General features: G+C 44.4%; 1 pseudogene; it reads right to left on the bottom strand.

The window, feature by feature from the left end:
• Positions 1-26,679: 26,679 nt before the first annotated feature.
• Positions 26,680-70,788, bottom strand: LOC143784348 (FAST kinase domain-containing protein 1, mitochondrial-like; annotated as a pseudogene).
• Between the last annotated feature and the right edge of the window lie 1,301 nt (positions 70,789-72,089).

Below are 72,089 nucleotides of genomic sequence, written 5' to 3'. Positions count from 1 at the left end.
TGACGAAGGACGAATATGTCCCTTTTCCAAGGACTCCTTTATATATTCTCGCATAGCAGCATGTTCAGGCACAGACAGATTAAATAAACGACCCTTAGGGTATTTACTACCCGGAATCAAATCTATGGCACAATCGCACTCCCGGTGCGGAGGTAATGAACCAAGCTTAGGTTCTTCAAAAACGTCACGATAGTCAGACAAGAATTCAGGAATCTCAGAGGGAATAGATGACGAAATGGAAACCAAAGGTACGTCCCCATGCATCCCCTTACATCCCCAGCTTAACACAGATATAGCGTTCCAGTCGAGGACTGGGTTATGAGATTGCAGCCATGGCAATCCAAGCACCAACACATCATGTAGATTATACAGCACAAGAAAGCGAACAATCTCCTGATGATCCGGATTAATTCGCATAGTTACTTGTGTCCAGTATTGTGGTTTATTACTAGCCAATGGGGTGGAGTCAATCCCCTTCAGAGGTATAGGAGTTTCAAGAGGCTCTAAATCATACCCACAGCGTTTGGCAAAGGACCAATCCATAAGACTCAAAGCGGCGCCAGAGTCGACATAGGCATCCGCGGTAATAGATGATAAAGAACAAATCAGGGTCACAGATAGAATAAACTTAGACTGAAAAGTGCCAATTGAAACTGACTTATCAAGCTTCTTAGTACGCTTAGAGCATGCTGATATAACATGAGTTGAATCACCACAATAAAAGCACAACCCATTTTTTCGTCTAAAATTCTGCCGTTCGCTTCTGGACAGAATTCTATCACATTGCATATTCTCTGGCGTCTTCTCAGTAGACACCGCCAAATGGTGCACAGGTTTGCGCTCCCGCAGACGTCTATCGATCTGGATAGCCATTGTCATGGACTCATTCAGACCCGCAGGCACAGGGAACCCCACCATAACATCCTTAACGGCATCAGAGAGACCCTCTTTGAAATTCGCCGCCAGGGCGCACTCATTCCACTGAGTAAGCACAGACCATTTACGGAATTTTTGGCAGTATATTTCAACTTCATCTTGCCCCTGAGATAGGGACATCAAGGCTTTTTCCGCCTGAAGCTCTAAATGAGGTTCCTCATAAAGCAACCCCAAGGCCAGAAAAAACGCATCCACATTGAGCAACGCAGGATCCCCTGGAGCCAATGCAAAAGCCCAATCTTGAGGGTCGCCCCGGAGCAAGGAAATCACAATCCTGACCTGCTGAGCAGGATCTCCAGCAGAGCGAGATTTCAGGGACAAAAACAACTTGCAATTATTTTTGAAATTTTGAAAGCAAGATCTATTCCCCGAGAAAAATTCAGGCAAAGGAATTCTAGGTTCAGATATAGGAACATGAACAACAAAATCTTGTAAATTTTGAACTTTCGTGGTGAGATTATTCAAACCTGCAGCTAAACTCTGAATATCCATTTTAAACAGGTGAACACAGAGCCATTCCAGGATTAGAAGGAGAGAGAGAGAGGAAGGCTGCAATATAGGCAGACTTGCAAGTGATTCAATTGAAAGCACACTCAGAACTGAAGGAAAAAAAAAAAAAAAAAAAAAAAATTTCAGCAGACTTCTTTTTTCTCTCCTTTCTCTGCCAATTAATTTAACCCTTTGCTGGCCGGTCAAACTGTTATGGTTCTCAATGGCAAGAGAATATAGCCCAGCATACATAGGAACTAGCTCTTGGAAGGATGGAAACTTAAACTGACCATGAACTAAACCTGCCGCACAACTAACAGTAGCCGGGTAGCGTAGCCTGCGTTTTATCCCTAGACGCCCAGCGCCGGCCGGAGGACTAACTAATCCTGGCAGAGGAAAATATAGTCCTGGCTCACCTCTAGAGAAATTTCCCCGAAAGGCAGACAGAGGCCCCCACATATATTGGCGGTGATTTAAGATGAAAATGACAAACGTATTATGAAAATAGGTTTAGCAAAATCGAGGTCCGCTTACTAGATAGCAGGAAGACAGAAAGGGTACTTTCATGGTCAGCTGAAAACCCTATCAATACACCATCCTGAAATTACTTTAAGACTCTAGTATTAACTCATAACATCAGAGTGGCAATTTCAGATCACAAGAGCTTTCCAGACACAGAAACGAAACTGCAGCTGTGAACTGGAACAAAATGCAAAAAACAAACAAGGACAAAAGTCCGACTTAGCTGGAAGTTGTCTGGTAGCAGGAACATGCACAGAAAGGCTTCTGATTACAATGTTGACCGGCATGGAAGTGACAGAGGAGCAAGGTTAAATAGCGACTCCCACATCCTGATGGGAACAGGTGAACAGAGGGGATGATGCACACAAGTTCAATTCCACCAGTGGCCACCGGGGGAGCCCAAAATCCAATTTCACAACATCGCATGTTGTCACATGTTGCATGTTGACGCATGTCACATGTCGTTGCATGTCACATGCCGTCACATGTTGTTGCATGTTGCATGTGGCATGTTGCATGTCATATGTCGCATTCCCTCTCATGTCGCCACATGTTGCATGTCACATGGTGTATGTTGTATGTCTGTATGTACTGTGTCTGCATGTTGTATGTACTGTATGTCTGTATGTATGTACGTGTGTGTGTGTGTGTGTTGTTTTTTTTTACATTCAACACATTAGCTGGATGATGGGACTACTACTGTCCCATCATTGGCTAATGTGTCACTCACTGTCACTGTAGCAGGCATCGTCCGATAGGACTTGTAGTCCCATCGGACGACGCCTGCACACAGAGACACACACAGCAATGACGCCTGCAGCAGACCCCAGCACGGCCAGCGGACCCACCGCACCGCCCGGCGTAGCCCCACAGCACATCCCGGCGCCGACACATGCCGGCGCAGGCACCGGCAGATGCCGGCACCACGGCACATCTCGGCGCCGACACATCCCGGCGCAGGCACCGGCACATGCCAGCACCACAGCACATCCAAGCATCACGGCACATCCAAGTATCACGGCACATCCCGACGCGGCACAATGGCAAATCCAGGCACAGCACCACGGCACATCCCGCAGACTCCTCTGCGCCCACCCATCCCAGAACACAGCGTTCACATCCCTACCTACTACCTAGCCCTCTGCTGGATGTCCTCATATGAACTCGAGCGTGGGAACTTTTCACAGGCTCCAGTTCATGAGGACATCCAGCAGAGGGCGCATCACCGCAACTCAAGGTAACTACAGGTCACCCTGCTTTCCATTCATTCCCCTGGTTTTTACAGGCAGGTGCGGCTGCATTAACAGGCTTCTGCTTGTAAAATTAGTTAACCCTTTCAGATGGATTTGCAACGTGGGACAGAACGACAGAAGGTATGGAATATTGTTGTTTGTTTTTTTTTTACTTTGTTTCAGGTGACAAGGGTCTTCAGGTGGATTAAGAGTCTAATAAAATATTACAACAACATCTGTCTTTATTTCATTAAAATACTTTGTAATAATGTGTGTTTTCTTAACCATTTCATACTATTGGATTAATAATGGATAGGTGTCATAATTGACGCCTCTCCGTTATTAATCTGGCTTAATGTCACCTTACAATAGCAAGGTGACATTAACCCTTCATTACCCCATATCCCACCGCTACACGGGAGTGGGAAGAGAGTGGCCAAGTGCCAGAATAGGCGCATCTTCCAGATGTGCCTTTTCTGGGGTGGCTGGGGGCAGATGTTTTTAGCCAGGGGGGGGCCAATAACCATGGACCCTCTCCAGGCTATTAATATCTGCCCTCAGTCACTGGCTTTACCACTCTGGTGGAGAAAATTGTGCGGGAGCCCACGCCAATTTTTTCCGTGATTTAACCCTTTAATTTAATAGCTAGAGGGCCCAAATTTTGCACATACACACTACTAACATTATTAGTGTGGAATATGCAAAAAAAAAGGGATATGAGATGGTTTACTGTATGTAAACCATGTCTCATATCCTGTCGGGTTTGGGAAGGAGATAGCAAAAGCCGGCAATTGAATTGCCGGCTTTTCTCTATAACACCGCTGCGTATTTCTTGCAAGTCACACTGCTGGTTCGTGAGTAATCCATATTTTTCTCGCCCCCATAGACTTTCATTGGCGATTTTTTTGCGCAATACGGTGACAAACGCAGCATGCTGCGATTTTCTACGGCCGTATAATACAGATCCGTAAAATACGGCTGATAGGAGCTGGGCCATAGAGAATCATTGGGCCGTGTGTAATGCGTATTTTACGGACGTATTTTCTTGCGCTCATACGTCCGTAAAACTCGCTAGTGTGACGCCGGCCTAACTGTCCTAAAACCTCTGCCAAACCCGTCACATTTTTGCCCTATGTAATACATTTGTGGTCTTCCCTAGAAATATTAGACACTTTCCCATTCATCTATAAATTAGCTTAATAAACTTGGAACTAAATTAATTAATACAATTGATAATTATCAACGGCTCATTCACACGTTATATTTTCTTATACTAGTGATGATGATATTTTTATTTCTATAGCGCCAACATTTTCTGACCACTTTACAATTAAGCAGGGACATGAACAGACAATAAATATATCACAAAGTGACACAGATCAGCAGGTACAGGAGGAGTGAGGGTCCTGCTCGCAAGCTACAATCTATAAGGAAATAGGGTGGGATGTGCTATCCGTGCTTTTCACAGATAACACTTGTGCCTAAAATAGTGAATGGGGCAGTTCACATGTCCGGGATTGTTTGTAGTCCATACAAAATCATGGAGATATGTTCCATACTGATCCAAACGTCAGAACAAAATTGTCAATGCAAGTCTATGGGTCTGTGTAAAAATCGAACAGAACTGTCATCTTAGTGATGTCCGAGTCCGATCTAAACGTCAGATCAAAATACACATATAGCTCAGCCGTGAGACCACCATCGATCCTGGTCAAGTATCCAACATCTTTGGCTGTGAGGCTATGTGCACACGTCAGGATTTCTTGCAGAAATTTCCTGACCAAAACCGGACATTTTCTGCAAGAAATCCTGTGCGTTTTTTCATGTTTTTCTCGCATTTTTTGTGTGGATTTTTTTGCAGATTTTTCCGGGGGTTCCAAATGCAATAATATGGTGGGAAATCCGCAAAAAATCAGCAAAATTAATGAACATGCTGCGTTTTTTACCGCGATGCATTTTTTTCGCGGGAAAAAAAAGTGACATATGCACAAAAATTGCGGAATGCATTCTAAATGATGGGATGCATATGTATGCGTTTTTATAGCGAAAAAACGCAAAAAATCCGGAAAGTGTGTACATACCCTGAAACAACCCCATATGATCAGGTTTCCTCTACCAAAACTTGACAGTTCCTTCAATGATTGCAGCCATTGGCCCCGTTTTCCCTTGTTTCTTCCAGACCCATTTGCACCCATCAGAGACTAGTCTGTTGCCTTTCATCTCATCGCTCCAAATCACCCATCTTCAATCTTATACTGTCCATTTGTCATACGTTTTTGCAAACTCAAGCCAACGCTTCTCATCACAATAGTGAAGTTGAAGTCTCTCACCTTATTTGCAGCTTCCAGACTTGTGTAACGTCTGCAGGACAATTGATTGATTTTTGTATGGTTATCCTGAGGAAGGAGTCGGTGGAATCTGAAACGCATCAACAATAAACAATACATTTGTGTATAAGACAGCCAAGATGATTGTCTATAAAATGATGGGAGTCTCACGTTGGAAGCAGTAGTGGATGGTGAGATATGGAGCCTGAAAGTCAAAAGGTCAAAACATTGTTACTCTTTTGCTCGTCAGTGTGTTTGTCTTAGGGTATGTGTCCACGGGCCGTTTTACATCCGGAATAGCAGCGGATTGAACGCTGAGCAGAGCCGCAGCATTCAATCTGCCGCGTCCAGATGTTACAGCATAGTGGAGGGGATTTTATGAAATCCCGTCTCCACTATGCGTGCTAATACGCACCCGGCGGCCCTGCGATTCCGGACATGCGCCGCGTCTTTTTAGATCGCAGCATGTCCGTTTACCTTGCTGCGCCGCTGCAAGGTAAATCACAGGGCCCTATGTGTGGGGTGCGATGATGCCGGATGTGTGCAATGAACACATCCGGCATCATCGTGTCTCCAGAAGGGGGCGGGGCTTAGGGCAGAGCGAGTTTTCCGCTCCGTCCAAAGCGCCGGCCATCCTGAACGTGGACACGCACCCTTAGGATCTTCTTGTGTTTTTAGGGGGTTGATTTGTGGTCTGTTTATTTTATACTTATTATTGGTAATTTTTAAAATATATTTATTTGTGTTAATAATTTTTGATATATTATATTACTACTATATTTTTAATACAGATTGTTATATGGAAAAAAATACATTGAAGAAAAAAACCTGATATAAACAATAGGTCATTTTCTCATGAGGCCTTCAGCGTAACCTCATTATAATGTGATATTTGCAGGTGATTCATGTTTCGTCCTGAAGGTTTAGAGCTGGAGTGGCCTCTGCTGGTAACACCTAGTACTGCACAACAGATGGAAGCATTTTATTGGTTTCGCCAGTAGGTGTCAGTAGCGCTCAGTGTAACGGCATCACAGAGAGATAAGGAGACGTAATATCACAATCTGGGGAGATAGTGAGAAAGTACAGGAGGAATATATATATATATATATTTACATTTTCATATTTTGCATAGTTCATTATTTTTACCTTCAAAGCAGCAACCGAATAATAATTATTGCAGATGTGACTGAGGGTTAATAATGATCTGGTGAAAAAAGAAAAAACAGCTCCGACTCTAGGGGCATTGTAGCACGGAAGCCAAGGGATCAAATGTAGAAACAATTCAGCGTCTTAAAATGTCGATGTTTATTAGAGAACTAAGTACAAAGTTCAATGCATAGTATTTACATAGACAGTCTTGAATGTTTGCATTGAATTTTCTAATAAACATCACAATTTTAAGAAATTGGATCTTTTTCTACATTAATAATGATTTCCCGATCTAAAATGAATATTTTCTGTGTGTATAAAAAGTGGTTGTCACGCTGTGTTGTCCAGCCTGCTCTCCATTGTAGACTCTACAACGAGGGCTATGGACGGGGCGATCCGCACCGCTGATCGGCATGGGGTCTCTTAGGCCGCGTCCGACCTCCTCCCACTTCAGGACCACTGGTTAGTTCTGAGGTCCCCCAGAGTCACAAATACCGACCTGATGTTGACACCCCAATCGGCATAGCACAGGGCAGCCCAGAACACCTGGACTCAAGCGCTCCAGCACTCAGCCTCCCTGGTAACTAGGATTACAGGCGCACGCCACCGCGCCCGGCGATTGTCTAGTGCTGCTATTACTGACTAGAGGCTGCAAGGAGCCGTGACGTCATCGGGAGCCACAGCGCCATCTAGTGTCTGCAGGATGAACCTGCCATAAAGTCAGTAACATAAGTCAGTATACCGCTGCAACATGGTCACAAATCACAGTAACATCAGAAATAACCTCAGAAATACTCTGACACCGGAGTCTGATACTTGATTCTGATACCTGACTTTCACATATCAAAGTCACAAATGAAAGTCAAACCTCAGAAATACTCTGTCTGATACCGGAGTCTGATACTTGACTCTGATACAGGAAATTAGTAAAATTAGTAAAATTAGCAAAAATTAGTACCTGGGATCACTTGACCTTGTGGTGCAATGGTAAGGCCGACGGCTGTAGTCTCTAGACGCAGGATCCATTTTTTGTCGGCCGGATCCTTTTTTTTTCCCGCCGGATTGGTTTTATCTTTCTGCCGGATCCGTTTTTTCCGCCGGGTCCGTTTTTTTCCGCCGATCCGTTTTTTTTTGCCGAATCCGTCGTTTTTTCGCCAGTTGGTTTGTTTTTGCGCCGGATCCGTTTTTTTACGCCAGATCCGGTTTTTTTCGCCGGATCCGTATTTTTCCGCCGATCCGTTTTTCCGCCGGATCCGTTTTTTTTCCGCCGGATTCGATTTTTTTCCGCAGATCCGGTTTTTTTTTGCCGAATCCGTTTTTTTTCCCGCCAATCTGTTTGTTTTTCCGCTGGATCCGTTTTTTTTCCGCCGATCCGTGTTTTTTTGCCGAATCTGTTTTTTTCCGCCAATCGGTTTGTTTTTGCGCCGGATCCGTTTTTTTACACCAGATCCGTTTTTTTTCGCCGGATCCGTATTTTTCCGCCGATCCGTTTTTCCGCCGGATCCGTTTTTTTTCCGCCGGATTCGTTTTTTTTCCGCAGATCCGGGTTTTTTTGCCGAATCCGTTTTTTTTTCCGCCAATCTGTTTGTTTTTCCGCCGGATCCGTTCTTTTCCGCCGATCTGTGTTTTTTTGCCGAATCCGGTTTTTTTCCGCCAATCGGTTTGTTTTTGCGCCGGATCCGTTTTTTTTACCCCAGATCCGTTTTTTTCCGCCGGATCCGTATTTTTCCGCCGATCCGTTTTTCCGCCGGATCCGTTTTTTTTCCGCCGGATTCGTTTTTTTTCCGCAGATCCGGGTTTTTTTGCCGAATCCGTTTTTTTTTCCGCCAATCTGTTTGTTTTTCCGCCGGATCCGTTCTTTTCCGCCGATCTGTGTTTTTTTGCCGAATCCGGTTTTTTTCCGCCAATCGGTTTGTTTTTGCGCCGGATCCGTTTTTTTTACCCCAGATCCGTTTTTTTTTCGCCGGATCCGTGTTTTTCCGCCGATCGGGTTTTTTTTGCCCCGGATCCATTTTATTACAAGCCAGATCCGTTTTTTTTTCCGCCGGATCCGTTTTATTTTTCTGATCCGTTTTTTTTGCCGACTTTGTTTTTATCCCGCCAATCCGTTTTTTTTGTGCCTGATCCGGTTTTTTTTTACGCCGATCCGTTTTTTTTTTGCCGAATCCGTTTTTTTTCCCGCCAATCTGTTTGTTTTTCCGCTGGATCCGTTTTTTTTCCGCCGATCCGTGTTTTTTTGCCGAATCTGTTTTTTTCCGCTAATCGGTTTGTTTTTGCGCCGGATCCGTTTTTTTACACCAGATCCGTTTTTTTTCGCCGGATCCGTATTTTTCCGCCGATCCGTTTTTCCGCCGGATCCGTTTTTTTTCCGCCGGATTCGTTTTTTTTCCGCAGATCCGGGTTTTTTTGCCGAATCCGTTTTTTTTTCCGCCAATCTGTTTGTTTTTCCGCCGGATCCGTTCTTTTCCGCCGATCTGTGTTTTTTTGCCGAATCCGTTTTTTTTCCGCCAATCGGTTTGTTTTTGCGCCGGATCCGTTTTTTTTTTACCCCAGATCCGTTTTTTTTTAGCCGGATCCGTGTTTTTCCGCCAATCGGATTTTTTTTGCCCCGGATCCATTTTATTACAAGCCAGATCCGTTTTTTTTTCCGCCGGATCCGTTTTATTTTTCTGATCCGTTTTTTTTGCCGACTTTGTTTTTATCCCGCCAATCCGTTTTTTTTTGTGCCTGATCCGGTTCTTTTTTACGCCGATCCGTTTTTTTTTTTTGCCGAATCCGTTTTGTTCCCGCCGATCGGGTTTTTTTTGCACCGGATCCGTTTTTTTACAAGCCAGATCCGTTTTTTTTTCGCCGATCCGTTTTTTTTACCTAATCCGTTTTTTTTTCGCCGATCCGTTTTTTTCCACCTAATCCGTTTTTTTTTACGCCAGATCCGTTTTTTTCCGCCAGATCCGTTTTTTTCCGCCGATCCGTATTTTCTTTTTGCCGAATCCGTTTTGTTCCCGCCAATCGGGGTTTTTTTTGCGCCGGATCTGTTTTTTTGACAAGCCAGATCCGTGTTTTTTCCGACGGATCCGTTTTTTCCTGCTGATCTGTTTTTTTTTGTGCCGGATCCGTTTTTTTCCCGCCGGATCCGTTTTTTTCCGCCGGATCCGTTTTTTTTCGCCGGGGATGTGCATGTCTTCAGTGCCATCTCACAGATCTGCGGAGCATCATTTCTCTCTGTAAGTTATACCTTGATTCAACTTGGCCAAGTGTTTTTGCAGTACCATTATATCTCCATCCATGATTTCTCAAGCACTTTTCCAAAATTGTGTAGTCAAGCTAAGTGAATTCACTATCTACCTTTCTGTTATTTCATAAGCAGTTGCGATGATCGGCATCTTCTCTGAAGTACTGATGAAAACAGAATCATTTTACTTCTTTTCAAGAACAGGTTAGTGCTTCTCTTGATTTCTGTTCTAACTTGGCTTGTCCCATGACTTCTATCTCACTAATGCTACAAGGGGTTTTCCATTCTCTCCCAATGATGTAGCAGCATGTCTCCCCAGTGTCAGACCGGGGTGTTTAGAGCCCAATAGACGAATGCGAAGGGTCACCTCACAGCTGCAAGAAAAGATTTTCTTTTTGCTCTTATGCTCAAGGACCAAGTGTTCTACCATCTGAAGTTGCCTGCACTATTACAATATATTTTTGGATTCCATACGGCAAACAGCATAATAGAAAAGAAATCTAAATGGCTGATTCTCCTTTTGGTTAGTGACGTCACATCTGTGAAAATATTGAATCAAAATTATTCAAAAAGTGATACACACTATATAATCATATAATTAAAAAGTAAAGGCTGTGACACCAAAAAATGAGCTCTCACACAGATCCGGAAATATAAAAAAAATATATTAGAATATGGCAATGAAACAAGCAGAATAAAAATGTTCCCACGTTTAGTTTTTTTCTAGTAAACACAAGTAAAGCTCTACTTATTGTTGTGCTGCTGTAGTCATACTGACCTGGAGAAGGACGTCAAAGGGAACCTGTCGGCAGGATTGTGCACAGTAACCGACACACAGTGTCAGGTCGGCGGCGTCATACTGATTACAATGATACCTGGTGATGAAATCTATCTTGTTGTTTCTTAATCTTTATTCTCAGTTTTGTGGTGCTCATATGCTCGAGTCCTAACACGGGGTTCATGTATGTGGTGCTCTGATTAGGTATTCATAATGCAGACTGCTGACAGGTCACTGATCCCTTGGCGATCCCCGACAGCTGCTACTGCGCAAGCGGCGCCATATTTGATGAGGATTTTTAAAATCTTCTCTAGTAAGATGGTGACGCTGGCGCATGCGCAGTTGCAGCTATCGGATCTCTATACAAACCGATAGCTGCTATTGCACAGGTGCCCCAAGTGCCACTGACAAAATTGATATTTTATTTTTGCTCAAGGAAATCTGCAAAAGGGATTAAGTGCACAGTAACCATGCGATTATGCTGCAGTGCAGGGGCCAAGGCTGGCATCTGCCTGCAAAAGCGTTTCTTTTTTTTATTCACTATGTGATTGTATTCATTATGGAAACTAGGGGGCGGGTCAGTGAGGGATCAGTGACCTGTCAGCATTTTGCATTATGAATAGCTAATCAGAGCATCACATGAAGACCCCCACAGGCCGCCCCGAAGCACAAGCATATCATTAACTCAATCCTGAAAATAAAGATTAAACAACAACCACAAGACGGATTTCAGCACCAGGTCTCATTGTAATCAGTATAACGGCGCCGACCTGACACTGTGTGTAGTTTGCTGAACACAATCCTGCTGACAGGTTCTTCAGAGCACGTGGGGAACGGCATTAAAATAAAAGCCATAAAATTGTGACAAAATTGAATTTTCAAATTGCACCCCATTTTGCTTTTTTTTCTGCTTTCCACTTGAACCTAATATTAAGTGCAGCCATTAGAACTTACAAATTGTCCTGCAAAAAGATAAGCTGGTCATAAAACTATATGAATATATAAAGCTATGGCTGCGAGAATGGCGGGAGTGGAAAGCGATAAAACCAAAAATATAAACTTTTGTTATTTTCCCCTTTTTTTCTCAAACTTCCTTTGTCCCTTTTTTGCTTCTTAAACGGGCTGCTTCACATTAATAAATGATATTGACTGTGTACAGAAAGTAAATCTATGGCACTTACTAGTATTTTGTAATTGTCCACATTGCCTCCTTTGTTGGGTTGACTCATCTTTCTATTGCAGTATACACTTCTCATTTCCATGGTTACAGACTACCCTGCAATACAGCAACACTTGCATTAGGCTGCTTTCACACTAGCGTCGGTACAGGGTCGTCGCACTGCGTCGGCCCAACGTACCGACGCATACTGTGAAAAAAATGCCCGACGTGGCAGCGGAAGCAGTCTTACGACGCTTCCGCTGCCCCATTGCAAGGTCCGGGGAGGAGGGCACGGCGTTTCGGCCGCGCATGCGCGGTTGGAAATGGCGGACTAGATGCACAAAAAAATGTTACATGTAACATTTTTTTGTTGCGGCGGTCCCCAAAACACGACGCAACCGTCGCACGACGGTTGCGACGTGTGGCAATACGTCGCAATTAGTGTTGAGCGATACCTTCCGATATCGGAAAGTATCAGTATCGGATTGGATCGGCCGATAATCAAAAAATATCGGATATCGCCGATACCGATACCCGATACCAATGCAAGTCAATGGGACCAAAATATCGGAATTAAAATAAACCCTTTCTTTCCTTGTAGGTTCATTCTACATGAAGGAAAACAGCTAAGAATAATGTAGGATGTATTGGGGGAGGTGGCGGAGACATTAAAGGCACAGAGGTTTAGCCCAATCAAATAGAATAGCAGGAATTTTAAAAAAAATTTAAGACGTTCGGAGTTACAAAGATATTGACCATGTTAAGATTTTTTTTAATTTGTCAGATATTGATCTTTCACTACTTCCATGCCCTTCACCTTCTTTTTTACTTCTCCCACACTTTCTTCCTTCATCATCCTCAGCAGCATCTTTGACATCAACTTCTTCTTCACCTTATTCATCTTCTTCTTCATCTTCTACCTATTATTTTTTTTGTTACATTCTTCATATTCTTTTTATTAAACTATTATTCTTCTTCATATTCTACTTCTTCATCATATTCTTATTTGTGACAGGCATTCCTGTAGTTGTTGTCTATAAAAGTTTGAAGATTACACCTTCCGTTCTGCCTGTCACAAAAGAGTTACATTTGTCTGCGTTCAGTTAGGCCTGCAGCATCAGGCTTTATCCAGGGGCACCACGAGGAGGAACGGACTCACCCCCATACACTGCTTAGTCTTCTTCTGCTTATAATTTAGATAATATCTTTTGCTCTGATGTTTAGTCTTATGCTTAATGTTCTTCTGCTCTTTGTTCTGCAGCGTCTTGTTCTTCTGCTTCTCGGTCTTCCGTGTCGTCGTCTCCAGGGTCGTCGTCTCCGGGGTCGTCGTTGTCATCAGGGTGGTCTTCAGGTTCGTCGTCTCCAGGGTCGTCATCTCAGGGGTTGTTGTCTCTGGTGTCGTTGTCATCTTAGGGGTGGTCTTCAGGGTCGTCGTCTTTAGGGTCTTGAACTTGGAAATGTAGCAGAAGGTACATGAAGGCTGAGAAAATGCCGAGAACCAGCTGATGGAACTGGAACCCGGATGGCTACCCAAAGGTCCAAGAGCCAATGGAACTACCGAGGACCAGCTGACGTTACTGGAACCCGGTTAGTAAGCAGGATGTACCCGTGCCAGAAAGCACTACCAAGGACCACCTGACGTTGGTGGAACTCGGATACCCAGAAGGAGGCACCTAAGCCAAAGGCTCTGCCTGGAACCAGCTGACAGTACTGGAACCAGGATGGGGGCCTATTCAAGATTGTCATCCTACAGCCCCTAGCGGTGTTGGAGCCCAGGGTCAGCAGGAGGAGCAGAGTGCAGGCCGAAGCCTGCACTGGAGGCACTTTAATATCTGATGGAGTGTCAGCGTGGCGGTCGCAGGACACATTGTCGGTTACACAGCAGGGGAGCAGCTGACGTTACTGAACTCCACTAACACAGGAGCAATTGTTTTTCTCAGCACTTCCAGGCAGCAACTAGCGGTGTTGGAGCCCAGGGTCAGCAGGAGGAGCAGAGTATAGGCTGAGGCCTAATTGGAGCAAATTGAAAGTGAACCTTTAAACCCCCAGGCGTTAGTAACTAGAAGAGCCAGCTTGTGCAACAGTAATGCTGCACAAGGAAAAGGTTGCTCTTTTAATTATGCTCCTTGCACACGCTGAACGAAACACTTTTAAAATTGTGCCACTCATACCGTGAAACCGTCATGGAGGCGGGACTTTCCTTCTTAATGACACGCAGCACAGCTGTTAAAAATACCCCCTTGGCGCTGGGCGCAGCCTCCTGAGCGCTGCTTTTTTGTGTACCGGAGTCTGCGCTGTTATCCCTTGGCCATGCGCTGTTAGCGCTGCCTGTCTTCTGACATCATTTGATGTCAGCCTGTGCGGTCGCGCTGCCCATGAATCCCAGCCCCGCAGTGTCTTGTGATTTATTCACACTGTGGGGCTGGGATTCATGGCCTTGCGCAGTAAATATGTTCGCCTCTCACTCACGTCCTTTCGCCTGCTTTAGACTGTGCGGCGGTAGCTGATCCCTAATCACATGCCACGGCCGTGAAGCCGCACAGTCTGAAGAAGGCGGAAGGAGATGAGTGAGAGGCGAATATATGCACCGCGCGTCACGGCAGTGGCCCAGTCTGAAGAAGGCGGAGGGAGATGAGTGAGAGCCTGAGGTGAAGATATGCACTGCGCATGCCCATGGATCCCAGGCCCGCAGTATGATTAAATCAGAAGAGACTGCGAGGAGGGATCTCGGGCAGCGCGGCCTCACAGGCCCAGTCTGCCTGACACCAAATGATGTCAGAAGACGGGCAGCGCAGACTGCGCATGGCCAAGGTTGAACAAAACAGCACAGGCTACTAGACAGATTCAAACACCGCTAAGGAGGTGGCGCACGGCACCAAGGGGGTAGGGATGACGGCTGGGAAAGTCCCGTTACGAAGGAAAGTCCCACCTCCGGGACAGTTTTACGGCATCAGGGGACACATTGTATAAGTGTTAAGTTCAGCATGAGCAAGGAGCAAAACTAAAAGAGCTACCTGTACCTTGTGCAGCATTACTGCTGCACAAGGTGGCTCTTTCAGTAACAAACGCTTGGGGGGGGACAGGTTCCCTTAAATTTCAGTTGTTGTGTCAGCGTGGCGGTTGCAGGACACATTGCCGCATACACAGCTGGGGATCAGCTGACGTTACTAAAACCCAATAACACTGGGTCATGTGTTTTGACTGTGCAGAGGACTGTGCTCTCGCATCCGATGCAATATGCCAGTGTGACGTCGGCCTTAGGTCATTAGCAGAACAGAGGGAACAGGTAGGGTGATAGACAGACATACATTTTTTTATTTTATAAGATATTACTTTACAATATGTTATTAAAAGTAATTAATATTTGTGGCTTGAGGTGGAATGCTTTTGTGTAACACAGCAAAAAAATATATTGGATAGATCTGAAACTGCATGCAAACAATATTTTCAACTCAATTTTATTTTCCACGCGTATTTTTACTCTTTATAACACTCATTGTGTTGTAAGACACACATAGTGCAGTACCTCATGCCACTGGGCGCATTCAGGATGTATACATCGAGAAGTCAGGAAGAAAATAAGGAGGGAGGAAGCTTGCGCACTACACTGCCAAAACATGAACCAAAAATATCAGTCATGTGACCCTATGGGACATCCTGCACCTGCAAGGGAGATATCAAGACCGTCATATGACATGACGGTCCTGATAAATGTTCCCCCAACAGTGTATTATGAAATGTACGGAGACAAGAGGCTGGCCTACATTACAATTAACAGGAGAAAAATGTGATGAGTTATGAAAAAGGTGGAAAGGGTATGCAAAGATTTTAAAAGAAATAGCAAATCTAGGTTTATACATATTTGTACAACAGTAACAATAAACTTTACCTTGATTTTTTCCAGCACACAGCAGCACTCCCTGCCATTATCGGCCTAACCGACCGCTGCGCTCTGCAAAATGACTTTCGACTAACCTCTGCACTAATCCGTACCTCCCACTTCCGACTCCAAGACTTCTCCCATGCTGCGCCAATCCTCTGGAATGCTCTACCCCAAGATATTAGGACCAGCCACAACTTGCATAGTTTTAAGCGCTCGCTCAAAACAAATTTGTTCAGAGCGGCCTGTCACGTTCCCTAATCAAACTCATTTTATGTTTGTGTGTGTGTGTAGCCCATTCACTATCTCCATCTACCCCCCACCCCCTGAAGATGGCTGGACCATCATTGTAAATTAGCTTCTGTACGTTGTATCTCCCCACCTCATTGTAGATTGTAAGCTCTCACGAGCAGGGTCGTCTTATTGTGCTTTATTACTGTATTGTTAACGTTGTTACCTATGACTGCTGTGTTTGAAACTGTTAAACTGTAAAGCTCTGCGGAATATGTTGGCGCTATATAAATAAAGATTATTATTATTATTATTATTATTATTATTGGCAGTGGAAGTTGTTAAAAAAGGGTTTTAATTGCTTGATGGACACCTAATTTTTAACTTGGAGCATGTACATTAGGGTCCTGTTTTGCACATGTACTGAATGGTAGAACACTTGGTCCTTGAACATAAGATCAAAAAGAAAATCTTTTCTTGCAGCTGTGGGGTGACCCTTCGCATTCGTCTATTGGGCTCTAAACACCCCAGTCTGACACTGGGGAGACATGCTGCTACATCATTGGTAGAGAATGGAAAACTCCTTGTATCATTAGGCCGGTTTCACACGTCAGTGGCTCCGGTACGTGTGGTGACAGCTTTCTCACGTACCGGAGACACTGACTCACGTAGACACATTAAAATCAATGTGTCTCTGCACATGTCAGTGTGTTTTCACGGACCGTGTGTCCGTTTGAAAAACACGGAGACATGTCAGTGTTCGTGGGAGCGCACGTATCACACATCATTAAAGTCAATGGGTCCGTGTAAAACACGTACCGCACACGGATGCTGTCCGTATGCCATCTGTGTGTCCCTATGGGAGGTGGAGCCGCATATTCATCACTGTAATGAGCAGCACTATGTGACCGCTCATACAGGACAAGCTGCGGCGCTGAGAGGACGCATCGAGGGAGCTGGGTGAGTATTTTATTTCCAGCGGGCGGGCGCACAGTAGGTGGGAGGGGGTTGGTTACAGGGTACTTTATTTTAACCGGAAAAAAAAAATAAAAAAACAATGATTTTTCATTCTTTCTCTCCAGCGAACGCTGCTGGAGAGAAGAAATGAATAGCGGCTTCAGCACCCAAAGCAGGGGACAGCGCTTACTGTAGCGCTGTCTCCTGCACGGTTCGTGTGCCACACTGATGTGCCACGTGAGCTCACGGACACACGGACACGGATAACTCCGGTACCGATTTTTCCAGTGCCGGAATTATCTGGACGTGTGAGACTGGCCTTAGTGAGATAGAAGTCATGGGACAAGCCAAGTTAGAACAGAAACCAATAGAAGCACTAAACTGTTCTTGAAAAGAAGTAAAATGATTCTGTTTTCATCAGTACTTCAGAGAAGATGCCGATCATCGCAACTGCTTATGAAATAACAGAAAGGTATATAGTGAATTCACTTAGCTTGACTACACAATTTTGGAAAAGTGCTTGAGAAATCATGGATGGAGATATAATGGTACTGCAAAAACACTTGGACAAGTTGAATCAAGGTATATCGTACAGAGAGAAATGATGCTCCGCAGATCTGTGAGATGGCACTGAAGACATGCACTTCCCCTGCAGAATCAGATCGTGTAGGACACTCCCATAGTTCCTGTTTTTGCTGCCCAGAAGGACCACGCCTCGCAGACTGTGGACACTGGATTAGTGAGACCCCTAGTGGTCATGAATTTGCAACCAGTTCTTGGGTGGATGCAAAGAAAACAATTGTATAAAGTCATTTGAGCATTAGACCCTTTCCTATGACTTTAAGTAAATGTACAGTCACTTGGAATTAGATATATAGTAAATCAGTGGCTCCCACCCAATTTCTTTGGCCATGTGATGTAAATACACAGCATGTCTGAAACTATTTGCTAACAAGGCAGGGGGATAAGAATGTCAGATATTAACCCCTTCGCGACATCCGCCGTACTAGTACTGCGCTGCCGGCACTGCATTTGTGCCAGCCGCAGTACTAGTACGGCGGACCGATCACCGCGGTCTCACGCTGAGCGCCGCGGTGATCGGGTGCGGGTGTCAGCTGTATATGACAGCTGACACCCCGCAGCAATGCCCACGATCGGCGCTATCGCCGATCACGGGCATTTAACCCCTCTGATGCCGCTGTCAATAGTGACAGCGGCATAGAGGGGGATCGCGCAGGGACGGGGGCTCCCTGCGCTCTCCCACCGGAGCAACGCGATGAGATCGCGCTGCTCCGGTGACCTGGAAGGAGTCCCCGGATCCAAGATGGCTGCGGGACTCCTTCCGGGTCATTTACTGACCTGGCTTGCCGGCGCCTGCAAGAGCTGCTGAGAGCAGGCGCCGGCAAGCCTCTGCCCTTGTCTGTGAGATCGGTGATCTGACAGAGTGCTGTGCACACTGTCAGATCACCGATCTGTGATGTCCCCCCCTGGGGCAAAGTAAAAAAGTTAAAAAAAAAAAAGTCCACATGTGTAAAAAAAAAAATAAAAAAAAAAATCCTAAATAAAGAAAAAAAAAAAAAATATTCCCATAAATACATTTCTTTATCTAAATAAAAAAAAAATCACATAATAAAAGTACACATATTTAGTATCGCCGCGTCCGTAACGACCCCACCTATAAAACTATATCACTAGTTAACCCCTTCAGTGAACACCGTAAAAAAAAAAAAAGGCAAAAAACGCTTTATTCTCATACCGCCAAACAAAAAGTGAAATAACACGCGATCAAAAAGACGGATATAAATAACCATGGTACCGCTGAAAACGTCATCTTGTCTTGCAAAAAAAAAGCTGCCATACAGCATCATCAGCAGAAAAATAAAAAAGTTATAGCTCTCAGAATAAAGCGATGCAAAAACAATTATTTTTTTATATAAAATAGTTTTTATTGTGTAAAAGCGCCAAAACATAAAAAAATTACATAAATGAGGTATCGCTGTAATCGTACTGACATGAAGAATAAAGCTGCTTTATCAATTTTACCACACGTGGAATGGTATAAACGCCCCCCCTAAAAGAATTTCAGGAATTGCTGGTTTTTGTTCATTCCGCCTCCCAAAAATCGTAATAAAAAGCGATCAAAAAATGTCATGTGCCCGAAAATGGTACCAATAAAAACGTCAACTCGTCCCACAAAAAACAAGACCTCACATGACTCTGTGGACCAAAATATGGAAAAATTATAGCTCTCAAAATGTGGTGATGCAAAAATTATTTTTTGCAATAAAAAGTGTCTTTTAGTGTGTGATGGCTGCCAACCATAAAAATCCGCCAAAAAAACGCTATAAAAGTAAATCAAACCCCCCTTCATCACCCCCTTAGTTAGGGAAAAATAATAAAATTTTAAAAAATGTATGTATTTCCATTTTCCCATTAGGATTAGGGTTAGGGCTAGGGTTAGGGCTAGAGTTAGGGCCAGGGTTAGGGTTGGGGTTAGGGCTAGGGTTAGGGCTGGGGTTAAGGTCGGGGTTAGGGCTAGGGTTAGGGCTGTGGTTAGGGTTTCAGTTATGATTGGGGGTTTCCACTGTTTAGGCACATCAGGGGGCTTTCCATACGCGACATGGTGTCCGATCTCAATTCCAGCCAATTCTGCTTTGAAAAACTAAAACAGTGCTCCTTCCCTTCCGAGTTCTCCTGTGCGCCCAAACAGTGGTCCCCCCGAACATATGGGGTATCAACGTTCTCAGGACAAGTTGGACAACAACTTTTGTGGTCCAATTTCTCCTGATGCCCTTGGGAAAATAAAAACGTGAAAAATCATTTTCGTGAAAAAAAAAATATTTTTTATTTTCACGGCTCTGCATTATAAACTGTAGTGAAACACTTGTTGGTTCAAAGTTCTCACAAAACATCTAGATAAGTTCCTTGGGGGGTCTAGTTTCCAATATGGGGTCACTTGTGGGGGGTTTCTACTGTTTAGGTACATCAGGGACTCTGCAAATGCAACATGACGCCTGCAGACCAATCCATCTAAGTCTACATTTCAAACAGCGCTCCTTCCCTTTCGAGCTGTGCCGTGCGCCCAAACAGTATTCCCTGTTGTGAATTCCGCTCTTGGGCTCCCTCCGGTGGTTATAAGTAGCATTTTTGTGAGTTCTGCTCTTGGGCTCCCTCCTGTGGTTTTGAGTGGTATGGCTGCTTCTTGGATTTAGCATCAGCAGCTGTTTTCACTGATCGTCTTTCTGGCTCTGCTATATTAGTCTGGCCTTTTCCCTAATTCAATGCCAGTTGTCAATTGTTGAGCTTGGAGTCATGGCTCTCTGAGGATTTCCCTGTCACTCTGACCATTTCAGCAAAGCTAAGTCCTTGCTTGTCTTTTTGCAGTTCACTTGTTGTGGACTTTGTTGTTTTGCACTTTCTATGTTTTGCTCATTTGTCCAGCTTATCAGTATGTATCTAGTCAGCTAAGCTGGAAGCTCTGGGCAGCAGAGTTTGCCCTCCACACCTTTAGTCAGGTGTGGAGATTTTTGCATTTCTCTGCGGTGGACTTTTTCTAGTTTTTATTACTGACCGCACAGTGTTCTGTCCTGTACTAATTCTTTCTAGCTAGTAGTGGCCTCCTTTGCTAAATCTTGTTTCATACTACGTATGTCATTTCCTTCTCCTCTCACAGTCATTATTTGTGGGGGGCTGTCCTATCCTTTGGGGATTTTCTCTGAGGCAAGATAGCTTTCCTGCTTCTACCTTTAGGGGTAGCTAGTTCTCCGGCTGTGATGAGGTGTCCAGGGAGTGACAGGAACATCCCACGGCTACTGCTAGTGTCTGTGTTAAGATCAGGAACTGCGGTCGGTATAGTTACCACCTGCTCAGAGCTAGTCGCATGTCGCTCCTTAATCACCAGACCATAACAGGTCCCCCCCATATATGGGGTATCAGCGTACTCAGCTCAAATTGGACAACAACTTTTGTGGTCCAATTTCTCCTGTTTCCCTTGGGAAAAAAAAAATGTGGGGGCTAAAATATCATTTTCGTGGAAAAAAAATATTTTTTATTTTCACGGCTCCGCGTTATAAACTGTAGTGAAACACTTGTTGGTTCAAAGTTCTCACAACACATCTAGATAAGTTCCTTGGGGGGTCTAGTTTCCAATATGGGGTCACTTGTGGGGGGGTTCTACTGTTTAGGTACATCAGGGACTCTGCAAATGCAACATGATGCCTGCAGACCAATCCATCTAAGGCTACTTTCAGACATAGCGCATTTTTGAGCGCTATTTTGCGGGCGCTTTTCAAAAATGCGCAATGTCATTTTCGTCTGCCGGCAAAGTGAATGAGAAATTCACTTTGCCGTTCAGACACACCGCAAAAAAACGCGGCGCTTTTGTCTGCAAACACGCCGGCGTAAAAAGAATTGACATGTCAATTCTTTACGCAGCGGCGTGTCTGCGTATCCCCCTAGGGCCCCATATTAACGTGCACACACAGCGCCTTTGTCCTGGGTGTCGGCGTCTTTGTACGGAGGGGTTGACACCCAGGACCGTCGGACAGGAAGAGGGAAGCCCCCGCCCCCCAGTGACGCAGCATGGAGTGTGTGTGTGTGTGTGTGTGTGTGTGTGTGTGTGTGTGTGTGTGTGTGTGTGTAGCGACGCTGCAGCGATAGCGACAACGATGCCGATCGCTGCAGCGTCGCTGTTTGATCGCTGGAGAGCTGTCACACAGACCGCTGTCCAGCGACCAAGGATGCCGAGGCCCCCGGGTAACCAGAGTAAACATCGGGTTACTAAGCGCAGGGCCGCGCTTAGTAACCCGATGTTTACCCTGGTTACCAGCGTAAAAGTAAAAAAAACAAACAGTACATACTCACCAGCGCGTCCCCCAGCGTCTGCTTCCTGACACTGACTGAGCTCCGGCCTTAACAGCACAGCGGTGACGTCACCGCTCTGCTTTCACTTTCACTTTAGGGCCGGCGCTCAGTCACTTTGATACGTGGCACTTTGATACGTGGCACGTGGCACTGAAATATGTGGCACTGAAATATGTGGCACTGAAATATGTGGCACGTGGCACTTTGATACGTGGCACTTTGATACGTGGCACGTGTCACTTAACTACGTGGCACGTGGCACTTTGATACGTGGCACTTTGATACGTGGCACGTGTCACTTAACTACGTGGCACGTGGCACTTTGATACGTGGCACTTTGATACGTGGCACTTTGATACGTGGCACTGAAATATGTGGCACGTGGCACTTTGATACGTGGCACGTGGCACTTTGATACGTGGCACTGAAATACGTGGCACTGAAATACGTGATACGTGGCACTTAAATACGTGGCACATGGCACTTAAATACGTGGCACGTGGCACGTGGCACTTAAATACGTGGCACTGAAATACGTGGCACTGAAATACGTGGCACGTGGCACTGAAATACGTGGCACTGAAATACGTGGCACTGAAATACGTGGCACTTAAATACGTGGCACTTAGGCTATGTTCACATTTGCGTTGTGCGCCGCATGCGTCCTTTTTTTGATTGATTTTGGACGCAGCAAAAATGCAACTTGCTGCGTCCTCTGCGGCCGGATGCGTGCGCTGCAGTGACGCATGCGGCCGGCGCAAAACGCAAGTGCGACGCATGTCCATGCGCCCCCATGTTAAATATAGGGGCGCATGACGCATGCGGCGCCCGACGCTGCGGCGCAGACCGCAAATGTGAACGTAGACTTAAATAGCTAGATAGAGCTGGATCCGCGGGCTGTGATCTGGCCTACGCTCAGCACTCTGCGGAGCGCTGTCATTCAAAACACGTCCACTCATTTTGGTGTTTAGTCCCAAAATGGAGGATGGAAGAAGAAAAGGGTTGGACAAGGAAATGACATCATTTCTTTTTTTTTTCCCCCACTGCAGTTAAAGCTTTATTTGTGTCAAACACAGACAATCTGCAGAGAAAACTGCATAAAAAACCGCACTAAAAACCGCATCAAAAACGCACCAAAAACGCACCTGCGTTTTCTGCCAAGAGCTGCGGTTTTTGTCCTGAAAAAAAAGGATTGAAATCAGGATCGTGTGAACATACCCTTACCGTACAGGGTTACGAGGGGGGGCGTCTGACTGACGCCTGCCCTAGTAACCTGGGGTTAGTGACAGTGGGGTTAGTAAACCCCAGCTGATGTCTGTTCCGCTTGCTGAGGCGTCTTTGGCTCAAGGCCATTGCAGCTGGCAGAATCGACATGATGTTAACTCCAGTGTGTATTGTATTCTGAGTCATAAAGACAGGAAATGACCTCAATGACTTTTTTTTTTCCCCTTTTTTTTTTTTCAAACAAACTTTATTTTCAGTACACAATGCTGAAAAAAACGCAGCTGCAAAAAACGCAGCAAAAAACGCTGTGTGTGAAAGCAGCTGCGTTTTTTGCCTGCGTAAAAAAACGCAGGTAAAGCAGCAGCAAAATACGCGCGCGTAAAAATACGCAGCAAATACGCTGTGTGTGAAAGTAGCCTAAATCTGCATTTCAAACGGCGCTCCTTATCTTCCGAGCTCTGCCGTGCGCCCAAACAGTGGTTTCCCCCCATGTATGGGGTATCAGCGTACTCAGGACAAATTGCACAATAACTTTTGTGGTCCAATTTCTCCTGTTACCCTTGGGGAAAAAAAAATTGCGGGCTAAAACATCATTTTGTGGAAAGAAAAAATGATTTTTTAATTTTCACGGCGCTACATTCTAAACTTTAGTGAAACAATTGGGGGTTAAAAGTGCTCACCACACATCTAGATAAGATCCTTAGGGGGTCTTCTTTCCAAAATGGGGTCACTTGTGGGGGGTTTCTACTGTTTAGGCACGTCAGGGGCTCTCCAAACGCGACATGGGTTCCGATCTCAATTCCAGCCAATTTTGCATTGAAAAGTCAAATGGCGCTCCTTCCCTTCCGAGCTCTGCCATGTGCCCAAACATTGGTTTACCCCAACATGTGGGGTATCGGCGTACTCAGGACAAATTGTACAACGACTTTTGTGGTCCAATTTCTCCTGTTACCCTTGGTAAGATAAAACAAATTGGATCTGAAGTAAAAATTTTGTAAAAAAAAAGTTTAATGTTCAATTTTTTTTAAACATTCCAAAAATTCCTGTGAAGCACCTGAAGGGTTAATAAACTTTTTGAATGTGGTTTTGAGTGCCTTGAGGGGTGCAGTTTTTAGAATGGTGTCACTTTTGGGCATTTTCTGTCATATAGACCCCTCAAAGTCACTTCAAGTGTGAGGTGGTCCCTAAAAAAAATGGTTTTGCAAATTTTGTTGCAAAAATGAAAAATCGCTGGTCAACTTTTAACCCTTATAACTCCCTAACAAAAAAAAATTATGTTTCCAAAATTGTGCTGATGTAAAGCAGACATGTGGGAAATGTTGTTTATTAACTATATTATGTGATATATCTCTCTAATTTGAGGGCAGAAAAATGAAAAATTTGAAAATTGCTAAATTTTCATAATTTTCGACAAATTTCTGTTTTTTTCACAATTAAATGCAAGTCATATCGAAGAAGTTTTACCACTATCACAAAATACAATATGTCTCGAGAAAACAATGTCAGAATCACCAGGATCCGTTGAAGCGTTTCAGAGTTATGACCTCATAAAGTGACAGTGGTCAGAATTGTAAAAATTGGCTCTGTCACTTAGGTGAAAACAGGCTTCGAGGTGAAGGGGTTAATTTAACCAAAATCAGGGGAAAAAAAAAATATATCAGACTTGATAAAGGCTCACTAGTGACACCTCTAGCACAACATTTTACCATTATGGTCGTCCCGAAACAGGAGGATATAAATTGGTAGTAAAATTCTGATGACAGATTACCTTTAAGAAAACACTTGTCAGTGTTTTGTTTTGGTTTGTTTTTTGGGGGGCGTGGGGTATGGTTGTGCACAAGAAGATCAAAAATGATAAAATTGCTAAAAAAAAGTAAATTCCGGCTGTGATTAAGTCAGCACAGCTATATGTATGGGGCTACAGACAGGTCATGGTGCCCGAGCTCACCCGTCCTTTGCTGCAAGCATCAGTACTGGGCATGTTATGTCAGCATCAGACCCATACAATGAGGCAATGGAAGAAGGGGCCCTGGTTTGAGGGTTCATGTTTTCTTATATCTTATGTGGACTGCCGGGCTCAAGCGTCACTTACTAGGGATGGTGCAGGATGCACTATGGTAAGAAGACAGGCCGGCAGAGTGATGTGCAACATTCAGCTGGGAAACCTCAGATCCCAGCAATGATATGATGTGGATGTGACAGGTACCATCAAACTAAACATTATACAGCAAAAGTAAGTAGCCCCCTTTGCAGTGATGGAATTTCCTAATAGTAGTGGCCTCTTTCAGCAGGATAATGCCCGTACCACGCTGCAAAAACTTCATGTCACGTTGTGACGTCTTCAGTAAGGAAGGGGGGGCCTAAAACTGTCCCTGTAACTGGGACCCTAACTTTCCCTGTCCCGGAGGTACTCTTGAAGGTAGAAGTCTCCAACCTTACTATGCTCCTGTTAAACTCTGTTCTGTCTCCTCCTCCACTCTGGGACAGAAATGTAAGGTAAACAGGACACAAAGACCAAACAGGGATAACAGTTAGGCTAGGTTCAGATTGCGTTAGTGCAATCCGTTTAGCGCTAGCGGATTGCGCTAACGCAATGTCTTTTTCGGGGCCGCGTTTAGGGGTCGCGTTAACGTCCCCGCTCTCGCAGATCCCCGATCTGCGAGAGCGGGGAACGGACCTCTGGCGCGCCGCGAACGCTGCAAGCAGCGTCCGAGGCGCGCTACAAAAGACCGGCACATCGCTAGCGCGTGCCGAAAATGACACGCGCTAGCAATGCGCTTTAACATTGCCGGCAATGGGAGCGCTAACGGACGCGGTGCACGGCGTTAATTTCGCCGTGCAACGCTGTCCGTTAGCGCTCTCCCATTAACGCAATGGGAACCTAGCCTAAGCAACAGAAATACAAACACTCACCAAAGGTAAAGAGGCATATAGGGAAGAATAGGAATGTACCAACCAAATGGGAATAGGACAATGAGGAAAGCATACACCCAAAAACAGCATGCAACAATCTCCAGCAGCAACAACGATCTACAACTCAGCACAGAGTCTCCAAGGAGCTAGGAAGGAAAGATTTCACTGGCAATGCAGAGAAGGTCTGGCCAGGTTTAACAGGGAGAGGCAATGACCAGATCAGAAGCAGCTGAAAATGGAGCTTGCAAGTTTCTGACCAACATAGAAAAAATTGTTAACCTCTTCAGCACCAAATTAATTTAACATGGGACACAAATACACAGGCTAAATGGAAGATCTGCGATTCACAATACGTAGTGATCTTCTAACCCTAAATCTCCCAGGAGGACTTGACAGGTACATGACAAAAGTTCAAAGTGATGACTTGGGCTCCAAACTTCCCGGATGTCAATCAGATTGGGTGTTTGGGACGTGCAGGAAAAAACGAGTCTGATCCATGGAGCCCGAACCTCACAACTTTAAGGGTAGGGGTAGTTGACATCAGATTAGCCACCTGCTGGAACACGTGCCCCGATCTCCAGATGTGACGTCACCTGCTCCGCTTGCTTCTCAATTCGACAGTGAACGGAGCAGAACGAACCCAATCTGCTGATAATATCTTGGTGCCAGATGCCAGCCATGTTTTTCTTACGTTATACAGCTATGTTTATTGACCTTTCGCCAAAAATCATGTTGTGCAAGTACTGCTCCTTTGTAAGAGAACACACATATATGAATGAATAAAAAATATACTTTATTTACAGGGTGGCACAAAACATTTCACAGTTCACTAGCAAAAATCTTCTTCCGGAGGTAGTTAATCCACGTTTCCTTTGTTCCAAGGTCCATTGAATTCCATTCAAAACTAGGGATCTGTAATAGAGAACTAACATGTAACTGCGGGAAGTCATCTATAGAAATTGTCTCAGAGAAAATTATATATATATATATATATATATATAGTGCCTTGCTAAAGTATTCGGCCCCCTGGAACTTTTCAACCTTTTCCCACATATCATGCTTCAAACATGATTTGAAGCATATGTGGGAAAAGGTTGAAAAGGGGCCTGAATACTTTCGCAAGGCACTATATATATATATATATATATATATATATATATATATATATAACACACAGACTGACATAGGAGAAGATACTATTATACAGACATGAGGAACCCATCATGATATACTATCCTAAAACACAACTCGAATTGTAACCAACCTGAACTACATAGTACCCCAGGATCTCCAAATGTCTCTTCTTCATGGCATTTAACCCCTCTGTGACCTTAGACGTACTATCCCGTCGAGGTGACCTGGGCCTATCTGACCCTCGACGGGATAGTACGTCATAGCCGATCGGCCGCGCTCACGGGGGGAGCGCGGCCGAGTGTCAGCTGCATATCGCAGCTGACATCCGGCACTATGTGCCAGGAGCGGTCACGGACCGCCCCCGGCACATTAACCCCCGGCACACCGCGATCAAACATGATCGCGGTGTACCGGCGGTATAGGGAAGCATCGCGCAGGGAGGGGGCTCCCTGCGGGCTTCCCTGAGACCCCCGGAGCAACGCGATGTGATCGCGTTGCTCTGAGGGTCTCCTACCTCCCTCCTTGCCGCAGGTCCCGGATCCAAGATGGCCGCGGCATCCGGGTCCTGCAGGGAGGGATGTGGCTTACCGAGTGTCTGCTCAGAGCAGACACTTGGTAAGCCTGCAGCCCTGCACAGCAGATCACAGATCTGGCAGAGTGCTGTGCACACTGCCAGATCAATGATCTGTGATGTCCCCCCCTGGGACAAAGTAAAAAAGTTAAAAAAAAAATTCCCCACATGTGTGTAAAAAAAAAATAAAAAAAATATCCTAAATAAAGAAAAAAAAAAAAAAAATTATTCCCATAAATACATTTCTTTAGCTAAATAAAATAAAAAAAAACAATAAAAGTACACATATTTAGTATCGCCGCGTCCGTAACGACCCAACCTATAAAACTGCCCCACTAGTTAACCCCTTCAGTAAACACCGTAAGAAAAAAAGAAAAAAAACGAGGCAAAAAACAACGCTTTATTACCATACCGCCGAACAAAAAGTGGAATAACACGCGATCAAAAAGACTGATATAAATAACCATGGTACCGCTGAAAACGTCATCTTATCCCGCAAAAAAAGAGCCGCCATACAGCATCATCAGCAAAAAAGTAAAAAAGTTATAGTCCTGAGAATAAAGCGATACCAAAATAATTATTTTTTTCTATAAAATAGTTTTTATCGCATAAAAGCGCCAAAACATAAAAAAATGATATAAATGAGATATCGCTGTAATCGTACTGACCCGACGAATAAAACTGCTTTATCAATTTTACCAAACGCGGAACGGTATAAACGCCTCCCCCAAAAGAAATTCATGAATAGCTGGTTTTTGATCACTCTGCCTCACAAAAATCGGAATAAAAAGCGATCAAAAAATGTCACGTGTCCGAAAATGTTACCAATAAAAACGTCAACGCGTCCCGCAAAAAACAAGATCTGACATAACTCTGTGGACTCAAATATGGAAAAATTACAGCTCTCAAAATGTGGTAACGCAAAAAATATTTTTTGCAATGAAAAGCATCTTTCAGTGTGTGATGGCTGCCAATCCTAAAAATCCGCTAAATAACCCGCTATAAAAGTAAATCAAACCCCCCTTCATCACCCCCTTAGTTAGGGAAAAATAAAAAAATTAAAAAATGTATTTATTTCCATTTTCCCATTAGGGTTAGGGTTAGGGCTAGAGTTAGGACTAGAGTTAGGGCTAGGGTTAGGGTTAGGGCAAGGGTTAGGGCTAGGGTTAGGGTTAGGGCTAGGGTTGGGGCTAGAGTTAGGACTAGAGTTAGGGCTAGAGTTAGGGCTAGGGCAAGGGTTAGGACTAGGGTTAGGGTTAGGGTTGGGGCTAGGGTTGGAGCTACAGTTAGGGTTGGGGCTAAAGATAGGGTTAGGGTTTGGATTACATTTACGGTTGGGAATAGGGTTGGGTGTGTCTGGGTTAGAGGAGTGGTTAGGGTTACCGTTGGGATTAGGGTTAGGGATGTGTTTGGATTAGGGTTTCAGTTATAATTGGGGGGTTTCCACTGTTTAGGCACATCAGGGGCTCTCCAAACGGGACATGGCATCCGATCTGAATTCCAGCCAATTCTGCGTTGAAAAAGGAAAACAGTGCTCCTTCCCTTCAGAGCTCTCCCGTGTGCCCAAACAGAGGTTTACCCCAACATATGGGGTATCAGCGTACTCAGGACAAATTGATCAACAACTTTTGGGGTCCAATTTATCCTGATACCTTTGTGAAAATACAAAACTGGGGGCTAAAAAATCATTTTTGTGAAAAAAAAAAGAATTTTTATTTTCACGGCTCTGCGTTATAAACTGTAGTGAAACACTTGGGGGTTCAAAGTTCTCACAACACATCTAGATAAGTTCCTTGGGGGGTCTAGTTTCCAATATGGGGTCACTTGTGGGGGGTTTGTACTGTTTGGGTACATCAGGGGCTCTGCAAATGCAACGTGACGCCTGCAGACCAATCCATTTAAGTCTGCATTCCAAATGATGCTCCTTCCCTTCCGAGCTCTGTCATGCACCCAAACAGTGGTTCCCCCCCACATATGGGGTATCAGCGTACTCAGGACAAATTGGACAACAAAGTTTGGGGTCCAATTTATCCTGATACCCTTGTGAAAATACAAAACTGGGGGCTAAAAATCATTTTTGTGAAAAAAAAAAAAGGAATTTTTATTTTCACGGCTCTGCGTTATAAACTGTAGTGAAACACTTGGGGGTTCAAAGCTATCAAAACACATCTAGATAAGTTCCTTAGGGGGTCTACTTTCCAAAATGGTGTCACTTGTGGGGGTTTTTAATGTTTAGGCACATCAGGGGCTCTCCAAACGCAACATGGCATCTTAATTCCAGTCAATTTTGCATTGAAAAGTAAAATAGCGCTCCTTCCCTTCCGAGCTCTGCTATGCGCCCAAACAGTGGTTTATCCCCACATATGGGGTATCGTCGTACTCAGGACAAATTGCACAACAACTTTTGTGGTCTAATTTCTTCTCTTACCCTTGGGGAAATAAAAAAATGGGGGCGAAAAGATCATTTTTGTGAAAAAATATGATTTTTATTTTTACGGCTCTGCATTATAAACTTCTGTGAAGCACTTGTTGGGTCAAAGTGCTCAACACACATCTAGATAAGATCCTTAGGGGGTCTACTTTCCAAAATGGTGTCACTTGTGGGGGGTTTCAATGTTTAGGCACATCAGGGGCTCTCCAAATGCAACATGGCGTCCCATCTCAATTCCAGTCAATTTTGCATTGAAAAGTCAAATGGCGCTCCTTTCCTTCCGAGCTCTGCCCTGCGCCCAAACAATGGTTTACACCCACATATGGGGTATCAGCGTACTCAGGACGAATTGTACAACAAATTTTGGGGTCTATTTTCTCCTGTTACCCTTGGTAAAATAAAACAAATTGGAGCTGAAACAAATTTTGAGTGAAAAAAAGTTAAATGTTTAATTTTATTTAAACATTCCAAAAATTCCTGTGAAACACCTGAAGGGTTAATAAACTTCTTGAAAGTGGTTTTGAGTACCTTGAGGGGTGCAGTTTTTAGAATGGTGTCACACTTGGGTATTTTCTATCATATAGACCCCTCAAAATGACTTCAAATGAGATGTGGTCCCTAAAAAAAAATGGTGTTGTAAAAATGAGAAATTGCTGGTCAACTTTTAACCCTTATAACTCCGTCACCCAAAAAAATTTTGGTTCCAAAATTGTGCTGATGTAAAGTAGACATGTGGGAAATGTTACTTATTAAGTATTTTGCGTGACATATGTCTGTGATTTAAGGGCATAAAAATTCAAAGTTGGAAAATTGCGAAATTTTCAAAATTTTCGCCAAATATTCGTTTTTTTCACAAATAAACGCAAGTTATATCGAAGAAATTTTACCACTATCATGAAGTACAATATGTCATGAGAAAACAATGTCAGAATCGCCAAGATCCGTTGAAGCGTTCCAGAGTTATAACCTCATAAAGGGACAGTGGTCAGAATTGTAAAAATTGGCCCGGTCATTAACGTGCAAACCACCCTTGGGGGTGAAGGGGTTAAGCCTTTAATCTTGGAAGAGTTTCTGCAAAATGCCACTGGATTAAGAAAGTCAATGGCAACTCTATAAAGATGAAAGAAATAATATGTTAGAGTCCAACAAACAAAATCAAGAGGAATTGAATTCTACTCAAATTTTTCCAAAAAAACATCCATTTGCCCAAACCGCTATTTTTCTGAACCGGAAAAAGCCATTCATTTGTAAAAAAAAAAAAATTATACTGATTTTACTGCTCATCTCTCTAGCTCCTCTGTTCCTCAATGGAGAAACCGCCCTTTTCTCCTCCTCGATTAAGATAGGAGATGACAGTTGGTGCTTTTAAAATTCTATGGAGGGGGGGAGAGGAGCTAGCGGAACACAGACATTCTGCTATATCAGTCTCCATAGAACTTTGTGAGCACTAACTGTCATCTCCTATCTCAGTAACGGGAAAATCTGTATTCACGGAAAACAGATTTTACTTGGAAGTTGAGAATTTTGAGAATGAACGATCAGTTCAGGAGGAGAAAGAAGCAGATTTCTATGATCAGACATATTACAAAGTTTCTTATTTGCATGTCTTCTATGGATTTATGTAAGAAAACTTAAAATGAAGGCTATTTTTTAAGAGAATGAGGCTGCGTCGTGATCTAGCACCACATGTCTACACACAGAATCACCGACCTCTGGGCTCCTTGAGGTAGAGACTTGTTATCACACATCTGACTGTCCTGGCCCCACTGGACTTCGGCCACATTGGCGGACAGCTTGTTCTCCTCTATGTAGGCAATAGGCTTTTTATTTTTTTCAGGATGCACTCGAAGTCTATAGAAAGCAAGCATCAAATGTTAGGAGAATCACAGTCCAACACCTTCCAAAAACCCTCCCTGGGTCCACTCAGCGAGCTCCTGGTGTGTGCAGTGCTCAGGTCACATCAACAGCCAATTAGTGTCATCAACTTGACCAGAGCCGCTGAGCTCACTTATGGTCAACATAATGGCAACAGCGGCAGAGGCTCAATGCTGGACCTGGGGAGGGTGAGCCAGGCCACTTTGTTTGTTTTTAAAACAAACTACAATCAATTGGACACTTGTTTTCAAAAGCCGGAAAAACACTTTAAGGGTATGTGCACACATCCGGAAAGTATGCAGAAATTTCCTGAGAAAACCCTGAGGTTTTCCGCAGGAATTCTGCACGCGTTTTTATCGCGTATTTTGCGCGGATTTTTCGCTTTTTTTCCGGAGGTTCCCAATGTAATAATATAGTGGGAAATCCGCTTAAAATCCGCAAAATTAATGAACATGCTGCGTATTTTTCCGCATGCGTTTTTCGCGGAAAAATACGCAACATGTGCACAAAAATTGTGGAAACCATTATAAATGATGGAATGCATATGTATGCGTTTTTTAAGCGTTTTGGTTGCGAAAAAACGTGCAAAAAATCTGCGAATAATCTGGAACGTGTGCACACAGCTTAAAAGGGTTTTTAAAAGTTATCCCCTTTCTATAAAACAGGAGGCAAGTTACTGATCTCTTGGGGGTGTCTGACCGCACTCAGCCATTTCAAGCAGTCCGGTAAAGAATAAAAGGAGTGGGCGACCCCTGCTCAATTACGATTCTGTGCAGAATATTGATTGACTGTAGTGTATAGACTTTTGTTTTAATTTTTTTTATGGCAACAACCGTATGAAGAACTAAACAAATAAAGGAACTGCGGGCTTTTAGACAACGATCACCAGTGGGTCCTCCGCTAAGAAACGTGATATAATATGAAGTAGATGTGTGTGGAAGTCATCCTGTGATATCATATACTAAAATGCAACTCAAACTGTCCCCACCCTGAATTACATCCCCCCAGGATCTCCCATTGCCTCATATGTCAGTGTTTTGCTTGTGGCTGTGTTGCTTTTATTTGCACAAAAGTTATTAAACAGTCACAATATTTGATGAATTTTGACATATCTTTAAATTATAACATTTCTTTCCAGAGCAGAGCGGCGTTTGTGATTTCTTAGTGCAGCAAAATATATATTTTTTTACATTTCACAATCTTACCTACTGTGTAATAATATGGAGTAGTCACAAACATCTTGGCATAATTAACTCCCCCAAAGAGATCTCCGAGAAATAAGTGGATTTGATGGTATATGGATCTCTTACTGTTACCTTCTGAGCAAAAAAAGAAAACAAACAAAAAACAACTTTTTAATATTCTAAGGATTATTCCTTATTGCATATCCATAAATCGCACAATATACTTTTGCAGTGGAGAATATTAAAGGGATTGTTCACTTTCAGAAAAGTGGACCCCAAACACTCTAAAATAACAAACAGAGCAGGTACATGTCCTCCCCGGTTTCAGTGCCGGTTCCCTCTCGCTGCTCCGGTCTCAGTTTGGGCTGCAGAGATGACGTTATGTCCGACAGCCCAAATCACCGCTGTAGTCAATCACTAAGGCTGGTTTCACACTTGCGTTTTGATCTGCAGCGTTTTAAAAAAAAAACGTGTGTGGTGAAAAAACGCATGTAAATGCGGCAAAACACCACGTTTTTTAGACGCATGCGTTTTTGCATGCAGAAAAAAAAACGCGGTGTTTTGCGGCATTTACATGCGTTTTTTCCTGCGTTTGCGTTTTTTAAACGCAGGCTGAGAAGTGTGTGACAGCTGCCAATCATCAAAATCAACTAGAAAACCCACTAAAAACAGAAATAGCTAGGGTTAGGGTTAGGATCCCTAGTAACCCTAGGGATCCTAACCCTAACCCTAGGGATCCTAACCCTAACCCTAACCCTAGGGATCCTAACCCTAAGGGTTAGGATCGTAACCCTAACCCTAAGGGTTAGGGTTAGGATCCCTAGTAACCCTAGGGTTAGGGTTTTCTTGTTTTTTCTTGTGTTTAGGGTTAGGGTTTTCTTGTTTTTTCTTGTGTTTTTCTATAAAAACACATGCGTTTTTAACGCAAGCAAACGCATGTGCTTAAAAACGCATGCGTAGACAGCAATGCATTTTTTTGCCGCGAATAAACGCATGCGTTTTTTGCGGGAAAAAAACGCAGCTAGAAATTACTGCAGGTTGCATTTCTGCAAATGAACGCACGCGTCAAAAAACGCATGCGTTGCCGAAAACGCGTCAAAACACACGCTAAAAAACGCATGCATTTTTTTTTATGTTAAGTACAGAAAAAAAAACGCATGCGTTTTTTAGCGCTAAAACGCTGCAGATCAAAACGCAAGTGTGAAACCAGCCTAAGCTCAACGAGGTAGGCGGCAGAGCCTCTGTGCTCAGTGATTGGCTGCAGTGGTGCTGAGCACTGTCAACGCAACATCACTGTTGAGGCCGGTTTCACACGTCAGTGGCTCCGGTGTTGTGAATTTGGATTCTGGGCTCCCCCGGTGGCCGCTTGTGGAATTGGACTTGTCATCCTCTTTCCTGTTTCACCTGTTTCCATCAGTAGTGGGTGTCGCTATTTAAGCTCATTTCTCTGGTGGTTTCTTGCCGGTCAACAATGTTATCTGATGCCTCTCAGTGCTTGTTCCTGCTTCTGACAACTACTAGATAAGTTGGACTTTTGTCCATGTTTCGTTTTGCCTATTTGTTCCAGTTCACAGCTGAAGTTTTGTTACTGTGTCTGGAAAGCTCTCGTTGATCAGGGATTGCTACTCTGGTGTTATGAGTTAATGCCAGAGTTTAAGGTAATCTCTGGATGGTGTTTTGTTAGTGTTTTTCTGCTGACCATGAAAGTATACTATCTGTCTTCTGCTATCTAGTAAGCGGACCTCAAATTTGCTAAGACTATTTTCCTGCTGCGTTTGTTGTTTCATCTGAACTCACCGTCATTATATGTGGGGGGCTACTGTCTTCTTTGGAATATTTCTCTAGAGGTGAGCCAGGTCTTATATTTCCCTCTGCTAGCTATTTAGGTCTTAGGCCAGAGCTGGGCATCTAGCAATAAATAGGAAATGCTACCTGGCTATTTCTAGTTGCGCGGCAGGCTTAGTTCATGGTCAGTATAGTTCCATCTTCCGAGAGCTTGTCCCTCTATAGGCTTGCTATGATCTCTGCCTGCAGAGATCATGATAGTTTGACCGGACCAATAAAGTGTTAAAGACCCAGGTTGAGAAGGAGAGTTATAAGAAGTCTGCTGGAATTTTTTTTTTTTTTTTTTTTTTTTTCCTCCAGTTTGCCTTGCTGCAGTCTGTTTTCTCTCTCTCCTCCTAATCTCTGTATGGCTCTGTGTGCACCTGACAATAATGGATCTTCAGAGTGTAACTGCGGGTTTGAATAATCTCATCACGAAAGTACAAAATTTACAAGATTTTGTGGTACATGCTCCAGTATCTGAGCCGAGAATTCCTTTGCCGGAGTTCTTCACAGGGAATAGAGCTAGCTTCCAGAATTTCCGAAATAATTGTAAGCTTTATTTGTCCCTGAAGTCTCGTTCAGCTGGAGACCCTGCTCAGCAGGTTAGGATTGTGATTTCCTTGCTCAGGGGTGACCCTCAAGATTGGGCCTTCTCATTGCCAGCAGGGGATCCTGCGTTGCGCGATGTGGATGCGTTTTTTCTGGCCTTGGGCTTGCTTTATGAGGAACCTCATTTGGAACTTCAGGCAGAAAAAACTTTGATGGCACTATCTCAGGGGCAAGACGAAGCTGAGGTTTACTGCCAAAAATTCCGTAAATGGTCTGTGCTTACTCAGTGGAATGATTGCGCCTTGGCGGCAACTTTCAGAGAAGGTCTCTCTGATGCCGTTAAGGATGTTATGGTGGGGTTCCCTGTGCCTGCAGGTCTGAATGAGTCCATGACAATGGCTATTCAGATTGATAGGCGTCTGCGGGAGCGCAAACCGGTGCACCATCTGGCGGTGTCTATGGAAAAGACGCCAGAAAGTATGCAGTGTGATAGAATTCTGTCCAGGAGCGAGCGACAGAATTTTAGACGGAAGAATGGATTGTGCTTCTATTGTGGGGATTCTACTCATGTTATATCAGCATGCTCTAGGCGTACAAAGAAGCTTGATAAGTCTGTTTCCATTGGCACCATTCAGTCTAAGTTTATTTTGTCTGTAACCCTGATTTGCTCTTTGTCATCCATTGCCACGGACGCCTATGTTGACTCTGGCGCCGCTCTGAGTCTTATGGATTGGTCCTTTGCCAATCGTTGTGGTTTTGATTTAGAGCCTTTGGAGACTCTTATTCCTCTGAAGGGGATTGACTCCACCCCATTGGCTAATAATAAACCACAATACTGGACACAAGTAACCATGCGTATCAATCCGGATCACCAGGAGATTATTCGTTTCCTGGTGCTGTATAATTTACATGACGATTTGGTACTGGGATTGCCATGGTTGCAGTCTCACAATCCAGTCTTGGACTGGAGAGCAATGTCTGTGTTGAGCTGGGGATGTAAGGGTATTCATGGGGACTTACCTTTGGTTTCTATTTCGTCGTCCATTCCCTCTGAAGTCCCTGAGTTCCTCTCTGATTATCAAGACGTCTTTGACGAACCCAAGCTTGGGTCGTTACCTCCGCACCGTGAGTGCGATTGTGCCATAGATTTGATACCGGGTTGCAAATATCCAAAGGGTCGTTTGTTTAATCTGTCTGTGCCGGAACATGCTGCTATGCGGGAATATATAAAGGAGTCTTTGGAAAAGGGACATATTCGTCCATCTTCTTCTCCCTTGGGAGCTGGGTTTTTCTTTGTCTCAAAGAAGGACGGCTCTTTGAGACCATGTATTGATTATCGGCTTCTGAATAAGATCACTGTTAAGTACCAATACCCATTGCCATTGCTTACTGATTTGTTTGCTCGTATAGAGGGTGCTAAGTGGTTCTCTAAAATTGATCTTCGTGGGGCGTATAATTTGGTGCGGATCAGGCAGGGGGACGAGTGGAAGACCGCATTTAATACGCCCGAGGGCCACTTTGAGTATTTGGTCATGCCTTTTGGTCTTTCTAATGCCCCTTCAGTTTTCCAGTCTTTTATGCATGATATTTTCCGCGATTTTCTGGATAAATTTATGATAATATATCTGGATGATATTCTGATTTTTTCTGATGACTGGGACTCTCATGTCCAGCAGGTCAGGAGAGTTTTTCAGGTTCTGCGGTCTAATTCTTTATGTGTGAAGGGGTCTAAGTGCGTTTTTGGGGTCCAGAAAATTTCCTTTTTGGGGTATATTTTTTCTCCCTCTTCCATTGAGATGGATCCCGTCAAGGTGCAAGCTATTTGTGACTGGACTCAGCCCTCCTCTCTTAAGGGTCTTCAGAGATTTTTGGGCTTTGCCAACTTTTACCGCCGATTTATTGCTGGTTTTTCGGATGTCGTTAAACCACTGACTGATTTGACCAGACATGGCGCTGATGTTGCTAATTGGTCCCCTCATGCTGTAGAGGCCTTTCAGGAGCTTAAGCACCGTTTTGCCTCTGCCCCTGTGTTACGTCAGCCTGATGTGAATCTGCCTTTTCAGGTTGAGGTTGACGCTTCGGAGATCGGAGCTGGGGCAGTGTTGTCGCAGAAAGGTTCCGACTGCTCCGTCATTAGGCCTTGTGCCTTCTTTTCTCGCAAATTTTCGCCCGCAGAGCGGAATTATGATGTTGGGAATAGGGAGCTTTTGGCCATGAAGTGGGCGTTTGAGGAGTGGCGCCATTGGCTAGAGGGGGCTAAGCATCAGGTGGTGGTATTGACTGACCACAAAAATTTGATTTATCTTGAGACTGCCAGGCGCCTGAATCCTAGACAGGCGCGCTGGTCTTTATTTTTTTCTCGCTTTAATTTTGTGGTGTCATACCTACCGGGTTCTAAGAATGTTAAGGCAGATGCCCTTTCTAGGAGTTTTGACCCGGACTCTCCTGGTAATGCTGAACCCACAGGTATCCTTAGGGAGGGAGTAATTTTGTCGGCCGTTTCTCCTGATCTGCGGCGGTCCTTGCAAGAGTTTCAGGCGGATAGACCGGATCGTTGTCCGCCTGATAGACTGTTTGTTCCGGATGATTGGACCAGTAGAGTCATCTCTGAGGTACATTCTTCTGCATTGGCAGGTCATCCCGGAATTTTTGGTACCAGGGATTTGGTGGCAAGATCCTTCTGGTGGCCTTCCCTGTCACGAGATGTGCGAGTCTTTGTGCAGTCATGTGACATTTGTGCTCGGGCCAAGTCTTGTAGTTCTCGGGCTAGCGGACTGCTGTTGCCCTTGCCTATTCCTAAGAGGCCTTGGACACACATCTCGATGGATTTTATTTCAGATCTGCCTGTTTCCCAGAAGATGTCTGTCATCTGGGTGGTCTGTGACCGTTTCTCTAAAATGGTCCATTTGGTTCCTCTGCCCAAGTTGCCTTCTTCTTCTGAGTTGGTTCCTCTGTTTTTTCAGAATGTTGTCCGATTGCACGGTATTCCTGAGAATATTGTTTCTGACAGAGGTACCCAATTTGTGTCTAGATTTTGGCGGGCATTCTGTGCTAGGATGGGCATAGATTTGTCTTTTTCATCTGCTTTTCACCCTCAGACTAATGGCCAGACCGAGCGGACTAATCAGACCCTGGAGACATATCTGAGGTGTTTTGTCTCTGCTGACCAGGATGATTGGGTTGCTTTTTTGCCATTGGCAGAGTTCGCCCTCAATAATCGGGCCAGCTCTTCCACCTTGGTGTCCCCGTTTTTCTGTAATTCGGGGTTTCACCCTCGATTTTCCTCCGGTCAGGTGGAATCCTCGGATTGTCCTGGAGTGGATGCGGTGGTGGAGAGATTGCATCACATCTGGGGGCAGGTTATGGACAATTTGAAGTTGTCCCAGGAGAAGACTCAGCGTTTTGCCAACCGTCATCGTCGTGTTGGTTCTCGGCTTTGTGTTGGAGATTTGGTGTGGTTGTCTTCTCGTTTTGTCCCTATGAGGGTCTCTTCTCCTAAGTTTAAACCTCGGTTCATCGGCCCTTATAGAATATTGGAGATTCTTAATCCTGTTTCTTTCCGTTTGGACCTCCCTGCGTCCTTTTCCATTCATAACGTTTTTCATCGGTCGTTATTGCGCAGGTATGAGGTACCTGTTGTACCTTCAGTTGAGCCTCCTGCTCCGGTGTTGGTTGAGGGTGAGTTGGAGTACGTTGTGGAGAAAATTTTGGACTCTCGTGTTTCCAGACGGAGACTCCAGTATCTGGTCAACTGGAAGGGTTACGGCCAGGAGGATAATTCTTGGGTCAATGCATCTGATGTTCATGCTTCTGATCTTGTTCGTGCCTTCCATAGGGCTCATCCTGGTCGCCCTGGTGGATCTGGTGAGGGTTCGGTGCCCCCTCCTTGAGGGGGGGGTACTGTTGTGAATTTGGATTCTGGGCTCCCCCGGTGGCCGCTTGTGGAATTGGACTTGTCATCCTCTTTCCTGTTTCACCTGTTTCCATCAGTAGTGGGTGTCGCTATTTAAGCTCATTTCTCTGGTGGTTTCTTGCCGGTCAACAATGTTATCTGATGCCTCTCAGTGCTTGTTCCTGCTTCTGACAACTACTAGATAAGTTGGACTTTTGTCCATGTTTCGTTTTGCCTATTTGTTCCAGTTCACAGCTGAAGTTTTGTTACTGTGTCTGGAAAGCTCTCGTTGATCAGGGATTGCTACTCTGGTGTTATGAGTTAATGCCAGAGTTTAAGGTAATCTCTGGATGGTGTTTTGTTAGTGTTTTTCTGCTGACCATGAAAGTATACTATCTGTCTTCTGCTATCTAGTAAGCGGACCTCAAATTTGCTAAGACTATTTTCCTGCTGCGTTTGTTGTTTCATCTGAACTCACCGTCATTATATGTGGGGGGCTACTGTCTTCTTTGGAATATTTCTCTAGAGGTGAGCCAGGTCTTATATTTCCCTCTGCTAGCTATTTAGGTCTTAGGCCAGAGCTGGGCATCTAGCAATAAATAGGAAATGCTACCTGGCTATTTCTAGTTGCGCGGCAGGCTTAGTTCATGGTCAGTATAGTTCCATCTTCCGAGAGCTTGTCCCTCTATAGGCTTGCTATGATCTCTGCCTGCAGAGATCATGACACTCCGGTACGTGAGGTGACAGTTTCCTCACGTACCGGAGACACTGACACACGTAGACCCATAAAAATCAATGCATCTGTTCAGATGTCATTGATTTTTTGCGGACCGTGTCTCCGTGTGCCAAACACGGAGACATGTCAGTGTTCGTGGGAGCGCACGTTTTACACGGACCCAATAGAGTCAATGGGTCCGCGTAAAACACGAACCTCACACGGACATTCTCCGTCTGGGGTCCGTGTGCGTGCAGGAGACAGCGCTACAGTAAGCGCTGTCCCCCCCACATGGTGCTGAAGCCGGTATTCATATCTTCCCTGCAGCAGCGTTTGCTGTAGAGAAAATATGAAGAATAGTGTTAAAAATAAAGATTTAGGTGTCCGGCGCCCCCCCACCCCCTGTGCGCCCCCCCACTGCGCCCCCCGCTGGTCAGAAAATACTTACCCGCTCCCTCGCTGCTTCCTGGTCTGGCCGCGCCTCCTACTGTATGCGGTCACGTGGGGCCGATCATTTACAATCATGAATAGTCGGCTCCGCCCCTATGGGAGGTGGAGCCACATATTCATGACTGTAAATGATCGGCCCCACGTGACTGTATGCAGGAGAAGCCGCGGCCAGACCAGGAAGCAGCGAGGGAGCGGGTAAGTATTTTCTGACCAGCGGGGGGGCGCAGCGGGGGGGCGCAGCGGGGGGGCGCACAGGGGGTGGGAGGGCGGCGGACACATGGATCTTTATTTTAAACACTATTCTTCATATTTTCTCTGCAGCAAACGCTGCTGCAGGGAAGATATGAATCGCAGCTTCAGCACCATGCAGAGTGGGTACCACACGCTCCGTGTGGTACCCACTCGCCATACGGGCGGTACACGTGTGCCGCACGTATGGCCTCTGTGAGTTCCCAGGCACACGGACACGGATTACTCCGGTACCGATTTATTCCGGTACCGGAATTATCTGGACGTGTGGGACAGCCCTCAAACACTGAGACCAGAGCCTCAGCTGGGAGCCGGCACTGGAATTTGAGCGCTGATTTTTTTTTTTTTTATCATGTGTCACTCAATTTTTTTTTTTTTTTCTTAAGCATACAAAAACAACTAAATGAATAAAACGAGCCCCGCACCTCTATGCTTCATCTGTCGACAGTATTCTTCATGAAACCATGGGACTTGGTATTCCGGGCACTCGAGACAAACCGCCCGATTTAATTGCATCAGGCGCATTCGTATCTTGGCACTTTTGTCAGGCAGAAAAGCTAAAAAATAATATAATTAGTGAAGAAAGAGAAAATCTACAACACACAGAAATCAAAAGCGTTCCCAACATGTGATACTGAGCCTGCGCCGTACATAGCGGGTGCCAGCGGCGTTACACAGCCAGCACCCGCCTGTAACACTATGACTGGCGCTAGCCTCGATTGCCCACTGTACCCCACCCCCCAAGAGACCATGGGGTGGCCATGGGTTATTAGTGCAGTGGGGGTCTATTAAAGGCTATTATTGTCATCAGATTAGTACTCCTGTAAAGTTTTAGGCATCATAGGAGACTGAGATTTTTACTTTGTACTACTATCCAGTTTTAAAATACAAAAAAAATCCCAAAATAAAAATTACATTACATTATATATATATATATATATATATATATATTTTTTTTTTTTTTTTCTTACATATGTGAACCCTTCTATATAAAAGGTTTTAAGTACCCCAAAATGGTGACAATCTTGTTTGACCTCCCAGAACCATGTATGACCTTGTCAACTGATCGTGCATCTTTATTTCAATGGAGTAAAGGATCAGGTTGGTTGATATCAAAGATCCTCATTTCCCAAACATTTGATAAAAAAAAACAAGGCCTAATACATTGGTTCCAATAATGGAACAATGGGAAAAACAAAACAAAAAACTTCCAGATCTCAGAAAAAGTCACAAACTTAAAAATGTTCATGCACAAAAAGTTCTGATTTTCTTGTTGCCACTGAAATATAAAGAACCTAACCCCCACCATTGGTGAAAAAAAAGAAAAAGGAACTAAAACAAACAAGACAACTATAAACGTTCCGACTTGAAGAGTCACACTGCTGGGTTATTGTTTAAAAAAAAAAAAACAACAACAATGGCAGAATTGCGTCTTTTTTTCACCATTTCACTGCTCTTGGAATTTTGTGTGTGCATTATACGGTTAACTGAATTCATTACAATTTGTCTTGTGCAAAAATAACAAATTAATATTGAAAATTGAAAGTAGAATGATAAAAAAAATAACAGAAAATAAATAATAATTAAAAACAAAACAATAAAAAATTGCCCAGTTGTGTAAGGGTTAAATAAAAGCTTTATTAAATTTTATAGGGTATTAAGCTTTTTGTGCCGGGTCTCGCACCAGGATGGGTAATGCAGGTAAAGCTGCAAAGAAATATTCGATTTATATTAGCCGACCCTGATGACAGATGTTGGGGAAATGAGGATGGGGCATATTTGCAAAGTGATCCCTTACCCCATTAAAATAAAGATGCACGCTCAGAAGACACGAGCATACATGGTGCTGGGAGATCAGAGAAGACAAAGCCTCCCATATGTACGGCCAGCCTAAGTCCTAGGGGCAACATGAGCAATATAGAACCTAAATGGATAAAGGTGGAGCATTCGCTCACATGACACTTACTGTCCAGTTCGGAATCCAGTTTAGTTAGGAAACGAATATTGAAAATGGCTTTAATCAGATCTTCTGGGAAATACTGTGCAACAGCAAGAGTGAAGCCCACCAGAACCAAGAGATGAGGAGGGAAGGAGTCTGGAAGGTAAAATAACACAACCACTATCTTATACATTTTTTTTTTTCATTCCTGATCTGATATTAGACGAAGCTGAAGTATTAAAGAGTTTTCATTTTTATTTCATAAATCAATAGCACTCATAAAAATAAGTCTTATCAGACAAATCGGCTTTTTTTTTCCTCTCCTCCTGGACTGATCTTTCACGCTCAGTTCATGAGTAAAATCTTCCATTACTGAGATAGGAGACAGCTGGTGCTCATAAAGTTCCATGGAGAAGTGTAACTGACGATTCAGAAGAACTTACAGCGGAAAGTCTGTGTCCGTCTCCACCTCCTCTCCATAGAATTTTATAAGCACCAACCTATCTCACAGTAATGGGAAAATCTGTCTATATAGAGAATGGAGATTGAAAGGAGGGGAAGTAGCACATTTCTCTCATAGAATATATTACAAAATCGCCAGTCACTCTTTAAGAATAAGGTATGTTAGCAGGAGGAGGAATCAGCCCGACCCCTCTGGGCAAATTCCATTCATTTTTACGGATCTGTTCACATCTGCACCGGCGGCTCGGCTACTGGTTACGGAGTCTTTAATGGAAAAGATACTGCTGTCAGAAACCAATGGGAAATGACAGCCGCCGCTGGGATCAGATGACACAGAGGTGAACGGAGCCTTATGGAATGTGTCTGTTTCCTAGGGCTTAAAATGCGTAAATGCGGCGATGTCACTCAGCTACAATACCTTCATTTTCTTTGTGAAAAAGGAAGAAATAGATTAGAAAATGGTAGAATTCTTGTGCAGAACATGTTTTTTTTGTTTGTTTTTTTTAAGGGGAACCGGTGTAGAGCAATGACTGCTGTACGTGGCAGCCTGTATTCTGATGATAGTTTGGACAGCGGCAGGGAAAAGAAAGAAATAATCTGCAGCTCAGGATCATAATATGGGATGACGTAGCAACTTTATTAACAATTATTTTAGACAAGGTCCCAATCCATAAAGATAAGGAAATTATAACATTAGGGCTACATTTTTTAGATTAAAGCGGGACAATTCTTTTTTTTCTCTTTTCTTCACTTGCCCGTGTGACCACAGTCTATAATATGGGAAATTCATCACTGAAATTCTGATGTGATTATCTGCACAATAACCACAATGTACTAAAAATAATAAAAAAAAGTTGTGGGGTTTAGGTTTTCTAATCTGCAGCTTGTTAATGATAATGTGGATTTTTTTGCATATTTTCACTTTTTGCAACGCGGAGGCGGAAATCACAGTTAGAAAAATGTGTCTCTTTAATCTTCCAGGGCTGTGATTACTCCTGGGGTGAAGCGTGGCCAGATCTCCACTTATACTGAGAATACAATGAATACTTACTTAAATTAGCGAGAATATGCTGAATACACATTGTAAAGAATTCTTCTTCTCGCGGGGGATCGTAGCCCAGATTGACAAAGGCAAATAAAACTCTGTTCAAGTCTGTGGGATGGATCTTAAAAAAACAAAACAAAAATATAATACATTATTAATCTGACAAATAGTCTTTACTAACACAGTGTGTACATGACATAGTCCAGTAAATGAGAGGGATTTCTGCAATCACAGCATTGATGATCTTTCCTAAGGATACCCCATCAGTGCAAATCACAGCTCAGGGGAGCACTACACCCATCAATCTGCTACTGCTGGGTCATCAGTGTTAGCTAATGATAAAGTGATCCCAGAAAAAAATGGTCTGTTTGCCATTAATGTGCTGGATCAGATTTTCATCCATTTCTAATCTGTAAGTCCGTTGGTTTTTTTTGCTTTTTCCTCCATTAAGGAGTTTCATTTTCTTGTATCTTTTTTGTTTTTTTCACGAACCAATAGACTTGCATCAGAGAATTTGATCCATGATTCAGATCAAAAGTGGCCATATCTCAGTTTGGTTTTTTGCAGGCACTGCAAAAAAGCAAAACATACATGTAAACAGCCCCATAGACTATAATAGGTACATGATCTGTGAGAAACACTGAGAACATGTATGAAAAAAACCAGACGTCTGAGACCTAAGGGCGCAGTCAGACGACCATATAAATTGGACTGTGATTGGACCACAATGCAAAGACTGTCCAGCGGTTCTACCGACCTGAGCATGATGGCTGTACAGGAAAACATGAAGCGGTCACGCTCAGGTCGGGAGAGCCGCCGGCCAGTCTGTGCATTGTGGTCCGATCACAGTCCAATTTATTTGGTCATCTGACTGTGTCCTAAGAGTACAAGTATTGACTGGTAGAACAGTAACACCAAATCCTTCATTTAAAGGAATTGTCTCATCTATAGTGGCCAAAAGTGCTTGTAAAAACAATTTACTTCTTACTTTAAAATCCTCTCCGTTTGCAATAATGGAAGGAGTTTTAATTCTATAGTTTACTGCTCATTGTCTAGGTTACCAGCCACTCCTGCAGCTTGTCAGAAGTGTCCAGTTTCCCAGACAAGCAGCATGCACATCTGCCTCTGCAGGCCATCTGGACCTTAGGAGCTCACCACTGTCCCCTTACCCCATTGCAAGCGAAAAATCGGGAGGCAGGGGAGATGGGTGCTACCAAAGATACATGATGAGAGAATCCCTTTAAGGATTTCCTGAAGGAATAACAGAGGAACAACAATGAAAAGATGCTCCGGAATAATTATTACATGGGGGTACCATAGTGTAACACACAGGACTGGTGCTCTTTAAGCCGCCCCTAGACAGCTGTCAGGTGCACGCACTGAATAGACCTTTGGCCACCAGATGTTTCGTTTGGGCCAGTGACTGGCCTTCCAATCTGAACCCACGGGGCTTCTACCTTTGTGACATTCTCCATGGTGACTTCTGCGATCTTGTCCAGAACCGGAGGACACAGAGTATTACAGTAACTAATAACCAGCGCCAGAAACGGTGCGTTCCTCCAGGTGACCTGGTGCAGCAGGCGCTGGCAGGTGAGCAGGATGTCGTCTATCAGCATATTCTGCAGCCACTGCCCGTTCATCACGTACGTCAGCTCATTCAACAGATGATCAATGTCGTCCATATTCTTCACTCTCTCCAGTCCGTATCGGCTCACTTTATGGAGGAGTTTCTCATACATCCCGGATTTATTCTGCCTGGACAGCTGGGCGGGCTGTAACCACCGGATGACGCTGTTCGCGATGCTATTCAGGTCGCTGAGGTCACACTGGGGAATGACGTCGTCAATCTTTCTAAGGACGGCTTCATCCACTCTAGTAAGGGTCAGCAGCGACAGTGACCTGGTCATCATAACCACCATAGATGGGACATGAGACGTCTTCATAAAGCTACGGGAAGGGACATTTCAGGCATCAGAAAAAGTCACCTTCTCAGAATCAAATCAATTATAAATGTGACAAAGGGAACAAAAAGAAGCCAACAAAACCCTCAAAACACATTAATGTGGGCTTTATTTTTGTGGTTTCCCCAGGCAAAAGATAAAATAAGAGGTCCATAGAACAAAAATGTCACGTCTTTATTAAAAACAAACAAAAAAAAAAACACTTTGTGATGAGTGTCACTCCAAAATTACTAATTAAAATAAGCCTTATAAAATAGTCCTTATACAACCCATATGTTTGTAGTAATAAACTATTATTGTTGAGCATATTTATGTTAAAATCCGGGTGTCCGTTGTTGGCACGGCCAAGATATTTTTTTGCCTCCTGTGTTGATTGACAGCGCTCGCTTGGGGAAAGCACACAATGTAGCAGCAGGAGCCAGCGCACGCACTCACAGATCTCTCTCCTCTCTGCTGCGGCCATGCGATTTTCCTCCCTCTTCTTTCTTTAACGCTTCTTGCTCGCCACACTTCTGCATCTTTCCGTGGAGCGAGCAGCCACAGCAGAGGAGAGAGGTCAGTGAGCGCGGTCGGTGAGCGCGCACAGGCCTCTGCAGTTACACTGTGCGCATGCACGCTGGAGGACTCCCCAATGTCACCTTGACCAGTAGCGGACATACCATTGGTGCAACCAGTGCAGCCGCACAGGGGCCCGAGAGGTCCAGGGGCCACTGCTTTCCCCAAACCAGGTGGCATTGTGCATTATAAGGAGCTCTCCGGCTGCAGATGGTCCATATATTGTTCTTGCACAGGGGCCTCTGCTGTCTGTGTCCGCTCCTGGCCCTCACGGTATACCAGTCGTATGTTTGTATTCTTATTAGTGACCTTGTCTTACCCACATGGTAAACCCAGCGCCATTCTAATAGGGCCGTCCACATGTCCCTTTAACCCGATTACTCGCCACACATGCATGGAAATTGCACTTACGCAGTTAGACGTTTTTGTAGATCCGCAAACAGTTGATAGTTTTGGCAGGGCAGGCAAACCACGGCATCTGTGAGCTTACATAGATACAGGCGATGGTAATGATCCAGATTGTCCTGGATGGCGGAGCAGATCCTGAACAGAGAGAAAAACAAAAAGATCACACATCATCAAGCAACATAACGAGACTCCATCCACAGCCGTGCCACGTCCTCATCCAGAAGGGACGCTCCCACACAGTGTGCCGTGTGTGGCAGAACAAATTTCACCCGGACCACAAGCCCCACTGACGTACATATGGGTTTTTGTAACTTTGATGGCAAAAACGACACAACACACTGCGCCAGTGTCATCAATAAGTTAGGAAACGGCCAACAGAGTCTCTAATAAGTGGTGGACGCTCCTTGCTCCACTGTAAAGATGCTTCAAGAATGTGCACCATATAAAATGGTTCATAGGTTTGTAAAGGCCCCATATACCGTGAGGGTCGGCCAAGCGTTCATCTGGCCATCAGCTCGCTCTCACTCTATTCCCCCCATGGACATGAATGCTCAGTAGGGTGGCTCATGCATTGAGGAGTGGAGAAATCCACCATCGGACTCATCGGTCTGTACATCAAAGGGATCAGGCAAAAAAAAAAATAAAACCTCTCAGTACTTATTTGCTAGGAGGAGAATACTAAGAGTCTGAAATAGCTGATTACAGGGAACAACAGCTTGCATCCATCTGAACAGTAAATGGAAATATGGCAGGATTCAGACATCCATATATTATGATCCAGGTATGGACCGAATTGGCCGAGGATCTCCTGGCCTCACACATGTATAGTTGGGTCAGCAGACCCTCGCTGGGGTGCAGCCCGTACCCGGACCGTGATAATATGGACAATATCAGATTGGACAGGAAGGATCCAGCTCCAAACCATTCATGGCTTAGAGAATCCACTTACTTCTGAATGAGGATTGGGTTCTTGCACTCGGCCTCTGCCATGGTCTCCAGCACGTACACCAGACTGATGTGATGGATCTTACCTGCCAGTATGACAAGGTCGTCTTCAAGCCTGGAGGGAACAAAGGAGCTCAAACCTTTACAAATCCAACATTTGGCAATTGTTTCCAGTACTGAATTCCTAGATTAGACTACAAAATAATCAGGAGCTTCCTCTAATTAGGGAATACGAGTTCTATTTGAGTATTATCATTGCATTATGGGATTTTTTCTGTTGGTTCAGGGCTGATACGTAGTATCCCTTTAAGGGGCCGATACATCACATCCCTTTAAGGGGCCCACTCACCTATTTCTTATCTCTTGAGAAGCCATCGGAAATAAGGCACAAAATATTTTTCCGAAATGATCCGCATTATTCCATAGGTTTGATATTTCGAGCAGAGACAATTTTGCCATCACCTGAAACTCGTACTGCTTGAAAGCCATTTGCCGGTAGAGGCCGCTGACGATGCACATGGTGTCCGTGCTCATTTTATTCTTGTCCCGCACAAAAATCTGATTGCATTTATCCAAGAGGGGCTGGTAGTCATACTTCATAAGGCACAGAAACTGGACGACCCGGCGCACGCTGTGCACATCTATGTAGTTATCCCCCTCCATTAAGGATTCTGCCTTGCTGATCAGTCGGTGCTGCAACCGCTTAGAGGTGACCGGGAATGTCTTCATCATAAGACTGGACAGGTATCTGGAAAAGGATTAAAAAGGATCATGAATGTGATCTATAGCACATATGAAGTGTGTGATATAGAGAGTGGCTTGCAAAATGAGTTAACTGAGAGTCCATCAGTGAGCTTATCCTGACACCCTACGCAGAAAGCAGCCAATCAGAGGTGTGGGCCAGGTTATACAGAGCTCAGTATTTAGAGCACTGCAAGATCTGCAGCAGAGAAAAAGCCGGATTACTCACCGGTAATGCTCTTTTAGTGAGTCCACGACAGCACCCCACTGGAGAGAGGGATCCGCCCCGCAGGAACAGGAAACCTATTGAGAAATAAAAGAGGGCGGTCCGCCTCTCCTCCTCAGTTTTGATTTCAGAGTACCCGGAGGACCGCCAGTATTAGGCAAATATCATTTATTTCATTCTTTAAACTTATTTGCTTATGATTAAAAGGAATTTACTCAATCAGTATTATATTGATCTAGGGCGGGATGTAAGAGGGTGCTGTCGTGGACTCACTAAAAGAGCATTACCGGTGAGTAATCCGGCTTTTTACTCTTCGCCACGACAGCACCCCACTGGAGATCTTTCAGAGACCATCACCTAGGGAGGGGACCACCGTGCTGAGGACAGTCCTGCCAAAGTCTAGGTCAGAAGTTGACGATAGGTCTAGCCTATAGTGGTTATAGAATGTAGAAGGATTTGACCACGTTGCCGCCTTACATATAGTTTCAATCGGGACGTCTCCCCTCTCTGCCCAGGAGGATGCCATCGCTCTGGTGGAGTGTGCCGTTATGCCTTCCGGAGGGATTTCTTTCCTCGCGGAGTAAGCCAGTCTGATAGATTCTCTGATCCACCGGGATAAGGTGCTTTTTGTTACTCCATGACCCTTCTTGACACCCTGGAAGGAAATAAACAGAGCCCTACTCTGTCGCCAGCTGCTGGTCTTTTCAATGTATTTTAACACTACTCTTTTAACGTCTAGAGTGTGATATTTTTGTTCTTCAGGAGTGGATGGATTACTGAAGAAAGTGGGCAAGATTATTTCTTGTGACCTGTGGAATTTTTTCGCTACTTTGGGTAGATAGGAAGGGTCTGGTTTAAGAATTAGTTTATCCTGAAAGGTTAACAAAAAAGGTGGATCTATGGAGAGTGCTTGGATGTCACTGATTCTCCTAGCTGAAGTCAGTGCTACCAAGAGGGCCGTCTTTAGTGATAGACATTTAATTGATATTGAGTCTATTGGCTCGAATGGAGAGTCTGTTAGGGCTTGTAAGACTAAATTTAAATCCCAGGGTGGAATCCTAGGTATGTTAACTGGATTCATTCTTTCGCAGGCCGTAATAAATCTGGATACCCATCTATCCCCCGCGATGTTATGGCCATAGAGGGCTCCTAGTGCTGAAACATGAACCTTTAAGGTGTTTACAGTTAGACCCAGTTCTCTCCCTTTTTGAAGAAATTCCAAGATAGAGTATATAGGAATTTCTGATGTATTGGTAGATGTATGGAATTGCAGGAATTTTTTCCATACTCTCGTATAGATTTTTGTGGTGGAGGGTTTCCTACTATGGAGAAGTGTATCAACCAAACCCCCCGAGAACCCTCTTGACCTTAGCATCTGCCTCTCAAGTTCCAGGCCGTCAGGTGAAGATTGTCCACCTGAGGGTGGAAAAACGGACCTTGGAAGAGAAGATTGGGCGTTGAGGGGAGGACCCAAGGATCTGAGATCGACATAGTCTGTAGCCATGAGAACCATGGTCTCTTGGGCCAGAATGGAGCTATCAGTACAACTCTCGCCCCTTCCTCCCTGATTTTGCGTATGACTTGAGGTAGCAATATGATCGGAGGAAACGCGTACGCCAGACTGAACTGCCAAGGGGCTTGGAGAGCGTCCAGAATGTCCGGATGATCCGCTGGTGATAGGGAGGCGAATCTCTGAACTTTTCTGTTTCTTCTTGTGGCGAAGAGATCTATCTGAGGACGGCCCCAAAGAGATACTATGTCCAGGAAAATTTGTTGGTTTAGACACCACTCCCCTTGTTTTAGGGTGTGTCGGCTTAGAAAGTCCGCCTGCTGATTGCTTGCTCCTCTTATGTGCAACGCAGTAAGGGATGCTAGATGATTTTCTGCTAGATTTAAAATTTCCGTAGCAGAAGACATCAGAGTCTCTGATCGCGTACCTCCTTGACGGTTTAGATACGCCACGGTGGTGGTGTTGTCGGACAGGACTCTGACGTTTTTCCCCCGAAGCTGTGGGAGGAAATGGTATAAGGCGTACTTTACAGCATTTAGTTCTTTGAAGTTAGAGGAGCTGCAGCTTTCCTCTATGCTCCATGATCCCTGGCAATAATCATTCCCCATATGAGCGCCCCATCCATGAGGACTGGCGTCAGTGGTTATGGTATGAGATGGCGTTATTACCCATGGAACCCCACTCATCAAATGGTCTGAGTCTAGCCACCACTCTAAGGAAGTTAAAACCTCCTGAGATAAGGTTATTTTTGCATTTAGATGACCCAATAACCGTTTATCCTCTTGTAAAACTTGATGTTGCAGTGTTCTAGTGTGGTGTTGAGCCCATCTTACTGCAGGTATACAAGAGATTAGAGACCCTAATAATGACATAGCCTGTCTTAGGGATATACGTGGATTGTTTATTGCGGCTAGGACTTTGTGTCTGATCAGTGAAATTTTTACCTGTGGCAGAAGATACTTTTGAGATATAGAGTCTAAATGGAACCCCAAGAACGCTTGACGGGAAAGTGGAGTGAGTCTGGATTTGTCGGTATTGATTATCCAGCCCAGGCCCTGTAGAGAGGAAATTGTGTGAGCTAAACGGTCAGTACATTGAGTAGCTGAATTTCCTATTACCAGAAAATCATCCAGATAGGGCACAATCAAGGTTTCCTTCTGGCGAAGGTAGGCCATCACCTCTAGCATTATCTTGGTGAAGATCCTCGGTGCTGTTGAGAGGCCGAAGGGCAGGGCCACATATTGAAAATGGTGAACCTCGTTGTTGATTTTTACCGCCACCCTGAGGAATTTCTGGTATCTGTTATGAATAGGGAGATGATAATATGCATCTTTTAGATCAATGCCCCCCATCATACAATTTGGGAAGAGGAGCTTTATGGTGGATCTAATGGACTCCATTTTAAAGGTATAATTTTCGATAAATAAGTTGAGTTTTTTAAGGTTAATGATTGTCCTGAAAGAACCGTCGGGTTTAGAAATTAAGAATAGGGGAGAGTAGAACCCCCTACCCTCCTGTCCCACCGGAACTTGGACTAGGACCCGTTTTGATAATAGGGTTTGAATTTCAAGCTCTAACGCCTGTTGCTGTATAGGCGAGCTGAAAGATGTTATAATATAAGACTCGTGGGGGACACGAGAGAATTTTAATTTAATTCCATCTCGGATGGTATTTAAAACCCACGAGCTAGATGTTATCTTTTCCCATTGAGTGGCGAAAAACTTCAATCTACCCCCAACTGGTATATCCTCAGTATTTGTTATCTTTTGAGGGGTTGGGTCTTCTGAACATGGTACCTCTCTGCTTTTCATCTTTAGCGGTCCATGTTGTAGACCTATCCGTTTGCTTTCTTTTGCCAAACGGTCTCCTTTTGAAGGCTCTCCTATAAAAAGGAATGGAAGAGTCAGGAAAAGCTTTTTTCCTGTCTTTCGCCTTCTTTAGTATGTCATCTAGAGTTTTGCCAAAGAGGAACTCACCCTCACATGGGATGGCGCATATTTTAGATTTTGACTGCGCATCACCCTTCCAGCTTTTCATCCATAGTGCACGCCTTGCGTTGTTTACCAGACCTGCAGACCTTGCTGCTAACCGAAGGGAGTCCGCGGATGCGTCCGCCATAAAGGCTGCTGCACCCCGTATTAAGGGGATGGCTGCCCGTAATTTCTCTCTTGGGGTTTTATTCTCAATTTGTTGGTCCAATTGATCTATCCATATGAGCATTGATCTGGCTGTGCAAGTGCTTGCTACTGCTGGCTTAAATATTCCCGTAGTTGCCTCCCAGGATCTTTTTAGGGAGGACTCGGCTTTGCGATCTAGAGGATCCGAGAGCAGTCCCGCATCTTCTACAGGCAGAGTTGACTGCTTCGAGGTAGAGGCTACAGCAGCATCAACTTTAGGGACTTTTGTCCATGTGAGAAGCTCGTCGTCACTAAACGGGTATTTTCGTTTTGACGATGAGGGTAAAAAGCTTCTCTGATCTTGCTTTTCCCACTCCCTTTTTATTAACGCTTTCACTGCCGGTATGACCGGAAAGCATCTCCTTTTTCTCTCTGCCAAACCCGCAAACATTATATCTTGCGTGGTTTGTGCTCCTTTTGTCTCTTCACACCCCATAGTGTCTCGTATTGATTTCACTAAATTGTCCACACTTTCCACCGGGAAGCAAGGACGTCCCTCAATTTCAGACGATGAAGATGATGATGATGATGACGACAGGGAGGCGTCTGAACACACAACCTGGTCACTGTCTGAATTTGACGAGGGTGTCGGTATTTTGGGTTTGGCTTTATGCGGTTTATCTTGGGATATGGCTCTTAATTCTTCCCTGATAATGGTACGCAAGTCCGTAATGGACATTGCCGCTCCTTGTGTGGTTTCAGATATACAGCCTTGACAAAGTTTTTTGGGGTATGAGTCGGGTAGGGGCTGGCTACATAGAGCACATTCTTTATGTTTTGTTTTTTCACGTTTTTTACCCTGACCCGTGCGCTGATGAGAGAAGGAGGAGGGAGAGAGAGAGAGAGAGAGAGGGGAAATAGCATTAGCTTAATAGGTAGAGTCACTCACACTCACCCAGTGAAGCTGATAATACCGGATCAGAAGCCCGAGATCCTGTCCTGGATCTGATCACCGAACCGCTCTTATGACCGGTGTCTGAAGATCCTTTGCTGGGACGCTCTTTGGCAGGGGGTACTTGGTCTCCTGTTTCAGGGTCCATGGCACCTGGGGATGACATCTTACATCGCCAGATAGTAGCGCTCATTTGATTTAAATATGGCGCCTAAGCGTCCTCCATCTTGCGCATGCGCAAGGACCGCACCTTCCCCCCCGCCGCCGGCCGCAGCTTGGATACTCCGGAAGTTCAAACTATACTTCCGGGTAATCCTTGGTGGTGGTCGGCGCGTGCGCAGTCCGAGCCCCGGACTCACTTCCGGAACGCTGTCCTCACCTGCTCAGCGAGGATTCCGGCGCCTGCTATTGCCACCTGCTTCGGAAACGATGCCCGGCGGCCTTACCCGGACCAGGTCATCATCCGGGCTTCTGTCAGGCGAGGAGGGAGCCGTCAAACGGATCTCCCCCGACGCTGCCTCTGGACTGCAGCCCCTGCCGTTCTTAAAAGACACCGCACAGGCGGCGTGCATGCCCAGGTATTTTTTCTTCATAGAAATCCTGTCGTTCCTGCAGGAACAGGAAACCTAAACTGAGGAGGAGAGGCGGACCGCCCTCTTTTATTTCTCAATAGGTTTCCTGTTCCTGCGGGGCGGATCCCTCTCTCCAGTGGGGTGCTGTCGTGGCGAAGAGTAAAACAGGAACTTTATCAAAACTACAGCAAGCAGCCCAGTAAGTGACACATCGCTGGAATCAGAGTCTCTGCCCCTCCATCATACTGCACTCAGATGGGTCAAAATCAGACATAACCCACATTTTTTCCCGCAGAGTCCGATAAAAAGATTAAATAAATTTTGGACATGTGCACAGCCCTATTGAATATCATAGTTACGAGCGCTACAAGTGAAAACTACACATAGCACTCATCTGAGAAAATACGTCTTATGCACGAGCCCAAATAGCAAGTTAATCAAATTAATCTCCCTGCTCTAAGTATCAGCAGAGAGGTAACGCGGGATCGGCATTGGCTTCAGCAGGGAAGTTATACTTATTTTGTTATTTTACAGCATTTCCAGATTTGGCTTTTTAAAAAAAAAACAAAAAACAGTTAAGCACGTTAATTTTTTTCCCTTTTCAGCATTCTAGAATTTTTTTTTCATTGTTTTCATTCGCGTGTCACCACAGGTCAATATGGTCTTATTTTTGTAGACAAGTACTATTTTGCCTTACGCATTTATTAGTAATATTTTTAACATCAGACAGTAAATGGAAGTCTTAGGGTATGTGTCCACGGTCAGGTTTGCTTCAGGCTTTGGTCAGGATTTTATGCAGGTAAAATCCTGACCAAAAATGCACCTGAGGTCACTGGCAGGTCACCTGCGGTGTTCCTGCGTGTTTTGCTCATAGTAGCAACATGCTGCGTTCTGAAAAAACGCTCCGCATGTGCGTTTTCGCAGGAAAAACGCATGCGTTTTTTAATGCACAGTGGAGACGGGATTTCATTAAATCCCCTCCACTATGCTGGAACATCTGGACGCTGCGTTTTTGATGCTGCGGCTCAGCGCTGCGTCAAAAACGCAGCGTTTCCTGAACGTGGATACATACCCTTACATTTAAAAAATGATGTTTTATTTTTGTTATTTTTTTTTTTTTATTTAGTGTGTGGGGTGATGACATTGAAGGATAGTTGCACCAGTCTCTGCCTATAGAAATCCATGGGTGAAAAAGAAATTAAAACAAATATACATATGCAAGATTCAGTAGAAAAATAACAACAAGGCTGGAATTTGGGGGCGTGTCCTATTAGAACACCAGAGGCAGAGCTGACGGAGCCAAGATGGCTGCTCCCATGAGCTGTATTTACCACGACTTTGGCGGAACTAAAATGACTGTTTAACAGTCCTATTGCTTCCAAAGGTAATTTATTGTATATTTAGTTATATGTGCTATCTCTCCGCTGTAAAATAACTTGATATGTTTGACAGTGATGCGTCCACTTTAAGGGGTCAATGGGGACCACTCCTCGTTAGCTTCTTAAAGGAAACCTGTCAGGTCACTCAGGACTCGCAAACTGCTGACATGATGATTTACTTGCCATAATCCAGCAATAAAATCATGCCCTTCCTGTAGCATAAAGTTATGCATATCCTCCACATTTGTATTGCCCTCATTCACTATCCGGATAGTTCTATGAAAACAACACCTCTGGTCAGAGATAACTCACATCCTGAGGAGGAGTTTTCCCCTTTGGAGTCGACCCATCACCAAACATATCAGGTTATACTACAATAGGGAAGTAGTAGATATAAGTAAATAGGAATAAATTACCTTTGGAAACATAAGGACTGTGAAGACAATTATTTCAGCTCTGAGAGAGCCACTGTGACCTGACAGGATCCCTTTAAATCACTTCCAGTAGTCTTAGATACTGGTGACCGCTTACCTAATATTTTGTATGTTCTCCAGGCCCGTGTTCAGGGCATTGGCTACCTTTCCCATTAACGGACTGCTGCCCAGATCTAGTTTTTCCAAACAAACTGAGAATTTCGACAACGTCTCCGGTTCAAACCTGAAAGAGGTAAAAACATACAATCAATCATATAAATACAAAATAACAAACAATGCGCCATACAGTTATATAGGATAAAATCCAAAAGATTTCTTTATAAAAAAGTAATTTATTGATCTAACTTTTTAGGTTTCGTTTTTCCAGTCCGCAGTTGCAAAAGTGCAGGACTCCACTGTCCTGGCTGTGCATCTTGTCTCATGTTTACGATGCTACAATGAAATGCTATGACGTGTATACTAGTGGGAGAAGAGGGATACAATGCGGAAAACCTTTGGGCAACACACAGCATGACGAACCTCAAGAGCCAAAGAGCTAATGCTGGGCAACTAAATGGCAAAATGGCTGCTGGGATTGGTAATCAAACATTCCACCAGCCTTACTTTTCCAGTCTTCTCCAGCCTTCCATTAGCAGCTGCTGCACCAAAGAGTCGTGCGCTTCCACATTAAACCTTGAAATACAGAATACAACAATGGTAAACGAGATGCAACATAAGGACCGAGCAATGGAGCAAGTGGCTCGTACCTTATAACGGCATACAGCGTATTCACCAGGGTGGTGTCGCTCATAAAGTCAATTTTATTTTCTGCCAGGATCCGAAGAGCAATAAATTCCGGGTGATTTCGGACGGTTTCATGATTTGCGTTTGCACTCGGCTTCCCCTTCTGAAGCTCCCATAATGTATTGATGGCGCAACCCACATGATGTACTGTAAGCTTAGACTTATGGATGCCAATGAGTTGAAAAATCTGGAATTGGTTTGTGCTAGTCATCAACTGATCCAGGAGCGGATCCGAACTGATACTACGCATCTGAAAGAAGCGCAGAGAAAGAGGCAAAGCCCTCCTCCAGCAGAACATGTCTGGACTGTACGAAAGGCTTAGGACCTTAGAGAAATAAAAATATTCTATGTCTTTTCTTCCAACATCTTCTTAGAAAGTGGATATTCCTCTCTCCGGAGAAGATCTTGTTACTTCAAGATATGATAAGACACTTTGATTAAAGCCATCTGTAAAGGAAGAGATAAAAAAGGAATAATAATAATAGTGGACCCACAACTTATATGTAAGGCTGTGTTCTTTCCACATACAGATTATACAATCAGCATTTTAACATACTTATTATATGGTATTGGTATACAGGGGGTGCAGAAGTCGGTGTACAGTTTAAATAATAGTTGAATGTTATCAATTGTGCATGATTTTCTTAAACAAACCTCATTTTTTATAACTTCCCAAATAAAAATCAAGTCAATCTGGGTAAGGTCTGGTGACCCTTCTGGCCATGCAACCGGCAGGACAGCATCTACCTATCCACATAGTATAAAAATAATAATATGAATAGACATTTATGCCAGCATATGCACCCCTGTATATTAGAATATGAAGCTTAAAGTTATTTGTCCAGAGCATTTTTTAGCATCTGGTGATAAAAACAAACCTATTGAGGCATAAGGACATCAAAGAAGATCGCACCCTACCCTCCCTTTGAATGATCGGGTGGAGAACGTGTCAGACCCATTTCATCCATGTAATTACATGGTGAGTTTAAAGGGTGATTTCTAGTTTAGTAAATCGTCCCCTCTTCTAAAGATAAGGGTTGACTTACTGGCTGCTGGAGTCCCAACTTCTCATACCCCAAAAAAATCTCCAAAAAAGAACACTGGAGCTTATAAACCAAGCTTAGCACTCAGCTATTTCCAGCAGTCCCATACACAATGAATGGTGCGGAGGTTGAGCATGTGCACCTACCGCTCATTTCGAGATTGGACTATGCCAAGCCTCGTTCCCTTTATCAAGAGCCCCATCCTCAGGATCGCCAGGGATCCTAGAACCCCAAAGACCAGCATGCTATGGGAAGGAATAATGCAATATCTTTGGAATGTTTAAAGCCTTAAACTTACACTTCTGCCCAGTAAGAAGGAGAGTGATCTTTAGTATCATAATCAGCCCGCCTTATACAGTGGTGGTATATAACTAGGATATGTCACCTATGCCGATTGCCTGGAGGTGAAGTCACTGGGACCCCTACAGAATGCTAGGAAAGCACTGAGCCATTTTATTTATAGTAATCCTTGCTGGCTTTCTTCGGGTTACCATTAAAAGAAACCTGTTGCTTGATTTATGCTGCCCAAACAATAGGCAGCATTAATCAGAGCCTGGCTGCCTGATTACAGCCAGTGATATTTTTTTCAGAGATAATATACTTTAAAGATCCGGCCGTGGACCATAGCAATAGAGAAACCAAGTCCAGAAAGTCCAAGTGCCACAGCAGGTGATTGACGGGTCCCACGACTGCGAATCACCTGATGCAGTGCTGCAAAATACCAAGAAGAGTCAGACTAGTCTCACATCCAACTATGGTCCTCAGCTGAAGACCATGGCTCGGTCTGCCTATGGTGAAAGACCTGAAGAGAGAAAATACAAGAGGTGCTCCCTGTGTAACACTGTGGGCAACAGGTCAGGGCTAGTGATGAGCGAATATACTCGTTACTCGAGATTTCCCGAGCATGCTCGGGGGTCCTCCGAGTATTTTTTAGTGCTCGGAGATTTAGTTTTCCTCACCTCAGCTGAATGATTTACATCTGTTAGCCAGCATAAGTACATGTGGGGGTTGCCTGGTTGCTAGGGAATCCCCACATGTAATCAAGCTGGTTAAGAGATGTAAATCATTCAGCTGCGGCACGAAAAACTAAATCTCTGAGCACTAAAAAATACTCAGAGGACCCCTGAGCGTGCTCGAGAAATCTCGAGTAACCAGTATATTCGCTCATCACTAGTCAGGGCAAGTCAGAGGGTTGGTCGCTCATCTAAACAGGTTGTGTGCGGCACAACTATGTAAAGAGTTAGATATTATCCAATATCCGCCGTATGCAGACCAAATGGAAAGAGGACACAACAAGGAAAGGAAAGATCAGTGAGGTGGATCCCGGAACAGAGGATAAATAAAAATGTTTGCGTAGAACCTACTCCTCCCTTAAGCATACCTGTCATGATTACCCCAATGGCAGGGAAGTAAAAATAACAAAAAACGGACTAGCTCTCGGGTGATGGAAACTAAAGTTGACTGTGACCTGAACCTGACACAACACTGGAAGTAGCCGAGGGGTGTTCCTACGATGCCCTAGACACCACGCGCCAGCCGGAGATCTAACTACCCCTATTAGAGGAATATACAGGCCTGCCTTACCTCCAGAGATGAACCCCAAAAGGAGATAGCGGCCCCCCACAGATATTGACGGTGAGTTAAGAGGAAAAGACATACGTAGGATGAACAGCAGATTTAGCACAGTGAGGTCCGCTTTCTAGATAGCAGAAGGATAGGAAAGAGTTACTTCACGGTCAACTTCAAAACACTACTCAAAAACACCATCCTGAAATTACTTTAAAACTCCAGTGACAACTCATGCCACTGGAGTGGCAATTTCAGTCCGCAAGAGCTTCCAGCTACAGAGAGTCACATTGCAGCACACTGGACAAGAAATAGCATTAACTAGAAACAAAAATCAACTTAGCTGAACAGGAACTTGAGGCAGGAAAATGTAACAGAATGCTACTGATACATTGTTGGCCGGCATAGGACTAACAGCCAAGCAGCCTTAAATAGGAAACTCCCCTAATGGGTGGCAACAGGTGATCAGGGATAGAAGAAGGCACATAAGTGGCACTATCATAAAACACCACCGGGGGAGCCCACAAACAGAATTCACAACAGTACCCCCCCCCTTAAGGAGGGGGCACCGAACCCTCACCAGAACCACCAGGGCGATCTGGATGAGCACTATGAAATGCACGAACCAAATCAGGAGCATGAACATCAGATGCTGTCACCCAAGAATTATCCTCCTGACCATAGCCTTTCCACTTAACCAGATACTGAAGTTTCCGTCTGGAAACACGGGAGTCCAAGATCTTTTCCACCACATACTCCAATTCACCCTCAACCAGCACAGGAGCAGGAGGATCAGCAGAAGGAACAACCGGTACCTCATACCTCCGCAATAATGACCGATGAAAAACATTATGAATAGTAAAAGATGCTGGGAGGTCCAAACGAAAGGACACAGGATTGAGAACCTCCAGAATCCTATAAGGGCCGATAAACCGAGGCTTAAACTTAGGAGACGAGACCTTCATAGGAACAAATCGAGAAGACAGCCAAACCAGGTCCCCAACACAAAGACGAGGACCAACACGCCGATGACGATTAGTGAACTGTTGAGTCTTCTCCTGGGACAACTTCAGATTGTCCACAACCTGTCCCCAAATCTGATGCATTCTATCAACCACAGCATCTACTCCAGGACAATCCGAAGACTCCAATTGACCGGATGAAAAACGAGGGTGAAACCCTGAATTACAAAAAAATGGAGAAACCAAAGTGGCAGAACTGGCCCGATTGTTGAGGGCAAACTCTGCCAATGGCAAAAAATCAAGCCAATCATCCTGATCAGCGGACACAAAACACCTCAAGTAAGTCTCCAAAGTCTGATTAGTACGCTCAGTCTGGCCATTAGTCTGAGGATGGAATGCAGACGAAAAAGACAAGTCGATGCCCATCCTGGCACAGAACGCCCGCCAAAATCTAGACACAAACTGAGTACCCCTGTCAGACACTATATTCTCAGGAATACCATGCAAACGCACCACATTCTGAAAAAATAGAGGGACCAGCTCAGAGGAGGAGGGCAATTTGGGCAAAGGTACCAAATGAACCATCTTGGAAAAACGGTCACACACCACCCAAATGACAGACATCCTACGAGAAACAGGAAGGTCAGAAATAAAGTCCATAGAGATGTGCGTCCAAGGCCTCTTAGGAATAGGCAAGGGCAACAACAACCCACTGGCCCGAGAACAGCAGGGCTTGGCCCGAGCACAAACATCACAAGACTGCACAAAAATACGCACATCTCGAGACAAGGAAGGCCACCAGAAGGACCTAGACACCAAATCCCTGGTGCCAAAAATTCCAGGATGACCTGCCAACGCGGAAGAATGAACCTCCGAGATAACTCTACTGGTCCAGTCATCAGGGACAAACAGTCTACCAGGCGGACAACGATCAGGCCTATCCACCTGAAACTCCTGCAAAGAGCGCCGCAGGTCTGGGGAGACAGCTGACAATATCACCCCATCCTTCAGGATGCCAGTAGGTTCGGAATCACCAGGCGAGTCAGGCTCAAAACTCCTAGAGAGGGCATCCGCCCTCACATTCTTAGAGCCAGGCAGATATGAAATCACAAAGTTAAATCGGGAGAAAAACAACGACCAGCGCGCCTGTCTAGGATTCAGACGCCTGGCTGACTCAAGATAAATTAGATTCTTGTGGTCAGTCAAGACCACCACCTGGTGTCTAGCACCCTCAAGCCAGTGACGCCACTCCTCAAATGCCCACTTCATGGCCAAGAGCTCCCGATTTCCAACATCATAATTTCGCTCAGCGGGCGAAAACTTTCGAGAGAAAAACGCACATGGTCTCATCACTGAGCAGTCAGGACCTTTCTGCGACAAAACTGCACCTGCTCCGATCTCGGAAGCATCTACTTCAACCTGGAAAGGGAGCGACACATCAGGCTGGCGCAACACAGGAGCAGAAGAAAAGCGGCGCTTAAGCTCCCGAAAGGCCTCCACAGCCGCAGAGGACCAATTAGCAACATCAGCACCCTTTTTGGTCAAATCAGTCAAAGGTTTAGCAATGGCAGAAAAACCCGCTATGAATCGGCGATAGAAATTAGCAAATCCCAAGAATTTCTGAAGACTCTTTAGAGAAGTAGGTTGTATCCAATCACAAATAGCCTGAACCTTAACAGGGTCCATCTCCATAGATGAAGGGGAAAAAATATATCCCAGAAAGGAAATTCTCTGAACCCCAAAAATACACTTTGAGCCCTTCACAAAAAGAGAATTAGCTCGCAAAACCTGAAAAACTCTCCTGACCTGTTGAACATGAGATTCCCAGTCCTCCGAAAAAATCAGAATATCATCCAAATACACAATCATAAATTTATCCAGATATTCACGGAAAATATCGTGCATAAAGGACTGAAAAACGGAAGGGGCATTCGCGAGACCGAAAGGCATTACCAAATACTCAAAATGGCCTTCAGGCGTATTAAATTCGGTCTTCCACTCATCCCCCTGCTTAATCCGCACCAAATTATACGCACCACGTAGATCGATCTTAGTGAACCACTTAGCCCCCTTTATGCGAGCAAACAGATCAGTCAGTAAAGGTAACGGGTACTGGTATTTAACTGTAATCTTATTCAGAAGTCGATAGTCGATACAAGGTCTCAATGAACCATCCTTTTTACCCATAAAGAAAAACCCTGCCCCTAGAGGAGACAAAGAGGGGCGAATATGACCCTTTTCCAAAGATTCTCTGATATACTCCCGCATAGCAGTATGTTCAGGTACAGACAAATTAAACAAGCGACCCTTAGGAAATTTACTACCGGGAATCAACTCAATAGCGCAGTCACACTCTCTGTGAGGAGGGAGAGAATCAATTTTAGGCTCCTGAAAAACATCATAAAAATCTGACAGAAATGCTGGGATCTCAGAGGGAGTAGATGAAGAAATGGGAACCAAAGGTGCATCCCCATGAATCCCCTGACATCCCCAGCTCAGCACAGACATTGATCTCCAGTCCAAGACTGGATTATGAATTTGTAACCATGGTAATCCAAGTACTAAAACGTCATGTAGATTGTATAACACAAGGAAACGAATAATCTCCTGATGGTCTGGGGTAAGATGCATAGTCACTTGTGTCCAATATTGTGGTTTATTGCTAGCCAAAGGTGTAGAATCAATACCCTTTAGGGGAATAGAAACTTCCAGAGGCTCTAAATCAAACCCACAACGCTTGGCAAAGGACCAATCCATGAGACTCAGAGCGGCGCCAGAATCCACATAAGCATCCACGGTAACAGATGATAAAGTACAAATCAATGTCACGGACAAAAGAAATTTAGACTGCAAGGTACCCATAGAAAAAGATTTATCAACCTTTTTATCAACCTTTTTTATGCGTTTAGAGCATGCTGATATAACATGAGCTGGATCTCCACAGTAGAAGCACAACCCATTTTTGCGCCTGTAATTCTGTCGTTCGCCTCTAGACAAAACACTATCGCATTGCATATGCTCTGGTGCCTTTTCAGAGGTCACCGCCAAATGGTGCACAGGTTTTTGCTCAGAAGATACCGCCATATGGTGCACAGGTCTTTGCTCAGAAGATACCGCCATATGGTGCACAGGTTTTTGCTCAGAAGACACCGCCAAATGGTGCACAGATTTGCGCTCCCGTAAACGCCGATCAATCTGGATAGCCAATTTCATGGCATCATTCAGACCTGTAGGCACAGGGAACCCCACCATGACATCCTTCACGGCATCAGAGAGACCTTCTCTGAAATTAGCTGCTAGAGCGCACTCATTCCATTTAGTAAGCACCGACCATTTACGAAATTTTTGGCAGTATATCTCAGCTTCATCTTGCCCTTGGGAAAGAGCCATCAAGGCTTTCTCAGCCAAAATCTCTAAATTAGGTTCCTCATAAAGCAACCCCAAAGCCAGAAAAAACACATCTACATTTAATAACGCAGGATCCCCTGGCGACAATGCAAATGCCCAACTTTGTGGGTCACCCCGCAGTAGAGAAATAACAATCTTAACCTGTTGTGCAGGATCACCAGCAGAGTGAGATCTCAGAGACAAAAACAATTTACAATTCTCTCTGAAATTCAAAAAACGGGATCTGTCTCCGGTAAAAAATTCAGGCATAGGGATCTTAGGTTCAGACATTGGAGCACGTATAACAAAATCTTGTAAGTTCTGGACCTTTGTAGCCAGGTTATTCAGACCTGCAACCAAACTCTGTGGATCCATGATTCAAACAGGTGTAACCAAAGCCATTCAGAGATTAAGAGGAGAGGAAAAAAAAAAGGCTGAAGACTGCAGTTTAAGCAAGGAGCACAAATGAGCAACTAAGGTGCACTTTCAAACACAGAGAAAAAAAACCTTTACTCATCCTTTCCTGCTTTAGTGCATAGTTTTAACACATCTGGCCGGCCAAACTGTCATGATTACCCCAATGGCAGGGAAATAAAAATAACAAAACGGACTAGCTCTCGGGTGATGGAAACTAAAGTTGACCGTGACCTGAACCTGACACAACACTGGAAGTAGCCGAGGGGTGTTCCTACGATGCCCTAGACACCACGCGCCAGCCGGAGATCTAACTACCCCTATTAGAGGAATATACAGGCCTGCCTTACCTCCAGAGATGAACCCCAAAAGGAGATAGCGGCCCCCCACAGATATTGACGGTGAGTTAAGAGGAAAAGACATACGTAGGATGAACAGCAGATTTAGCACATTGAGGTCCGCTTTCTAGATAGCAGAAGGATAGGAAAGAGTTACTTCACGGTCAACTTCAAAACACTACTCAAAAACACCATCCTGAAATTACTTTAAAACTCCAGTGACAACTCATGCCACTGGAGTGGCAATTTCAGTCCACAAGAGCTTCCAGCTACAGAGAGTCACATTGCAGCACGCTGGACAAGAAATAGCATTAACTAGAAACAAAAATCAACTAAGGCTACTTTCACACTAGCGTTAACTGCAATACGTCGCAAATGCGTCGTTTTTGCAAAACGCCGCATCCAGCAAAAGTTTTTGCTGGATACGTTTTTTCGCCATAGACTAACATTAGCGACGCATTTGCGACGCATTTGCGACGCATTGCCAAACGGTGAATCCGTTTTGCGACGCTTGGGCGTATGGTAGCGGACCGTCGGGAGAAAAAAACGTTACATGTAACGTTTTTTTGCTCCCGACGGTCCGCTTTTTCCGACCGCGCATGCGCAGTCGGAACTCCGCCCCCACCTCCCCGCACTTCCCCGCACCTCACAATGGGGCAGCGGATGCGTGGGAAAAATGCATCCGCTGCCCCCGTTGTGCGGCGGGGACAACGCTAGCGTCGGGGACCTCGGCCCGACGCACGGCGACGGGCCGAGCCCGACGCTAGTGTGAAAGTAGCCTTAGCTGAACAGGAACTTGAGGCAGGAAAATGCAACAGAATGCTACTGATACATTGTTGGCCGGCATAGGACTAACAGCCAAGCAGCCTTAAATAGGAAACTTCCCTAATGGGTGGCAACAGGTGATCAGGGATAGAAGAAGGCACATAAGTGGCACTACCATAAAACACCACCGGGGGAGCCCACAAACAGAATTCACAACACATACCTGAGGATTAACCTTAGTAGCAGCAGCGCCCGGGATCCACTGCACTCCTCTCTACTTTAATGGTGAAAGATCTATAACATGAAACTGTCTTCCACAACCTCACCTTTGTATAGAGTTCGGCTGTTCTTCGCCCAGTATTAAGCCTCCTACACAGCTGTTTCTGTTTCAGTCAACGACTGTATTTTAACCTTCCTATGTAAATGATGATCATTCCCCCCCGTTTTGTATAATGGTTTATACACCCGGCTATAATCCTACATCATCCATGACTTTGTGCGAGTGTACACAGAAGAATACGTTCTTTGATGCGATTTCGAAGGATGCCGAATCCTGATTTGATTTCCTTCTTTTTCATTCTCTTTGCATTTTGTTCATTTATAATAATAAAGTATCAACACTTCTATTTATTAAAGCATTCTAACTTTGCAGTATTTCTTTCACACACGTCTAAAACTCTTAAAAATCACAACTAAATTCTCCCAGCGATTCCTACTGGCCACCGACCGCGAGCGGTCTGACGAATCAGCAAAAGGCAAAGCGCTGGAAATTTAGCTCGCGGCGCCTACGTCTAATAACGCCATTTTTGAAGTCCTTATGACATTTAATTGTATTGAATTGTTATTGTTACTAATTATTATTATTATTATTATTGTTATTAATTATTGTTACCACAGGTCCTGGACCCCGTCCTCCACCCGTTACCACAGGTCCTGGACCCCGTCCTCCACCTGTCACCAGGGCATATGCGCTTGTTACTGGCCATGATTTGTCACAGTCACCCCCAGAATCTGTGTCACACCCCACAGTCTGATGACCCTGCAAGTCACTCTCTGTCTGGGTGTCAGCTCCACGTGTTTTATCCAGCAGACCACTATCAGTCGTATTGTGGCACACTTCAGGTGACGTCAGGTCAGTTAGTTGGACAGTCGCACCTTTCCCTCTGGTCAGGCCTGCCTTCTCAACATTACTAACTGACATCCACATTATATCCACAAACACTTCAGCCTTTTCCCACAGTGCTACCAAATCTTGTCCTATTACCATAGGATACGGCAAGATCGGGTCTACAACCACCTCATGGTATGTGGAAACCTCCGCTGCGACAATGTAGATAGTGGCTACCTGGAGATATTCAGTGTCGCCAGGTGACACAGAATCTCCTGGACGGGTTCCCAGCACAGACGCTTCTCTCCCCGGGTCTATCAACCCTTGCACACACTTTCCATCCAGCCAAAAAGGACACAGTCGTGACACCTCACTGATTGCCGCCCCTTTTTTGGCTCTGCCCCCTTTCTGGGCAAGTGCTCCGCTTTTTGATACCACCCCGGTTCGAGATTCAGCCCCCCTTCGGGATTCCACCCCTTTTTGGGCCATTACCCCTATTCGGGTTACCGCCCCTTTTTGGGTCTCCGCCCCCTTTTGGGCAACCATCCCCGTTTGGGCCACCGCTCACTATTAGGGATACTCCCCTCCCTGGGATACACCCCGTGGACTCCCCCACGGCACTCAGGCCCCAGTTCACACAGTACACCCCAATGTCTCTGGGCTTGTACTGGCCTTTTAAGAGTCTGCACAAAAAGAAATTTTTTTTTTTTTTTTCTCTGTCACTTTCACCAGCTCCTGCTGGTACCGCCACAGCTCCCGCTGCAGTCACACACAACCGGCACCTCCAGGTGCTGCCAACCACAAGCCACTACAGCTCCGCCTGCTGTGGAACCTCTCGCTGCAACCACGGCTACTCTCCACACGGCTCTGCACGGCTCCACCGCTGCCGCTTGTCACCTTTGTGACCCCGCCGAGTCACAGCAGACGCTTGTCACTTTCGTAACCCCGCCGAGTTACCGCTAGATGCTTGTCACCTTCGTGGCTCTGCCACAGCAATTAACTCCACGTGTGCTAGCGGGATTGTTGCCAAAATTCTCCACCAATTGTAAGGTTTCTCTCACTGAGAGTGTTGGGGGACACTCACTTGGCCGCGATATTCAAGCACACGGGCACGGGTTTATAAAACAAAGCAGTCCATGCGGTTTATTAAGCCTCATAAACCGGGTTACGCACAGTTCATAACATGAAACACAACAGGCACCAACTGGTAATATTTACTTGCAGCTTCTAACACTTCAGTGTACGGCTTTGCCTCACGGACACTAACACGCTGGTCCTCCCTTAACCAGTTCCCAAGGGAGACCACATAGTTCATAGACTTCACAAGCACTACGGCCTGTACGATACCTGACGGGAGCTCCGGCTCCACCTGCTGACTCCTCGCCAGTCCACACCTCCGGGTAAGCTGCCTTACAGGGATCACCAACTTGCCTGGCCGGCACACACTAGTCAGTCCAGACCTCACCGAAGGACTCCAGCTTCCCCAGTTCCACTGTGCACGGCTCCGGGATCCGGTCCTCCTACTAGGACCTCCCACGCCAGCAGGTGCTTTCCAGGAAGCCTCCTCCCAGGCTTCCAACACAGGAACACACCGAGCCCTCAGGAACTCCCTCAGGGATTTTGCACTTGGACCCTTCAGGTCCAAACACTGGAACCACACAGGAACATGTGACCCACACTCTGGTCACGTTATGTACCTGTAACCACACCCACAGTAATGGATCACATGGACTGGTCACGTGATCCTGACATCACTGCAGGTCAATTCTCACGGCCTCAATACAACTCCGTGCAGATTCCGGGGAGACCATGCAGCGCCCCCTACCTGTTACAGGGGTTACTGCATCACATATATCACAGAGCTTACATACATAACTGGGAAAAAGACCTTGATACTGAATTTCAGGACTGGGAGGTAGATCAAATTTACAAAAATTCGCATGGCCCATCTAGTTGTATAAGAGTACAGGAAAATTCGTATAAAATAGTCACTAGATGGTACACTACCCCAACTCTATCTCATCTTTGGTATCCCAATTCTTCACCAACCTGTTGGAGATGTACTAAAGACGTTGGTACTTTTCTGCATATGTGGTGGTCTTGTGAAATACTACAAACTTTTTGGAAAGAAGTATTAAAATATATAACTAAAATATGCAAATTACTACATCCACCCTCCCTGACACTCATTTTTTTAAACTGGAAGGGGGACAACTCGAAATATAAAAATAAATCCCTGTTGGCTTTCCTTCTATCAGCAGCTAAGCTTCTTATCCCAGTCCACTGGTTGACTAAAAACTGCCCGAGCATTTCAGATTGGGTCAACAAAGTGGACCAGTTATACTATATAGAAGAAATTTCTGCTTTCACTTTTTTCTCACAAGAGAAATTCCACACAACATAGGTCCCCTGGAAATCTTTCAGATCTAGTGATGAGTATTTGGCTCTCATTAACAATTAGAAATCTCTTTAGAGGTTTGGATCTCTTCCTAATCCAGAAATGAACGTGTCGATGTCCCCCCTCTAAATCCCTTGCACCTATTTTACGATAAGCCGAACCCTCCCCTTCTAGTGAATCTATCACCTACCCCCTTTCTCCTCTTCTTTCTTTCTATTTACAGTATGTGTGTATTGGTTAAATGTCGCATTAATGTGGAGTTGTTTTTGGTTTCTGATCTAGCCTTCGGGAAGTCACAAGACTTCAAATCTGAACTTTCTTAATGATTGCATCTTACTGTAATCTTATGTTTATCCACATGTTTATCTACATGTTCATCACTAATGTTACATGTTATTATTGAACTAGCCTTCCCGAGATTGGGTTATATGTCATACTGATGTATCTCAAATCCACATGTTACCATTTACCTATCTGTTATTTGTGTAAAACTAATAAAAAGAAACTTAAAACAAACGAAGACTGACTTCCAAACTGTTTTGTTCACCGATGAGTGCCGCGCAACGCTCGATGGTCCAGATGGATGGAGTGGAGGATGGCTGGTTGATGGACACCCCATGAAAACACGGCTAAGGCGCCAACAAGGAGGTGGAGTAATGTTTTGGGCTCGAATCATGGGGAGAGAGATTGTCGGCCCCTTTATGATCCCTGAAGGGGTAAAGATGAACTCCATAATCTATGTGGAGTTTCTAAAACAACACTTCCTGCCATGGTTCAAGAGGAAGAACCGCAGCAAGATCATTTTCATGCATGATAATGCACCATCTCATGCTGCAAAAAACACATCTGCATCTCTGGCTGCTATGGGCATAAAAGAGGACAAACTTATGGTGTGGCCACCATCTTCCCCTGACCTCAACCCCATTGAGAACCTCTGGAGCATCATCAAAAGGAGTGTCTATGATGGCGGGAGGCAGTTCACATCTAAGCAACAGCTCTGGGAGGGTATTCTGTCCACATGCAAAACAAATGAAGCAGAAACCATCCAAAAACTGACAAATTCAATGGACGAGAGAGTTCAGAAGCTTTTTTCGAACAAGGAGTCCTATGTGCAAATGTAACATCACCTAGAATAAAGTTTTCACTTGAAAACTGTTTGATTTCATTTTGTAATAAGCTGATAATGCTTATAACTTCACAATTGACCTTTTTTTGTTCAAAATAAAAAAAAGAGGTTGAAAACTCTGCTGTGCATAATAATTTGGAACATGCATTTTGAGTGTTTATTTTTTTTTAAAAAGATACTGTTTTCATAGGCAGTTTTTTCCAAAACATTGCAATTATACTAGAATAGTAGATGACTGGAAAATAACAATGACTGCAATTCAGATAGGTAATTTAGAGAAAATATGAGGAAATATTATTTGCATAATAATTTGGAACACAGTGTATATATAGACTGTATAAATGTTATAAGGAATATTTGAGGCCATGGAACCATTCTATGTCCATTTTGCAAGCCGTCGAGAAAATTTCGCCATACGGATGCCACACGGATGGCACACGGATAATTGTAGGAGAAAAAATTGCATCCTCGCATTGAATACGGATCACTGTTCAGGAAATTTTCTGCTTATCTCGGCCATCAAAAACGGACTGCATTTTTATATGTGTGTGACTCCGGCCTAACTCCCAAACTGATTGCATTGTTTACTGACAAGGTATAAAACATTTTGAAAACACACCTAATACATTATTAACGACATTTTACCATGTTTATTTTCACACATGGAAATAAGTGATTTTTCCTTTTCGCTTCTGAACTATACAGAGTTGTGATATTTTATTTCAGATTATGTGCAGAACTTGAACTTGTTTCATTTGACTACTTGTGGTTCAAGGTAAGCTGATTCTGTGAATAATTAATGTCTTACTGGATGTAGTTGACAACATTCTGGCCATGAAGTACATTTTGATGATAGTTCTAGCAAGTTACTGGTGAAACTCTTCCAAGGTTCTGTTAACATACAAAAATAAGCGATTTACGTGAATAACTTCTGAACTACACATAGAGTTGATAATTTTTTTGGCAAATATTGTTCAGGACATTGAGCTGGTCATTTTGAGTACTAGTGGTCTAGAGTACCTGTTTTCAAATTGAACTTACGTATGATTGAGTGTGTTTGATTATGCGCGACATAAGCGATTTACGTGAATAACTTCTGAACTACACAGAATTGATAATTTTTTTGGTAAATATTATTCAGGACATTGATATGTTCATTTTTAATACTAGTGGTCAAGGGTACCTGTTTTCAAATTGAATTTACGTACGATTGAGTGCGTTTGATTATGTGCGGCATAAGCGATTTACGTGAATAACCCAGGACCACAAGTAGTCAAAATAAACATCTCAAAGTCCTGATCAAAATTTTACCCAAACAATATCCACTCTATGTATAATTAACCATACATGAAAATCGAATAGCTAACTAATAACAAATAGCTAACTGCCATATATGAAAATCGAATAGCTAACTAATAACTAATAGCTAACTGCCATACATGAAAATCGAATAGCTAATAACTAATAGCTAACTGCAGACTAACTTGAGTCCGGTGAGTCCAGGCTGGAACTTCAGACTTAAATAAGTTGTCCACTACAATAATTTTTTTTTTTTCATAAATCTTGCAATTATGTGCTACTGAAAACATCCACTGTCTTTATTTTAGCAATATTACCTTTTATCATGCTGTAGCAGCACATCTTCAGTGCTGGATCTAGCTCTCATGGGGTTAATCGACAACTTCCTTTCTCCTGAGTTATTGTGCTCTAATACTACAAGTTCCATGATGCATTGCACTGCCACTAAGCAGGAACCTCCTCTAGCTTCAAAAAGATTTGTGATGTCATTTCTGTCCAACCTCCTCTTTTACATTTGTCCAACGCACACTCCATTACACACAGATGTCTCTCTCTAACATCATGTCCTCCCTCTATCTGAAACTGAACCTGTCAAAAACTGAACTCCTCGTGTTCTCTCCCTCTACTAACCTACCTTTGCCTGACATTGCCATCTCCGTGTGCGGTTCCACCATTACTCCAAAGCAACATGCCCGCTGCCTTGGGGTCATCCTTGATTCCGAGCTTTCATTCATCCCCCACATCCGATCACTGGCTCGCTCTTCCTATCTGCATCTCAAAAACATTTCTAGAATTCGCCCTTTTTTTACTTTCGACTCTGCAAAAACTCTTACTGTCTGACTTATTCATTCTCGTCTGGACTATTGTAAATCTCTACTAATCGGC

This window comes from Ranitomeya variabilis, chromosome 7 (assembly GCF_051348905.1).
Source record: "Ranitomeya variabilis isolate aRanVar5 chromosome 7, aRanVar5.hap1, whole genome shotgun sequence".
Taxonomy (NCBI): domain Eukaryota; kingdom Metazoa; phylum Chordata; class Amphibia; order Anura; family Dendrobatidae; genus Ranitomeya; species Ranitomeya variabilis.
The sequence above is the reverse complement of the archived record's forward strand: the minus strand, read 5'-3'. Positions and strand labels throughout refer to the sequence as shown.